The following is a 72,089-nucleotide window of genomic DNA, read 5'->3' on the forward strand; positions in this document are numbered from 1 at the left end:
AATTCCGCTCCTATTTATACTCTTCGGAAAATAATCATGTGACGTAATTTTAACCAATCAGTGCTTGTCCGGGATGCCAAACAGGTCTGATGGTGCCGAACAGATACTCTACAACCAGTGACACAAACTGAGGGTTAATATATTATTTAACTAGCATCACTTGTCCGTTTAGACTCTGTCATAAGCAAATATATAAACATTACGTATGTCCTGTCCTTTAAACATCAAAGTATTTTAAGTCGTAACTAGGACTGATAAGCTTTTTCTGAAGAGTAAACAAGTACCAATGAACGCTGATAACATTGAAAATACATTCGCCAACATAAACATGAAGAATACAATATCAACTATTCAAAACATGCTCATACGTGTATAAACGAAGGCCAGCATTTACAAGGAACAAATGACATTTAATCAAAATGTGACCATGACAAACTTATTGTGTGGAACCTGTCATGTGATCTAGTGTCGATAATCTTGCCTGCAGGCGTATTTTCGTGATGTCAGCTGTTGGAGTCATTGAGCTTAGTGCTATTCAGATGATGATTTGGATGGGACTTTAAGTGTGACATGTTTCTGAGTGTATAAAATTCGTATAAACTAAGATTCTAGAAGATTTTATGAGTATTTAACGATGTGCGAGATTGAACTCTGTGACAGTGCAGTTGTTACCACATAACAGGCGACCACACTTGCCATGCAACATGAACGATTTAATACAGATATCAGGGTAAGTCGCGATGAATACATTTCTAATCACATTGCAATGTTCCAATTCACTCTATCAGTAGTATATATATATATATATATGTATATATATATGTATATATATATATATGTATATGTATATATGTATATGTATATGTATATATATATATATGTATATGTATATATATATATGTATATATATATGTATCTGTATATATGTATATGTATATATATATATGTATATGTATATATATATGTATATGTATATATGTATATGTATATATATATATATATATATGTATATATATATATGTATATGTATATATATATATGTATATGTATATATATATATGTATATATATATATATGTATATATATATGTATATATGTATATATATATGTATATATATATATATATATATATGTGTATATATATATATATATATATATATATATATATATATATATATATATATATACGTATATATATGTATATATATATATATATGTATATATATGTATACGTATATATATATGTATATGTATATATATATATGTATATATATATGTATCTATATATATGTATATATATGTATACGTATATATATATGTATATGTATATATATATATTTATATATATATGTATCTATATATATGTATATATATGTATACGTATATATATATATATATATATATATATATATACACGTTTTAGGTGCGTTGTGGGCAGTCATCCCGAAAGTGGGTTTACGGGAAGGACATGATATAGTTTACATTTCAAATCAAAATACATATACATAGGTTGTATTTCTTACATAGTAATTATGTATATGTTGAAAATAAGTATATACACTTATGTTATAGTCCTATTCATGTTTTCGGTTCGTGGGCAGATATATAAATTTCATGGGCAGTTTTGACCTTTAGGTTGAAGATGACAAAGTAACTGCCCAAAAATACGTTCACGAAGAACAAACATATAGCATTCTGCCCGCGAATACGGCCCGGGAACAATATATAGCGTACTGCCCACGAATACGTTCACAAGTAACAAATATATAGCATGACTTTCCGGTGTGCGCGCGCAAAATGGTTGTCAAGACACGACGATAAACATTAATCTATTAAAGCATCCTTTGCAATGGCCAGCGTACATATAGCGTACGTGAGGTTCGTTTTTCACAGCTTGTTTGAAATAAATGGATGATTATATATCCAGTGTAACAACTTGTCTTGACAGCTTATGGATGCTAATGTTTGACATTTATTGTGAAGATGATTGTTCACTGCTTGTTGATGAATTCGTAGCTTCTGTTAATCGATGCTATAGCTCAATTTAACTGTCATACACTGATATGTTTAAGTCTGCTTGCACAGTTAACTATGCAGAGTTATGGAAATATAACAAATTGGTTTTAATAACTTTCAGAGTTTGTTTTACTATTACTCAATATTTGTTTCAAGTACTATAAAGGCTGTGATAGGTTGGGTGGCTTAGATTACAAATCAGGCCCTTCTCACTTGGGGGGTGGGGGGTGGGTACTGCCCATTATGAATATTACTGGTCCTAGATGTCCAACCTGATATTTATGACATATAGGTTCAACATCTTACTGCCAGCAGAAATGGTGTTCTGTAGTATTTTTCCCAGTCAATAGTTTATGGATATATTATGTCATGTACTATGCTTGTTTAATTCTCTCATCTCAGTTCTGACGTTACCATTGAATGCTATAATGTTCCCAGACATCCGGTATTATTGGTTATTAAAATTATATATATACACAGATAACTGAAGGTGAGTTCTCATTATTCCCTAACAATTGTAATTAGTGGGGCTGTAGCAATTGATGGTCTGAGAATTCAAGTTAACTGGTTCAAAACTTGGGTAAACAACAAACTGTTTTCTTCCTTTGACAGGCATCATAAAGTTTTGCATCTTTGTCACTCTGATGACTGTGGTACACAAGTTACAGACTTTGCCTTAGAATGAGCCTGATTTTTGATACTTGTTACTGAATGGGGTGGGGTAGGGAAGTAACAAAATTATTAAAGGTGGAATGTATGCAAACCATGCTGGAAATAGATATGTGCCAGCAACTGCAACATGTAAGCTTCAATCAATTTGGAAACTATAAGCTTTATCCTGTAAATATTAACAGTTCACACCCTGTATAAAAGATGATTTTGTGTTTGATTAACTGGAACTGTTAATTTATTATGTTAAGGAATTTATTGTTTTAACCCTAGTAAATGTAATATAATTAGGTCAAAAGTTCCAGTTTGTTTATTGTTTCCAGAGTTGATTATTGTAACTTGAAGAACCTGTTTCTAAGTGTTAAATGAAACGAAAGAGATATTGTTTACTCAAGTGATATAAAATAAAAGTTTAAAATGAACTGAAAGAAATATTGTTTATTCAAGTGATACAAAATAAATGTAAAAGTGTATATTCATTAAGAAGTGTATTGTCAATTGCAAATAAATGAAGATTTATCTTATTTTGTTCTTTACTTGTGTACAAAATTATACCTGGATTGGGCAATAATTACTTGGACTCCATTTGGAAAAGAAAAATCTATATGTTCTAAATACCTAATGTTCATATCATAATGCTCTTTTAATGGATGATTATGCTTTTCAGCTGACGTTACCATATTGCCAAGTGAACTAATAGTATGGCCTTCGGTGTGGCCCACTAATCACATTTGTAAATGAATTATGCATACAATAGAGAAATAGCTCTTAAAATATCTTAGGAGTTGAACAATGTGTGTACACAAATAAACATGAAGCAAATCTTTGAACTTGTATGCCACACATGCAAGTGAATTGGTGGTTTTCATATGTAACTTGTGTACTCTTATGGCTTTTGTCTATATTACTTTTAGCCATTTCTATTCACACACCAGAACACAACCTTTTTTGTCTGATTCAGGTACTAATGCAAAACTTATTTCAGCTGTAACTGAAGTATACAGAATTCTTCCTGATACTGAGGCCTACTGTGTAGACAGTATAGCTGTAAGTCATCAAATCAAATGGAAGACAACAGTGTTCAGTTGAAGAAAATGATATATACCCAGTACCATTTAGAGTTATCTTAAAGAAAAGTCACAATGCACACTGATACAAGTAGTTTTAGAAAATGCATTTGTTCCACATACATTTTAACTTAACCCAAAAGTTCAGTCTCTTGCCTAAAATTCAATCAGATGTATGCATTTATTCCATAAAACACAAAGATGTAATGAACCAAATCATTTTCATTATTGAGTTAGGTAGTAGGCTATGTTAAAGAGTGCAATCACTTTATCAATTTTTTTTTCCATTACATTTTTATTTATCATAAAATGACATTTCTTAGTGGAGTGCCAGCAACTGTAACTTGAGGAATATTTTGTACATGCTGGCCTAAGTGTCATGAATATACTGTGCTACATTTTGCTTTATTAGGTATAATACTATCATGAGACTTGCTTGATTAAATCCTGAATTTGTCAGTTACACTTACAAGTCCACTGGTAGAATTTAAAATCTGTGACAGTTTGGGAACTTTTTTGCAGTAACTGCAAATCACTTTGCCTTCACAGTCAATGAATTCAAGCCATTGATAATTGTCAAACCATTGTGACTGAAAATGTGATTGTCTCTTAGTTGTGTCCTATTTGATAATTTTGCTGCCACAGAGTCTGGATTGTGTCTCTGAAGAAATAGTTCATCTAGACTCTGTTGCAGTATTACATTTTATATGTTCAATTTAATGAATTTTCTTTCTTTGAATCATTCTTATGTCATAACTTGCGAAAATAGTTTAGTTAACAATATTTATTCAAACAGAAAAGATAACCTCACTTGACAAATCATCCTACTAAAGTGATCATGGCATACACTTTTATCTTTGAAATTCAAATATTGCCCACTCGTTAATTAACATAACTAATATTGCACATTGAAGGTGATCATATGTATCATCAGTTTTAAAAAAATAAAGACATAATACTATCATTTAATTACTGCATACAGGAAACAGACACTTGTGTCTGTAAAATGCCTTTCATTGGATTACTTTGGTTTATTAAAACCAAACAGCGATCCACTCAGGATTTTCTAGGGTAGATACAGAGAATATATTATGGTCATTCAGAACGCTATCAATACATCAGACCAGATTGTTTTTATTATTATTTAGGCAAAATAACTTAGTAAGTCAGATGGCAAACATGAGGATGGTGATAGGTTATGTGGAATTTGCATTGAATCATCTGATCCCAGAAGATTTGATACAATGTCACTGGTTGTGGTAATCTTCAAGTGCAGTTGCACGGCACCATAAGACTTATCAAGATACCATAAGCTAGAAAGATGAAGAAAAAGAAAAACGATGACCCAAAGACAAATCCTGCAAACTGTGTGCAAAAACGATTCCACAGATTATAGATGAAAACTTTACTATATTTAGCTTCAAGATATTAATAAATTCGGATTACTTCCTCCAGTCTGCTACAGTAATTCATGCCCATTGCACTCATAAATTGATTATAGTCCTTGCAGTATTTTGTGTGGGCCACAATATTTTAATTGATGCAACTGATGCTCCATTCTTCAGGTCAGTGTTGATTCAAACATAGCAATGTCCCTTTGGGATGTGTGCATAAATAAAGAATGCCTGTCCCTTCATTACCACACTTGTTGAATTTATCGTGTCTCTCTGAAAACTGTACCATGTGAGAAAGAATTTTATAAACAAACTGGACATAAGTATTGCTAGACATATACTCAGACCTGAGACTTCATAAAAGACTGCTTACTTGTGAGGCATTATTAGTGCTAGGGTTTGAGGTAATAACTTGCTATATGTTTGGTAAGGCAAAATAAGGGGCCTTATGACTTAAATTGAAACTGTGAAAAAACAAAAGGTTCAAATGCAATAAACTTTTGTTTTTCCTCATTTGTTATATTACAGTGCCATGAAAGGTCATTTCTTTTATCTTTTTAATCCCTTGCCAATTTTAAGTCATCATCACTAACCAAGTCTCTAAATCAATTCTTGGCATATTTAGCTAAAATGGTGTCTACTGTTCCATTATATCATTGATTGTTTAGCTTGCTTGTATGGAGCTTAACACCATTTTTCAGGACATCATAGACTTTACATGGCAGCCAACATATTTATTGGAAGAAATCAACACACATAACGCTACTGGCAAGCTTTCCCATATACACACATTGGTTGGACTAGAGAGAGTTGATTAGTGATGTGTATGCCTACACCATTCTATAATCCAGGGACCCATGATTGAATACAGCTTAAAGAAATTAACCCTAATTCAATTTCCTTGTTGCATTTAAATCATAACACCCACCATGCAAAGTGACACGTCTCAAGATTTTCAAATTTGTATATGTTTTGCAACTTTTAATTCTGAGTTGATGCATGTGGATGTGGAAATTCAGTTACTGAATACTTAGCTACTTATATAAGAAGCTCTCACACTGGTAAAAGCATGCAATTGGGATTTTATTTGCAAGAGGGCAATTAATTGTTCAAAATACTGTTTTAGCTAACTACATATGCGAAGGGTTGATGTATAAAAAAAGAGGATCAAGAAATCCTAGCTGGTAAAGATAATTGTATCCAACTTGATAGAAAGTCAGAAGGCCTTTTAATTTTGTACAGCAGTTTCATTAAGGAACCAACTATAATACCATTAGAAGTTTATGAGCAGCAAAAACCACATTTAGGACCAACTAGACATCAAAACCATATGCATAGTTCCATTTACGACCAACCAGACATCAAATAGGTCATCTAGTGAAAGCACAATGTCAAAATGACCAGCCATCTAGGAGAAGTAGCAAGGAAGGGGTTTTCCAGATGCCCATTAAAACAGCCATATTGGAGGTTAGATTGGCACTATTTTCATTTACGTCCAACTAGACATAAGAAGTCTTTCACTGATATGACGATTCATTCAGGAGAAGTAGTTATAACAAGATTTTCAGGATGGCCACATTGGTGGCCTTATAGGATGTCTGTACAGCACCATAATTCTCATTCAGGACCTGCTAGACATCAACATAAGTATTTTGTACACATGTTGACACGCTGACACAATTATCCATTCAGAAGTAGCGATAAAAAGTTTCTTAATATGGCTACTGTGGCAACCACATTGTATGTGTGAGTGGCACCATCTTGTTTTTTCTTCCAGATATTTTCACACAAATATCATATTTAAAGATAACATGAATTCATACAAGATCTTGTCGGTTTATTTCATAACAGATTTTTCCCTCATATTAATATAATCTTTTGAAAACATTTATACATTATAGTTCTAGAAATTTTTCATGCTCTCAGAAACTATTAAAATCACAGCAGAAAGTGTTCTGTTATATCTTTATTCATCACTGAAAAATATTTATGAACTCTTAAAGTTTTTTCCCCTATATTAACTTAATTTAATGAAGATTTTCAGACTATAACCTTTCCATTGGATTTATTTTTTCAAACATGGCGTAAAAAGTATGTTATAGTAACCAATTTTTACATTGCCTTCATCATCGCAGAAATCTCTATAATCAATTTCCTAGTAAAGAAAAGCCAAGAAAATAAATGGACAGTTAATATTCACTTCAGGATCACAGACCTGAGGCAAATATGTCATTGTTAAATCAAACATTTTTATTGTGTTTCCTTAGACCTAAATATATATATATACTTGCTGTTACTCTAAACGAAGGCTGGTGATCCAGTTGATAACCTTTTGGGGGTTTTAAGGATGTCTTTAAAATTAAGGCCTTAAAAATGTTGAGATCTTATATTAAAAATTACAATTTGAGCCTTGCAGATTCATGTCCACAGGTGCCCAAATAAAAAAAAAAAGGGGGGGGGGGGTGCAAGGGGCAAGCTTGTTGGTGTGTTATAAAATAACTGACTTATCATCGGTGTGCTGACAGGTAATGTGTAATTAAATCACTGTTGTAATATTAATAATGAGTGAGTCTGCACAAAGGAATTTCATACAGCTAAACTAACTCAACAACTAGAGGCAATTAAGAAATATATCCACATTCGTGATTCTGTCAAATGGCAGATACAACAGCATCAGGAAGCTCAAGTGGCATTTACAGAAGGTAAAGAGCCGCTATACTTGTTATCTTTTTAGGGATGTGCTTGGATTTTGCCCTCAAGCTGGAGCAGTCATAGGATATATAATAAATCGCCACGGTCGGAATTTATCCCCAAGCTGGGGTAATCGATGGGTAAAGTCTTATCCACAGTCGGGGTTTTATTCAAGCTTCAGGTGCAAGTTTTTGTGCATCTCCATGCCCTTGCATAAAACACAGTTACACGTTTTTTTATATAGATATTTTTCAGTTGTAGACAGGAATAATATGTATTTGCGAGTGTTTGAAATGAATGGGTTCATTATGAATTGAGTGGCACTACATTTCAAAAGCAAAATTGGATTGAAATGCAAGAACTGTAGTACGGAATTAGTGTTGGTTCTGGATCGTAGAATGGAATTGTGTGTGTGTGATTGGATTTTTAACGTAGCTTGAATAATTTTTCAGTCATATTGCTACGATGTCTGCAGTGTGGCAGTTTATAGTGATGTATAGCACTGGGGCATCATGCTGCAAACATGTAGCATGATGTTGCACCCAGTCACATTATCCTGACACCAGGCCGATCAGTCCTAACACTAACCTCTTAATGCTGAGCGTCTAGCGAGGTAGCTGTTAATACCATTTTTGTAAGTCTTTGGTATGACTTGGCTGGGGTTTGAACCCATGACCTCCTGCTTCTGAGGCGGATGCTCTAACCACTAGGACACCGGAGTGGTCAGAATGGAATTGTAACAATTACAATGGAAGCAATTTGTATTATGCTTGTTGGGGCATTCCTCACTGATGGCTGTCAGTGACATCATCATGGGAATGTGTAACAGCCACATTTTGTAAGAACAAGGTGTAGTTGGTGAACAATACAGACACTTTTCTGCCATTTCCACTGGCATCATCTCATATGATGTTATTTAAAAAAACTTCCTACAACATACTCACAACATATAAAACCTATATGCAAATCTGATGAAAGCTGCTTGTGTTTCTGAAACACATATTCCATACTGGTGGCAAGAATGTCCAAATCTACATTACAAAAATGAAAACATTACCATCCACCTAGGAGTTGCAAATGTATGAAATCCTCTTGTTGGGTAGTTTTACTAACAGGCTTTACAGCAGGGCCTTCCATTAGATTTAAATGTGGCAGGTAAGTTGACAAAGTAGGGTGGGGGGTTGGGGGGACCTACCCCAATGGGGATAATTCATTTTTTTTTTAAAGTAGCATGGTGTAAAGTAAAAGTAGATGGGCTGATAAGGAATCCACTGAATTTACAGACTAAAGGTTCAGACATTTGTTTTTAAGAGAAAAATGAAAGAAGGAAACAATACAACAGATATTTTAATATGACTTTAATGTTTATTTTCTAGATTTAATTAAGATTATGAATCAGAATCAGTCTCCAACTCCACTGTAAAGTTTATCTATTACTTCTTCTGCTCAGGCACCTGCAAATTAAAACAAAATTGTAATGCTTAAATAAAGTCATATCATCTCAGCACTAGTTACATATGCAGAAGTCATGTTAATCAGCATTATAAAAATGTATGAAATTTTCTTCACTGCACTTGTGCTTCCCTTACTATCGTTAAGCCATGATACAAGATAACTTTGCACTTACTTATCATTTCTGGCAAGTGGATGGTGCAATCAATTTGCACAAAGATGAATTTATTTCATCCAAATATTTCATGTGAATAAAAATTCCAAATGGAGGCACTTGTCCGATCAGACAAGATATATGCATATTGTAGTTAGCTGGACTCTAGCTTTGATAGTCCTGGGCAATAGGATAAGCTGATTTTGTTATCAGTTTAGAAATGCATCCGCTTTGCAAATACTATGCTTTAAAAGACGAAACTGAATCCAATATTGATGAAATAAGAGTCATTTGGATTACCTTGTTTTTTATCATTCTGCGTTGGTTGGGTGCATATTTGAGGGTCTCTGATATGGTCTCTTCCATTCCATTTGCCTTTGCTTTGCCATTAGTTTTCAAGCAGGCTTCTGCAAGAGTAATACAATGTTTTAAAAAAGTTTCACAACAAAGGATGCATTGCATTTTTTTAAATGCCAGCAATAATCAATGGAATATTTTTAAAACATGTACTTTGAAATGTGGTCTCAAGTTACTTTATCAATTCATTTGAAAATCTCTGGCAAGTCACATGAAAAACACAATTTAAATCAAGCCATACTTACTTATCAAAACCTGACATATCACAAGCTCTTGAAATGCTTTTTTCCCTTTACGTCCCTTTGGACTATACTCTGGCCAGTCTTTTTGTTTTAAGCTTTTTCATCATCCTGCAGACACTATCCCCAATTGTAAACCTGCCAAGGGAGCTCAAGTAGCATATCTGAAAATAATAATAATAATAATATTACTATTTTTTGATTTTGATATTATTATTAGTAGTAGTATTTCATGATCGATGTGACAAAATATGCTTGTATATAGTTATTTTTTGCCATGGTTTTGCAAGCAAATTTAATTTCTCTAACTTGAAAAAAATTTGATAACATTAACTATGCAACACAATGTACTAATAGCAATTATAAACCAAATTAACCACCGTGAATCTATTAACTTCATAAATGACATTCACTCAAGGATTGAATTAAAGTAGCCACATAATATGTAATAGTGTATATGTAGTAAAATACCTGTTACATGTTCATCTCTAAACATGTTTTGGCCTACATCCGTAAGACAAAACAGCCGACCACTACATGTTCACCCCACCCCCAAAAATAATTATACAGGCACTGCAGAACTTGCATAATGCATATTAAGGTTCACAACAGCAAATAAAGGTTATAACAGTTTTTTTAAATAGAAAATAAAGCCCCAATTTACCATCTTCTTGGAGAGTTTGGGATTCTCCTCCAACCTCTGGCAAAGGCCCTCTAGTTCCTCCACTGAATCACATGGCATTGCAAGAATTTCTTCTCTATATTCTGTGTCTGGGCCTTGTGTATGAACTTGGAGGGCCAGCTGCTCCAATAAATTCTCAATATTTGTGTCCAGTTTCATAAGTACATTGAACTGGAAATCTGTAACAGATTTGTGATGAAATTAGTTTTGAAAGATCAAGATCATTATTATAAACTCCTTAAAAAGATCTGTACAGTGAACATGGGTTTAACAATGAAATATATTTATGGAATGAAATACATGGTTTTTGTACAGTTTATATGAAAACTTTTCCCATAATCCTTTATTTTTTTATTCCCTGGATATGTTGTTTCACTGCTGGTGTCTGTAAAGTCTGCATTCAATGTAGATGGTTTAGGCGTCTGACTTACACAAGACAATGGTATACATCAGAAAGAAAAATAAAAAAAACCAATGGAATGATGAACAGTCGACACATCAATGAAAAACAATTCATTGTTTATTTGCACAAATAAGTCTTGAACAGTATGTTTTATGACCTATAATTTAATTAATTAACATCTCACAATGTTCTGAAATAACAGTATCTAAGCTACAAGAGCTTGTGCTTTCATGTCATAATCTTCCATTTTGCAAACAAATTTTGATGTTGAATCAATGTATATGACCTTAGCATTGAACACTAACATTCAAAATGTCTACAAGATGACAAGACTATTATCAACTGAAGTGACAACAAACCAATGAGTTTTACATGCATTGAACATAAGCATTTTTAAATGCTACAAAATGTGTTTTTAGTGTATGGCCACAAATTACCCAACATTTTGTCAAACATAAAACAGTTCTACTACCTTAGATGAGAATTAAATTCATAAATACAGTGTATAATTGACCTACTCGTATTTAGAGAGCTGTAAATGAAATAAGAGATTATATAAAAGTCAACACCTGTAGTATTTGTTTCATTATTCTATAATGTACATTTTTTTTCCATCCTCAATACTTACTACTTGCAGAGGAACTGGCAGAGAGAAATCTTTATATTCTCCACTCCAGAGTGGATGGGGATGGTGATGGTGTTGTCCTTCTGGATGCAGCTAAGAGTATAAAGATTATCACTACTCCTTAATTGCAGTAAAAAAGAAACAAAGAAATCAGACTGGATTTTTTGGCATGTAAACAAAATGCATACTGGTTGCAATGACCACTGTATATAAAGCAGTGATACAATATATCACAAAATGCATTCTTTTTTTAACAAAACATCTAATCTCATATATACAGCATCATGAGTAAGTAAGCACTCTTAAACACATCTTATTAAACAGACAGAAAAATGATGAAATTTATACATACTTTTGATAAAGAATTTCCAATTGTGGCATGGTATAAAAGCAATTGATAAAAAATAAAAAGAGACCAGATAAACTAAATAGAACATACCAGCAGGATAAGAGGAAATCTTGGAGTCTGCAAAATACTCTCCATTTCAGGAGGTTTTGGATGAGATGGCTGACCAGAAAGGTTTCCACTTGAGATTTTCATCTTTTTTCAGTTCTTCATTTTCATCTGAAATGTCAATGAGAACTTGTAAATACTGTATGAGTCCTTGAATACACTGACTCCTTGTGACATACAGGGTTTGCAGAACAATCGCTAGCAATATTCACCACTTTTAAATCCAGCTGGTGAATTTTCACCATGAAATGCATCCGAATGCAGTGAATAATCCTGGATTAAAGACAAAATAGTGTACAGAAATGTGCAATAAATTAGTCAAGCTCCAGACAAAACAAAGATATGATTTATCTCTGATTCATAATGACTTTTCTTGTGCTACACATTTTACCAATGCAAATTACATTGAATTTTGTAAATTAAATGGTACAATTAAGATATGTATGTCAAAAGATTACTAATCTTCAGCTTTCCAATTAATGCTAAACACAAGTATCAAGTCATGTATTTAGTCTCTCACCACCAATAAATGCATTTTTAAGTAATCATCGTAGAGTGCACCAAAGTCATGTGAACTTGATCCAATTCCAACATTACTGCTGCTTGAGTGCTTAGATCCAGTATTGCCTTCACTAACTGATGTTATTAATACCTCTCTCTCATCAGCATAATTTCCATCATTTTTCAAAACTCCCCATTGTAAAACCTCTGCTGAAGAAACTAACACTACACCATAAGGATTTAAAGAACTACTGCCCGGTTTCTAATCTCCAATTCATATAAAAATATCTTACAAAAGGTTGTTCAATCCCAGCTTGCATCTTGTCTGAATTCAAACAGTCTTTTTAGCAATGTACAATCTGCATGTCGCCCTTGCCACAGGACACAAATTGTGTCTGCAAATAGATTACACTCCAGCCCAGTTGATCTATGTTGTGGTGTTGCACAGGGGTCTGTTCTTGGACCTGTTCTCTACACTCTATACACTCAGCTGCTCTCAAGTGTCATAGATCATCATCCAGTGTCTCACCAATTGTACACTGATGACACCCAAATATACAAATCTAGCCACCCAACTGAAGTTGATGCTACCATCCAAGGTGTAGAGATGTGCATTTCTGATGTGAAATCATGGATGACTTGTAACAAGCTGCAGATGAATGATGATAAAACTGAGGCCATTCTGATTACAACACAAAGACTTTCTCATTCACATCCTTTACCTCACACAATAAATATCAGCAACGCCAACATTAAATTCACACAATCAGTACAAAACCTAGGTGTTACTCTGGACAGTACTCTCACATTGCACCAACATGTCATGAACATATGCAAGGCTGCATATCTTGAGCTGAGACGCATCAGCTCCATTCTCAGATATCTTTCAGTTGATGCCACTAAAACACTTGTGTGTTCATTACTACTTTCAAGACTGGACTATGGTAACTCAATTCTGTCTGGTTCATCTTAATATCTACTGCAGAGACTTCAAAAAGTTCAAAACATAGCTGCTTGGATCATACTTAGAGTACCACAATCAGAGCACACCTCCCCGCTGCTCTGTACCCAACACTGGCTATCCATTCGATCCAGAATCAAACACAACATTAGTTCTCTGTGCTACGTTTCACTGACAGACTCTAGTCCAACATACCTATCCGACCTCACCTATGTGTACACACAAGCAAGATACTTACACTCCTCTTCCGACAATCATATACTCATTATTCTCACTATGAAAACAGAGTCACATGGACAGCATTCTTTTGCATACCAGGGCCCAGCAACATGGAATGAATTGCCCACTGAACTTAGACACAAAGACGCAGTGATCCCATTCAAGAGTGCTCTCAAAACTACTTATTCTGACTGCAAAAACAAACTTAATGACTTAATAATGTTAACTACCTTAAATATTCTCAGCATGTTTTTTATGTTTTCTAATTTCATGGTGTTTGTTTTTGTAATCATATCATTGTGTATGTTTTTATGTTGTCTAATGTTGCAAAGCACTTAGAGCTTCTAAAGATTAGGCGCTATACAAAGTCCTCATTATTATTATTATTATATTTAGCTTGGATGAATATTTTTTAAATCAGTGGCCATAACTAAAACAATGGGATTTTGTTTTATGATCATAAAAGTATGTTGGACACCATCCATGATGTACAATGCTGTCTGACATTTCTATGCACCTAAGGTTTCCATCTCAAATATTAAAGCAAAATGCATATCAAATTTGACAGATTGACGAAAATAAAAAAAAGCAATGCTTACCATTTGAAAAGAGGCAATTGTCACTAGAATATTCTATTCAAAATGATATTAATTTTGGACACAGGGGATACCACCCCCATGTTTTCCTGACTCATGATATGTCGGCCTATTCTGTGCACAGCTTTAAAAGATGTAATGTTTATCCATCGAGCTATAGAAATGAAATACATTTACTGTAGACTGTTTCTGTCAGCAGTTAAGTTGAGTAATTAGGTCAGATTTATAGCTAGTTTACAAAATTCAATGTAGAATGCCAATAAATGACAAGATATATTATTGCAAACTAAAGTGATCTTGAAAAAAGATTAGTAAAGTTTAACATTTTATAAAAAAAATAAGCTATTATGTGGAAAAGAAACAACAATGAAATAGGATGCAATGTGTTTACGACTAGTTTTGGAAGGTACCGTCTCTAAGGTACCGTCATAATTGTACCGTAGTTTAATGGGTGGAAAGGCCATTGAAAGGTAAGGGCAGTGCGGAGACCATTGAGTATGTTCCAGAATAGCTGAATCTTTGTAGATACATAGATCCATTCGTAACTTCAGTCCGCAAGCGAAACACTGTACTTCGTATCCCAATCCTGACTCAGGTCCGAAGTAGACAAATCCTGTTCTAGCTAAAACATACGAAGAAGGTAATCCTTCCCTATCCGTAGGCCATTTTTGAAACATGTCCAATCGACGGGCACAATCACAATAGTCAGGTAAGAAGACTGGAAAATGGTAGGGTTTGAACTTGGAGTTCTTGCTGGATTTCTCACTCGATTCTTGCTGTGGCGAAGTCATCCTTCTGGTGGGTGGCTATCCTCTTACAACCAATGTTTTATACCGACATGTCCATACGGCAAAGTAAAGTGGGTGGGAAGCCGCACTCGCTTCTGCTACACGATTTGACAGACTTTTTCCAAGGGTCGACTGACGATGTGGTGTGTGGGTAAACGTACAATCTTGTTGGGTTGATAGGTGGTCACTTTCTCTAGACTGCAAGGCTTCTTTCAATACGCCAAAGTTGACCACTCGACTGGTACGATAATTCAGAGTAAGTCCTTTCACTTTACACTTCGTGTGCACTTCTTGTTTGTCCCAGTATTCGTAGCCGTAATTTTTGGGACCACCACTGACGAAACTTAGAATCTTGTCATCGGGGTGCTCGTCTGTCCAGGCTCCTAAACGGTCTCCTTCGATGTCAGGGTGCTGTTGACTCGGGTGATCGATATAAATGCAACTGTCCATGTCAAAGTACAAGACACGTTCCCCTAACAGTTCTAAAGCTTCGTACAATTTTAAGCGAGCATGAGCTGTCATGTAAGCTGCAATGATGACATTTCCAAAGGGGTCATCTTCTACAAAGTTCAGATCTTCTTCGTAATTCACCAAGATCAAATCCTCACGAACGATGTCCACGTGTTTCATGAATTTGGCTTTGTCGTGAATCATCTGAAAGTAGCGGGAAGGTTCGGTCAAATACTCCGTCTTGGGTAAACACAGTCATTGTGCCATTTTACCCCACAAGCAAATTAACATCACTTTGGCAAATCTAAAGTGATCTAAAGTAATGCCTTCTTGTGCCCAGAATTTCTCTCTGAATGTCTTTTGGTCTTTGGGAGTGTGACACCAGGACAGATAGCCACTGGCTTCTTGCTTCAGTTTCAAAAAGGCATCCACGTAGTCTGCGAAAATGCCTTTCTGCGTGGGGTCACCCTTGTGGAATTATTGTGTCTTGGGAAAGTGGCAAATTTCGTACACTTCTAACAGTTGGTATCCCATGTTCAGAGCTTTGAACAATTCTACGCTGACCCATGTCCCCGTCAAGGCCCGTTCTTCCTGGGTGTGATGACAAGGTTGATCTTGGTTGCACGTTTCAGCACAAGTACGGCACAAAGGAAACAAGTTTGCCTTGGCAATGGCGAGGTAAGACGGGATGGTATAGGTTCGTGGGAGGCAAAACTTTGCACTTGATCAAGCCTTCGTAGTGTCGAATGTTTTTTAGGTCGATGTGTTCGGTGAACAATTGTGGGTGCCCTGCAGGAAAGTAACAATATTTGCACACGTAGGGATACAGTGAACACACGTCCAAGTATTTGATTTCTTCTCCTTTCTCTTCATCAGCTTGGTACAGCAAACAGGTGGCATTGGTCCTTCCTCCGTACAAACTATCCCTTGGGTTCAGGGGGTCCATGAACTGGTAACTTTCCATGAGGCGTTTAAACTCGGGATCGGTGTTCAAACGGTGATCGTATTTGTGTTCCCACATTTCCACCACTTGGTATCCTTCCTGTTCTAACTTTAGGCGTCGCTGACAAATGGCCTGGTACAAGTCTTCCATGGTTCGTTGTAAGAACTGATTTTTAGTGCTGCGGTCAGGGTAACAGACGGGACATCCGTGAAATAAGCAACCGTTAAACTCGTACATGATCTTGGGGTTTTCTAAGTCCCAGCCATCGACCGAATGCATTCCGATGATCTTTTCGCCCTGTCCGTTGCGGGCATGCTGAATCCATTTGTCTTCCTTGTCGCACAAGTAATGCAACCAGCATGGGGCTTTGACCGAGTATTGACGTTTGACATAGTTGGTCGTTTGAGGACTGATGACAGCCACAGTGTTTTCAAGCATGAATCGTTGTCGGTAGACTAAGGAACATGCTTTGGCAATGGTGCAAGCTTCTTTCAAAGGATCGACCCCTCCGTGTTCCATGAACAGTTCTCGAAATTTTCCACAGCATCGCCGTAAAATGTCCACGTCGGAATGACGATACTTTAGCATTTCTTCCTGAAAGTCGAAAGGGTCGGAGGCATGAGCCTGGTACCAAGCGTAGAAAGTTTCTCGTTCGGTACGCATGTTGTCAGGGTCGTAATAGTGAGCCTGAGGCAAATGGGGTAGAACGGCGTGTTGATTGGCTTCTGTATTGAAAAAGTGTGGAAAGTACCCTTTAGCCATTTCTGTCATTCCAAACATTTTAGGCATTCGACTCAAAGGCATGGCTAAGTAGCTCATCGAATCTTTAAACTGCACTTGTCCCACTTGCAAGAAAATGATTTTGGCTCCGTTCAAAGTGACTTTAGGACGCTCGGTGCCACGTTCCGTATAGCATCTCAAAAGAAACTGTCCATCGTATCCGGAGAAATTATGAGCCATCACCGTGGCATGGTGATGACATTCTCCATAATAATGTTCGATGTCCTCTTGGCTCCACATCTTGTCGATGGGGTCTAAGACCCATTGTGTGAAATTGGCTAGTGTGTTCGGTCCTTGAAAGATTTTTTCACGCCCTCCAGGAATCTTACTGCAGTGAGGGCAATAACTCAAGATAGGTTCTTGAATCACTTCTCGCACGCTCGATGAGCCACGCAGAAATTAGGAATGTGAATACCGGTCTCTTGCATGCATTCAAAATCGAAAAAGATGAAATTGCCTTTCTTCTTCTTGTGATCATCCTCTTTCTCTGGTTGGGATTGGTATTTTTGCATGTAGCATTGGTGTTCCAAGTCCACGATGCAGTGATAAATGTGACATTTTTTTCTTTCCTGAACATACGTGTGCCTTGGTACTGTTGATACATAGACCTTGTCCACACATTGGGCACAATCTCAGGAGTTGACAAGCACATTTCTTCTGTGAACCTTGCATCTTCAGATGTTGTTGGTAACAGGCAGGGCTGACAAATGTGCGCAGACAAGCAGGACAATGCACTGGTTCTTGCCCTTCGCTCAGACAGGGTTGAGAGGCCAAACATCCTGAGCATTTCGATCCACAATGTTTGTGTTGCTCTCGATTATTATAACCATCATAAGTCACATTTCTCATAGTAATATTTGTATCCCAGGAATCTAGTGATAGTGGTAATGGTATCGAAATGGTCATCGTGATGATAGAGGTGAATGTATTTTCCATCCTTAAAGTCTTTCCCTCGAAACAACAGAGACCTGCGCACTTCTTGAGGGTGCACTTTCAAGGTGTATCGTGGAGCTAGGGCATCTTGCAATTTTTGCATCTCAGGAATGCCACAGGATGTGTCTTTGGATAGGCATGCTTGTTGTAACAGAAGTTCTGCTTCATTTCGTTGTTTGGCTCGGTTCGATTTTCGAATGTTCTCCCAGGCTCTTTTCCATTCTACCGTGTCGTTCTTGTCGGCATAGGTTCATCCCACCACGATGGCTCGGGCTAAACACATGTGGTCTTGAAAATTGTTAATTTGGACAAGACTTGTTTTGGTAATGCGAAGGTTGTTGACCAATAAGGTCTTTCTGCATTGTCCGGTCCCTTGAGGAGGAGAGACGTGGGTCATGTCCAGTGTGGCTTTTCCATCGGTGATGTCAAACTGGTCATTAGATTGTTGCACGTGTTGAATCTTGTCCATGACTTTGGAAGTGGTCAATTCTGCAGGGCTGCTAAACTCGATCCAAACAGGGGATTTCAAACCGTCATGTTGTATGGAAAGTCTCAAGCGATCATCTTCTTTGGGTTGACATTGTCGCTTGAGTGTGGTGAGCAAAGAATCCCACATGTCGGTGATGAACCCTTCTGCTTTCTCTAACAGTACTTCAGACTTGAAATCTTTAAACTTCACTGTGTATTTGTAAGCCGTAGTTCTAAATTTTCTAGAGGGACGCTTTTCCGTCTCTCGAATGTCATAGTACTATTCAGGGTTGACTAAGGGTGGTAAACTTTGTTTAGAGGGTTTGGATTCTGGTTCACTCATGTCCTCTTCAAAATCACTGGCATGAATTTGTGCCAAGACTTCAGCCTTGGTACGAGGCGATAGATCACGTTTCTGCCTCTTACTTTCTTCTTCTTTCTTCTCAAATGAATTGGATCATTTCATCTCGATAGCAAAAAAGTCAAATGACTAAAGTTTAAACACCATGGACTAATTTATAGTCATAGCAGACCAGCGTATATAAAGGGTATGTGTCTTGTCCTTTCACTATTCATTTCACTCTCAAACTGAGCACAACGATGGAAGAGACTACCAAGATCGAACGTTTCATCAGAGCTTTGTGAGGGGTCATTAGAAAATTCTCTTCAGACCAGCCGAGGGACTACTCTCCTTCCTTTCAAGATAAAAGTCAAGATACTTGCTATATCTGTCAGAAGAAAGGGCATTGGTCTTCAGAGTGTCCAGACCGTCAAAAAAGAAAAAAAAGGGGTTAGAAGAGACAAAAGTCAAGATACCTGTTATTATTGTCAAGAAAAAGGACATTGGTCACCAGACTGCCCAAAAAAGAAACAAGAGGAGTCAGAAGAAGAGAGGGATTCTTCAGAGGAAGAGGAAGAAGAAGAGGAAGAAAACAGACAGGTGAAGAAAAAGAAACAGAAGAAGAAAAGAAGGGAAGAAAGTGAGGAGGAAGAGGAGGAAAAGACTATGACGGTGAAGAAATTAAAAAAACAGAGAGTGAACAATGAGACAGAATAAGTCTATGAACTTTTTAAAGTGCTCTGTTGTGAATTGTGAATTGTAAATATTTATAAAAGAATAAATTAATTATAAAAGGTAAGTGTCTTTGGGTTTTGATTTTAAAATAAGAACCTACACTCACGCACACTCATACACAGACAGGTACTATTGGGTAAAATGAATTTTTTTAGTTATTGGCAATTGAAAGTCTATCTCTTTTCGAGAGATGTGGATGGCCCTGAAAAGGGCCTATTTTGGTGTAAGGGGTGAGTTTAAACAATCAACTTTAACTGTCTTAAGCCTTTGCCACGGCCAAGGCCTAATTCTGGACTGCGTACTGTTGATGATGATTTCATTGAAATCACTAAGGGTGGTGCGGTAGGCGTAGTCACAGGGTTGGAGTGTTTAGCTTGGGAAGGTCGTATTCTCTTCAGCCGTAATAAAGACGTCTGATACATTTGTTTCAGACTTCTTAACTCCGCTAAAATGTCTAACAGTACCGTGACCGTTTGATTTTGACACCCTTGTTTCTTTGCTGCTGCTTCTTCTTGTTGTTGTTTTTTTCTTACCTCTTCTTCTTGCTGCTGTTGCTGTAGGAGAAAAGTTTGTTCCGCTTCCTTTTGCTGTTGTATAAATTTCTCCAATTCTTCTCTCTGTCTCTGTCTAAAATTTTCCATGTGCGGTAATGAAGGAGAAGGTGACGAAGGTTCAGGAACAAATTCTTGCAAGGTAAAAAAATCCACAAAATCCCAATTCACCTCTTCTGAAAGTAAGTCTGGGTTCCCTTGGGTAGTCTCCACCATCAGTGCACCCCAATTGATCGTTTTCTGAGTTTCCGTCATGTTGAAAAACTGTCGCTTAGATTGACTGCGCACAGGCGCTAGCGAATCTATATAGACTATGTGACGTCACAGACTGCTCTCTTCGGACTGGACGTGGGCTGACTGAATTTTGTAACGCGTGTTTGGATTGGTCAACAAACTCAATCCGTTTCAATCCTTCCTCTCCCTATAAATAAGTACAGTTCACTGCATTCCTTCACCTGTTACTCAGCACCCCAACATGTGGACCGACGTACAATCTTCAACGCTTGTGTCTTCGATGATGTTCCGGACGGACATACCAATGTATGTCCGATCCAACTGGACAGTTATCCACAGGACAGACACCAGCCTGTGGATACGAAGAATCTTATGTGGAGCATCAAGGATGCCTCAAAAGAGTCTTAATCTATGGTCCTGCAGTCAGGCGCAGCCTAAGGTCAAGAAGAAGATGTCACAGATGCTCTTTATGTTAAGGGTATATTAACATAAAACCAAAGGCCCTTTTCAGGGCCATTCCTATCTCTCGAAAAGATCTTGACTTTCAATTGCCTACCCCTTTTTTTATTTTTTTGTTTAAAAAAATAATAAAAAATTAGAGACCCCTCCCTGTTTTAATTTTCGCCTGTTCCATTTTCATAGACTCATCAGGTCGGGACCTTATTAAAATAGGGTCCCGACCCTGTTCCATTTCCCCTAGTCCCAAGACAGTCCCACAATTTATTCCCCATGTTCAATTTCCCTTGTCCCTAGAGTGAATAGTTGTTTTTCTTTCTCCCATGTTAAATTCCCCTTGTCCCTAGAATGGATATTTTTTTTTCTCCCATGTTAAATTACATAGTCCCCAGAGTGGATATACCCTTTTTAACATGGAAGTTCCCTAGTCCCTAGACCGTCCCTACTCACTACTACCATTGTCATTACCAGCTTGAAACCCAATTTAATGCCATTTGTATAAATTCATTTCAAATAAATAATTGAAGTGTAAAGTCAAGCAAGTATTCTGTTTGCAGATTTTACATTTTAGATATTATAGTGAAGTCATATTTTCTCTTGTTTAGTAAACTTTATTGCAACTGGTTCCAAAATAGTAAATCTTATTTAATGTTCATTCACCAGAATAGGTATTAATACAATTCCGAATTAACTGTATGGTACTAAAATATACCCTGATCTTGTGTGAGATTACAGAACTATACCTCAAGACAACAATAATATATTGAATTTATATTATATCAAGACTGTCATGGTTATGAACTCCAACTTTATTCAGGTTTTTTCATAATAAATGATCATCTTGTGCTATGGTTGAAAAGAAATCAAAGTTCAGTTTAACTCCATTCTCTCCACATTTGTCAGTTGTTAAGAGGCATACTCATCCTCAGTGTTATAGTAAAATGTAATCTTATTTGGATCAATCTTGGTGGTGTAATATATGAATGGAGAAAGAATATTATCATCCAGATTAAAATATGTTTTATTCAGACTCTACTAAAATTTTTAGTTGGATATGGGTTACGGAGCCTGATGTGTACGAACAAAGCAATGTGTACCATGACCTTTTTAATTTAACATTTTAAACTCCTGCAGAAGAAAGAGATTTTTTAGATCCATTAAACTGTATTAACAAAAACATTTCTTCAGTATGATTTTCCTTTACTTAGTATTGACAAAACTCATATTTTAAAGTTGTTGTTTTTTTGTGTTTGGTTTGGCCTTTTATGGTAAGCCAACACAAGTAAGTTATTTAGTGCCAAGGCACTTTAAGTATAGTGCCTTGCCCAAGGACACACCATGGTAGCTAACCCAGGTTGGTCTGATGGTAGAATTTGAACCTACCTTATTTCACAGGTCCAGAAAGCTAACCACTGAGCCACTACAGCTCCCCATCTTATAGTGGAATGCTGGTATACTTTATGATCAAGAAGCTAACCCAGGTTGGTCTGATGGTAGAATTTGAACCTACCTTATTTCACAGGTCCAGAAAGCTAACCACTGAGCCACTACAGCTCCCCATCTTATAGTGGAATGCTGGTATACTTTATGATCAAGAAGGATGGGTTGGGGTATGCATGTTCCATCTGAAAAAAGTGATGGAATTTTTGGTTACATAATATTTTAGTCATACAATATGAATCATTTTCTATAGATTTAAGATGTATCAGATCAAGTTAAGAAAAATCATATATTCTGTTTCCTGGGAATGTACTAAAATTCACTGTTATTGTTTGATTTTTTGGTAGTAAGCTTACTTGGTATTTTTTTCTTTTTAACTTGAATACCTAATTTGTTAACATCCTATTCTAAATCTTCATAGTTCTGTCTATTAAGTGACAACTGTTGATACATGTAGGGAAGTTTCTGTTTATATCTTTTGATTTTTGTGATTCTGGAAGTTGCAGTATTTGTTGTTGTATTATTAACCATTTCAGTCATTTAATGAATGCAGAGTATACTGCTCTATAAATGAAATTTATGGGAAAATAATGTAAAAGCATGTTTCACTGCAAATATAAATTGTTTAAAATAATATATCATTTATCATATGACTATTCAATTGTGGTAACTAGTATTCCATCCAATATCTATATATTAAAATATGTCTTTTCATACAGCTGGTGATCATTTAGATACAAGTCCAATTGAACATGATCAAATTATCAATGCAGGTGTTTTTATTAGTAGTAGTATTGCAAGTATAAGTGTTAGTATTAAGATTTCATATACAGGTATGATAAGTGTATCATAATGTTTAAATGATGCTCCTTGTTACAACATAAAATATGTTCATTGAAACAAATGGTTCACTGGTAAATTGGCAGCAAAGGTCTTCACTGAATTATGTTGCATAAACTATTTTACAATAAAACATATATGATGCATCTCAATTATGATGAATGTGAGGAGGAGGATTAGTAATAATGCAATTTAAGTTATCTTCATAACATAAGTTCTAGCAGATGTGTAATTTTTATGTGGTTCATCATCAGTTTGAAACTGGTCTATGATTTCTGGATCTGGACATATCTGGTCCCCTGCTGTTGTGCTGCTATGGTCTTTACAGTTCATTAGGATATCAGTTACACTTGGTTTACATTTAGAACCCCATGGGATAGAATGCCCAGTTTGAAACTGAGAGAATGGTTAATTATCCATAATATAACTCCTGCAGTTATTATTAGGTTTGATATCAAGGTCTTTCTTTAAAAGCTTTTCAACTCAGGTTCTGTTCTACCATACTGATAAATAAAGTCAAATTCAAGGCTTTCAGATTTGTCCAGTTTGTTTCATGTGTTGCGGCAGACAGACTGTATATTGCCACTGTACCATATAAATATCAGTGCTTAGTCTGCTCTCAGTTGCTGTGGTTTGATTAGTTACAAGTGTCATCACAAGTGACTAATTATTGACCAATGTAATGAAACTTGTATAATTAGAAGGCTGGACATAGTACACAATTAATTTTACTATATGTTCTCTACATTTGTTTCTCAGTACTGACCTTTCCACTGTGTGACAATCAATGCAAATCATATGTTAATCTAAAATACCTTCAAAGATGAATTCACGGTGAAGTTCTTGTCAAAGGTTGACCTGCTCTTTTTTTAGATCATTGACTGTCAACATAACAGCATGTAACCAGAACACGTATTTCACTTCCGGATCATCACCAAGGCCTTATTACTCACTGTGCACTGTCGCCAAAATACATACAGACAACAACACCCTGAGCTCATATTATCAAGAATAAACAGTTACCTTTAAATCCCTACCAAAAATGCATAAATAAAACTCTTCTATCACCACCAAAATGAGAGAGGAAAAAATGTTCTAAAAATAGACTAGAACTACATTCGTGGGTACTGAACTGGAAGTATTAATTGTGATGTAATTCCTGACAGGCTCCATGTTTTATGCCAATTTTAGTCAAACTTTTATATTTGCATGCTATACCTATTTCAACTTTATACATGAAGTCTTTTTGAATTTTCTTGCAAGGAAAACATGTGACACCTGTCAGAAAGTATGTAGTGCTGGTGTTCCACAGGGTGCAAGTTCTGGTCCAAGTGCTCTTGAGAAACCAAAACTAAATTTGCTATATCTTCCTTAATTATAGGAATTTTTCAATGCAGTAAAAACCTAATTGTGATACAAGATAAGCCCTGTCTGAAAATATGTTTGAAAGTTACAAATGTTGATAAATTCAGTTTTAATGGTAAATTAAATAAACATTTAAATTTTAAAAACTAAATTTTATTGAAAACTTAAATTTTCATACAAGTTTTAAAACACAGTTTGACAAATTTTAGACAGAAAAGTTGACTAATGAATGATATTTAAAACAAATGGTAGTTTGGGTCTGTATAACTGATAACATTTTCCCCAGGGGTAGTGAAGCATCATAGCTCATAGTGATTTTGGCAGCAAACCGCAATATGCCTGTCCAGATGCACATAGGTGTACACACTAAAGAAACACTGACAGGTGCTATGTTCCACATTTATTGTGTCAGGTACTTAGGCAGTTGTTTCCATAACTAATAGCACATTCAGATTTAAAGTTCTAATGGGACCACTACCTTGTTTTATAGCAAAAATGCATTCCATTTCAATGTCGATAACAACAAAAGGTGGCAATGGGATAGGAAAATAGTTTCTAGGGAGGTTCTACCTTACTGAAAAATGGTGCTGATCTCTCTCATGAAAACCTAAGCCATGTCTTTGAGGTGCCATATATCAGTGTGGTGATATGAACTAATCTTGGTCACTTATGGCAGTACACTGCACATGCCCTTATGAAACCATGCTATTACCACCAGACTACTCAGGAGAGCTTCCAAGCTGATCCAACTCTAACACTTTGTTCCAGATACCAGGCTAGACCTGAAAAGATACAATATGTTTCACTTAATTCTAGAAAACAGTAAGATCTATGTAAATGAAGTCAAAATGTGTTAGATATGGTGATTTCAAATTAACATTAAGGTTGCAAGCATGGGGGAAAATATTAAACTTGACAGAGTGACACTCAGAAATGTGAAGCAATGGCCATGTATTAAAGTGTTAAATTCATCCTAAAAGTATATGAGGTTTCTAGAAGCACATTTAGCCATTTACAAGTTAAATAACTAATCAGGTAGACTATGTATCATAAAGTTTAAGGCAATGTTGGGGTGGTGAGGTTTGATCATTGGTGTAAACATTATTACATACCAGTATACAGGAAAGTCAAGTGACAATGTACTAAATTAGAATGTGTTACTATAAGCATTCTTATTCATGAGGGAAATAACAATTTTGGATATTGCAAGTGAATACAGCCAAATGTGGTCATACAAATCAACTATAAGCACCAATAAATCCTATATCATCAGCTAAATGTGAAATTCTCATCCCCAAAACTTGTAAACAAGGATGGAAATTTGCATATGTGGGACATATACAATGTACTTGTTAAGATCAAATGTGCAAACATAATTCAAATGATCTATTTGAACATTTATATGGTATTTTGAAGAGTGTTGGTTACCAATTATTAAGCTCATTGATTGAGTGGAATCAGATATCAGCTGATGTTTCAATACCGCACTCTGTCAAAGTACTAAATTGAAATATGTTACCATACATAGGCATATTCATGATGAAAATAACATTTTGGGATATTTTCAGTGCACATAGCCATAAATGTGCTTTACAGGTTCACTATAGGTACAATGTCAGCCTATATGATGTACTGAATGTGAACTTTTGATCCCAAACATTCTAAAATGGATGGATATTTGTACATGTGGGATATGTAACCATGTACAAAGTTAAATTCAAATAATTTGTTTGAATGCTTCTTATGTAATCTTTAGAGTGTCAGTTAACAATAGTATTAGTAATTAATAATGCATAAAGCAAGATGGATCATTAGAATTCCCATAACATCATATAGGCCACAATGCCGCACTACACCAATAATATCTTAACCTAACTGAACAATGAAATGGAATGCATTTTGTATTCAACTTATATCATTTTGCTTTTTTCTTACATCCAAGGGTAAATATACCTGGGAGAAGCATATTTTATCCCTTTGACCTGTATTTCATTCTCAGACAGCTTAAAATGATTTAGTACAGAACTTGAGTAGGTTCTAGTATAAAGTTTTCATCGCTGTCCTCTCACTAAATACCTTATAACTATGTTTATAAAGAATTACTGAAGGCTATACAAGCAGATGTTTGTTACTCAGGAAGTGACCCCATCGTAAACACATAAATTAACTGATTGGACCCCTAATAAATAGTATGAATGGCCAATACAAATTATAATTTTGTCTTCATGTATTTTTAATGAAGGTCTCATTTTGACTACAAAGATATTTTCTCTGACAAAATGTGACAAAAATCCAACATTGGAGCTTTTATATGGTGTAGGAATACATACATGCTGATAACATTTAATATGATTCCCAAAAATATTATATATGTGCATTTTAGGGGTTTTTTAATTATTTTTTTTAATTTTTTTAAAATTTTATTAAAATTTTTAAAATAAAAATTAATTTTTTACTTTTAATTTCATTTTTATATTTTAAAAGTCAATATACATGACATATTAAAATTTCATGTGTCTATCATTAATAATAAAGATTTCATACCAATTTAAACTTTGCTCCAATACTGCCCTGACAGGACATAGTACACAATTAATTTTACTATATGTTCTCTACATTTGTTTCTCAGTACTGACCTTTCCACTGTGTGACAATCAATGCAAATCATATGTTAATCTAAAATACCTTCAAAGATGAATTCACGGTGAAGTTCTTGTCAAAGGTTGACCTGCTCTTTTTTTAGATCATTGACTGTCAACATAACAGCATGTAACCAGAACACGTATTTCACTTCCGGATCATCACCAAGGCCTTATTACTCACTGTGCACTGTCGCCAAAATACATACAGACAACAACACCCTGAGCTCATATTATCAAGAATAAACAGTTACCTTTAAATCCCTACCAAAAATGCATAAATAAAACTCTTCTATCACCACCAAAATGAGAGAGGAAAAAATGTTCTAAAAATAGACTAGAACTACATTCGTGGGTACTGAACTGGAAGTATTAATTGTGATGTAATTCCTGGCTGTATTTAAAAACTCTAAAGATCTTAAATGTGTGCTAGAGGGTAGGGTTAGCAGTTATACTCCCAATTATGTTTGTGATGAGCAAAAGCAGCTGCACAAATTTGAGCTTTTAGTTTGGTTCTGGTAGGGTCAAAGGATGCAGGTACATTTTACATTCATTTTTTACTAGAAATAGCTATTTTCAATATTTTTCTGTGACAAGGCAACTAAAAGAATCAGTATGTGCCTTATGCATGAATAAAGTTCACTAGTACTATAACAAATTAGCATACTTTTCATCACCCCTCTACCATCAAGATTTTTTTATATTTACCTCTGTAGCAGACACAAATAAAAGTCGGCAGCTCATTTGCAGACTAAGTTACGCATATGATCTCCAATGCTCATCTAACTGTGACAGGCAGTCACCAACAAGCCAACCTATTTCCATGCCTAACTCAAAGTAAATCTGAACCACATTATAGATTTAGCTTATGTGTAAATTTATAAATGCTAGGCTTGTGATAATTAGGTTCATGCCTTCTACCTTAAAAATTAGAGGGATGTCAAAATACGAAACTATCCAGTGAGACCTATGATGTTAATTTTAATCCCTATGGGATTTGTGACATAAAAAACCCAAATGCTTTATGTATTAAAAGGTAACTAATGGGGGCAGGATCTGCAGTGAATCAATGGTTAGTATGCTAGACTCCTGATAAAAATGTTTGTGTTAAAATCCTGTTATCAAGTCAACCAGGTTACCTACTGCAATGTACCCTTGCCTTACTCCAATTCCCTCTGTACTCAGTAAACAACTAGTGTTGCTGTACATAACAAAACCAGTCCATATTGATTTTACATATTTTACTAAATCCTGACAAAAATAATTCTCTAAATAAAGAATGATTAATATGTGATGGTCTCGCATGTAATCAAACTCTTCCAAGCTTTTAATGATATGAACCGATTTATCAATGTTTATCAAATTTGCATGAAAAACTATTTCTTATTTGTCATCAAATATGTTCAATGTTTTGATCATATAAGCATTTCTGCTACATTAGATCAAAATAATCTTTTTGTCAGAAATAGAGTCCTTATAGTATTTGCAAGGTCAACCAATCAGATGCAGAATTTGAGTTTAATATGAATGAATATATTTTTTACAAAATTGCTCTTTTGCTATATCTTGATGAGATAAATCTATTCACCAAGTCTGATAAAATTAATGAGAAATAGTTTTAAGAGCAGTAGCAAGAATGGCTAGTGAGATGTAGAACCACCACATTATATGCATAGATTTTGCTTATAGCCTCAGACATACAAGCAAATAATTAAACAAGTCAGATCTAAATTGGATCATAAACACTTTTGTGCAAATCATAAGAAACTCTGCCAATCAGATGCAAGGTCACTTCACTACCATACCTTTATCACACTCATAATAAGCATCATTGTGAAACTTGACTATATAAGCCCAATGGCCAAGCATGATCAAACTTGAATCAGCAGTAGTGGTTATAACCTCATGTATCTGTATGCATCTTCACTTCTTCAATCTAGATCTCATTTATATAAGCATGTATTCTAAGTTTAGTAAAAACTGCACTACATGTATAAATATTGCATGCGGTGGTAACATACTCAGATGAAAGATCACCTTATTATTATTAATGGTTAACACTCATTAAACTTCAAGGACAACTTAATGATTTTAGCCTATATTGTGGAAGTATGGCTTTTAGGCTGGTTAAAAAACTCAACTAATCTTATACATGATCACATGTATATACTTGGATTTTGCTCATTATTAGATTTATCCAAGATGTTGATTTAAGCCCAAAACCAAGTTTTATATAAACAAATTGATCAGAACTATGGACTCCAAAGTAGCTAATTTCTTACTGTTGAAAGACAGAAGGGGATGTGAAATAAATAACACACTCTGGACCATTACATAAACCCACTTAGCCTTTTGACCAGTTGAGATAAAATATCAACAATATGTTAAATAAGATTGATAAATTATGTTTTCTCACATTACCTCTAGCCCTTTTCAACATGGATGGTATTTTTCTTCCACATATGTCAGCTCTTAATTAGTGGCCCTTTCCCATCATGAATGTTGTAGGTGAAACTCTCAGAATTAGGCTTTTTAATTTATATCTGTAGAAGAAAAAAAACTATTGGTCTGCATATATCAATGTCACCATTTCTGTATTAGATTAAAATACCATATGTGTGTGTGTGTGTGTGTGTGTGTGTGTGTGTGTGTTAATTTTAGAATTTAAGCAAACTTGTCTCCATGTGTTTATTTTAAAACTGATGATGATAACACATAACAGGTTCAATGGATAAAATGTTATTTCTTACTTCTTACAACTGCTCATTATATCTGAATTTACATTCAATGTTTGTTTTAATTAACATATTTGGGATAATGGGCAAATTATTTATTTTGTAGTTTATCATTATATCATTTACCAGTCTTTTATCATTCAAATATGTAAAATATAGTACCATTATACTGACTTCATATTCTATATGATATCCCAGCAATACATATTAAGCAGATAAGTGCAAATAAAAATGTTCAGAATGTAAAATTTACTCCAAGCTCAAAGAAGATCAGCAAAAGATAATATCCAACAAATTACCAAACAAAAAGCGAAGTTAACGCAGTTACCTTTATTATGATGTCTCCAACACCAACGGTACTGTACAGCTACGTCTTCTGAGTTTTACCGTCATCTTGTCTTTCAAACCAGAATTAATTTCTTGAGCTCTTACAAAATGAAGAAACTTTTAAATACTATAATTTAAGCAGCTTCTTTACATGCCATCAGATAAATTATGGCACAGTGTTATGTCTGTCAACAAAACGCAACTTCACATTTGGACGGCGCGCTGTGTGGGCATCGCCGACACAGCAACTGACATGAATTCTCTATTAGCAGACAATGATTCGGAATAAATCCTTCGCAAATCTAACATTCTCGATTTTTCATAGTTCCACTTTTCATTGTTGCATCTGTTTGATTGTACAATTGCTAATGATGTTCAATGAATCAACTTCAATTCATCTGCTGTCTGAAATCCCGGTTCAGTTGGTATTTTCTTCCGCGCATGATGCCGTGTAAATAAAAGATACGGTCGACATTCAAAGTGGTTTAGGTTAATTTATTATTTTTCTTTATTAAGGTCATTTGCAGAAAGTGTTTCGCTAGGGTGAGAAAAAAAAATATAACAAAAAGAAAACTTTCTTTTCCAACGCTAATACTGTATATATTTCAATTTGTGATTGATGCTATAAATAAAAAAAGAATGATAATAAAGCATTTTAGCCCGTGGCTTCGGCACGGCACTCGTTTTTGTGGGTTTTTTAAAATGTTGTTAGTGTTGTTTTGGGGTTGTTTTTTGTGTGTGTACCACACTAAAAAACATACCAGGTATTAGGCCTAACGTAGGAAAAGAAATTATCCTCTATTTATTACTATTCTTACTGTCAAATGACGCAAAAGTGATCAAATTGCTATTAAGATTTTGTTTTGTATAACTTACCGCTCGTTTTCCTCGAGATAAAGCAGCCACTTCAAAATGATTATAAAATCTGAGACAGATGAAAAACGTGGTTTAAATAATTCGTAATCGCCTGCCTTAAAATACTGTAGGAATTTGCTAATGTATTTCATGGCCCTCGTTTGAATAGATATCAACGATCACGTATATCGACCAAAATTTGTATATTCCTGCCCACAATCATGTATTTTGTATTAAACCGTACATTACACGAGCGCTCTGTGGCAAACTCGGGGAGGGGGGGGGTCTCTATTATACCCAGAGGCGTAGCTATGATATTTTGCGCCCGGGGACGAACTATAAAATTGGCGCCCCAGCCCCCTCCCCGTTTAATCACATTTTTGAATATTACCCTTGTTTACTTATTATAATGTAACGTTGTAAGCCTCATTTTGGCGCCCCTGTACCTTGGCGCCCGGGGACATATGTACTCCCCTTCCCCCCCAACCCCCCCACCCCCAGCTACGCCTCTGATTATACCTGCTGTATCAGTTGAGAAATATATTGAACAGATCAGGCCCCAATACTCTCGCTCTGAAAAACATTAAAATAATTATATGCAGAATATCGGTAGGTCTCCCTCTTGCCGAAAATGTCAGCACCGTATATATTTTGCAAGTAATGTAATGGGTATAATAACACACACACACACACACACACACACATCTTTTTGGGAGTGGGGTGGGGGCAACGGACAGATGCCCCCATTTCCAAAAAAAAATAAAAAGTATTTTATATTTGTGTATTTCCCCCTCAGATGTGTTCTACGTTTTATTAAAACAAAATTTTATATAAAAAATTTAGTTTTTAGAATTTTTGATGGGGTATTTATGTTTCCATAGTGTTATCTAAAGGGTTGTTCGTCCGAGTCTGGTTTCCCTCACCTTGCTCGAAGTTCCTTCCCTTGAAATGTTTTGTAACCTTTGCTATATGTCGCCTAGGTCTCAGTGTTTGCTATATGTAATGGTGTTATATTGTGTGTATGCTATATTTTCTTTATGTTTGAGACAGCAAGTATAGATCAAATATCTTTCCCAGTTGTATTTCTTCCTTTATGATGTTATATTGTATCTTTTAATTTGTTTTATGGTTTTCTAATTTTGACGATGGAATGGTGTACTATTTAGATTTTGTTTAAAAAAAATAATTTCCTATTTTATTATTCGAGTGATAATATGTGTCGTTCCTCATAATAGTCTTTAAAGATGTTGATAGGTAGGTTACGCTCGATCCAAGGTTCACGCTTCTTTATTCTCTATGTGTTTTTCCTGGGTCGCGTTAGGCCTCCTTTATTTAGTTTATCTGATTATGCTTTATTGAAAGATCCAAACGTATTTATGAGACCACATTATTCTATAGTGGTCAACCATGCAGTGCGGGAGAAGTTAGTAGGGTTTTAAACTAAGTGTTATACAGTATGTATTTGTGTCTTTATTTTGTCTGTTTATGTTCTACATTGGGTGTTTTCAAAGACTCATGATGGGCCTGTGCACTTCACTGATCCCTGTGACTTAGCCCCATGATGTCATCGCCATTTACTTCCCCCTTATATTTTCCCTGTATCCCTTCCTATATATGTCTTTAGAATTTTCTTTCAGAGAAAGAAGAAAAAAAATTAAATTACAAAATTCTTTTTCTTTTTTTAATTTTTCCTTTCTTCCCTTTTCTCTTTTAAAAAAAAAAGTTATGTGGGTTTCTTTGAAATATTTGAAATAGAATTTGAAATTTTCTTTGAAATATGGCTGTTGTGGGGTGCGAGGAGGGGGTATGGGTATGGCATCAGCTCGCAATTGCGCTACGCGACCCTTCGGTCTGTAATACCTATTCCTCCCTCCCCCTCTCTCCCCCAATTCCAACATCAATTGCGTTATATCAACCTGACGGTAAGTATCTATTCGTCGTAAGACGTATTGAGTTCTTGTTGTGGTTAATATTCTTATTTTTACCACGTATCTTATTTAAAAATCTTTATCACCTGTCCACAGGATATCATCGTAGTTACTATATAGTCTATACATTTTAGAACGATTTTGTTTTCGTAGTCTAAATCTATGAATAAAATGTTATTTTTGTTATACTTATATTTTTTGCAAATTTTCATTATTAACTTTATCCTATTATGTTTAGTTTTATCACATTGGACAATCGTATGTAGTTTGGTGAAGTTCGCTGTTTTACATAAAGGGCATTTCGGCATTATCCTCAGCATACGATGTTTGATTGTTTCTTCGCCTGTTAGCCAGGTGTTGTGCAGGTATTTAAAAATTATACTTTGTGTTTTGACAGATCTTATTTTCCCCAATTTTTCCAATTTTTTGTCCAATTTACCCTCTCAGTTGTCCTGCTCTACTCTACATTTTATATTTTTGGTTATCTCCTCCCTAATCCAAGCGTGACTTTTACTTATTAAATTTTGCATAAATGTTTTGTGTCTATATATTTTAAAATTAGTTCTCATATGTTTGCGTGGCACTTCGATTTTTTTATATTAATTTGTTATTTTTGTATATCTCTGGTCGGTTTCTCAAGGTGAAGCCGAACCAGTAGATGTACGGTGCTTCTCACGCTGTAGCCGGGTCTGAGTGCATTTTTTTTTTAATCTATTGATTATGTTAGTTAATTATAGTAGTAGAGGGCTCGGCAACCCCAAGCCCCCTCTACTTTTGGCCCTATATAATGTCTCTTTTTTTACATGATGCATTTTATGATTCCATATATAATCTATTATTTCGTTGTCTGTTTTGTTTAAAATTGTATTATCCATATCTATGGATTTAATTATGTAGTTAATATTTGAGTATAAATAAGTCTTGGCCACTTGGGCCCGCTCCATGATAGGTAATGGCGCCATGGCCAGATTTTCACATTTTCTCTTATTTTATTGATAATATGTTCATAATTTTCTACAGCTTCTTTTTTTATTACCAAAGTAAACCCCTAGAGCCTTTACAGTGTCTCTCAGTAAGTGTGTGTGTGTGTGTGGGGGGGGGCGATAATCCAGGGTGGTTGCCCCTCCAGTTAACTATTTTTAAGATTTCGTGCTTGTTGTGGTTTATTTTGGAACCCGACGCTTATAGCATTTCCCCTCTCTTATAAAGATGTTGCAATCATATGCATGTTAGAGCATTTTTTAATTCTTTTTTAGGTTTGGTATTTGTATGCCTTGTATAATCAGGGGCGGATTAAGGCTCACTGGTGCCCTAAGCACTGACAAATCTTGGTGCCCCCCTCTTTTCCACGTACACCTGAGAAGATAACCCTAGGGTGTACCATGATCAAGAAACAGAACATCATGATCAATTTGCACTAGTTGTATCAGTTTTTTTTACAAATCTTCATTCTTTTTTCTTTCTTTCTTTTCACCCTTTTCTCAACTTTGTGGTGCCCCCTTTGGCCCTGGTGTCCTATGCACGTGCTTAGTCTGCTTAATGGTTAATACGCCCCTGCTTGTATATTTGGGTTGTTTCTTATCGTGTGACGTAGGATTTATATTGCCATTACGTATTCTAGCATTGATAGTGGACATCCTTGTATCACTGATCGTTGTATTTCAAATTCTTTCGTGCATTTCCCGTTTAATTATCCCAGTGTGTAGGATTTTGGTCCATTTTGGAAATTAGGTCTGAAACCAAATTTTTTAAAAACATTCTTTATACAGTTTTGTTCAAATCAGTCGAAAGCTTTCTCCTGGTCGAAGAGTACCATAGCACTCATCATACCAGTTTCATTTATGTAGTTAATTGTAGTTTTAATGTTTAAAATATTGTTTTGTATATCCCTCCCCCACAAGTTTGATTTACATTAATTATCTTGTTTATCCTACCCTTTACTGTATTTGTTAAAATCCTACTTAAAATCTTATAGTCCGTGTTTAAAAGTGATATAGGCCTCCAGTTTTTAATCTCGTCTCTATTCCCTTTCCCTTTGTATATAATTGTGATAACTCCCTCCCTCATAGATTTAGTCATTTTATTTTTACTTAAAACTATATTATTATACAAAGCGTTTAAGATCGGCGTCAGTTCACCGTGGAACTTTTGGTAGAATTCCACGATGAGTCCATCTTTCCCTGGTGACTTTTGTGAGTGTTGATATACTTTTTGTGATTTCTTCATCTGAGATGACATCATCACATTGGTCTCTATGTACTGCTGATGTCATCTCACAGTCAACATTTTTTAAGTAGCCGTCGATTGTGCTGAAGTATATGTTCTGTGTGGTGTGTGGTGTATAGTTCTTTATAATATTTGGAAATATTATTTAGGATATCTTCTTTTACAGTATGGGTTACATTGTTTATTTTGATATTGTTTAAAATTGTATCACCCCCTTTTCTAAATTCTTCTCGCTTATATACGTTTTTTGCCTCGTTGTAGATCTCTGTAAATTTTCCCGCCCTTATTATTCTCCCCTGATTTTCGCCTTCTTCAACGATTTTAATTTTGTCTGTCAATCGTTTTTTTTTTCTTTCTCCATCGTCGTTTGTTGTTTTGCTTAGTTCTAATTTGAGTTCGTTTTTGTCTTTTTTTTCTGGGGTTTTTCCGCCCTCTATTTGAGTACTGAATATTTATTCCTTTTATTTTGTTTTTTAAAACATCCCAATCAATTATTATATTAATATTTTCTTCATTTTTGCCGGTTTCAATTTCTTTTTTTAATTATTATTTCGACATATTCTTTGTCATTTAAAATCTTATTATTTAGTTTCCATAGTCCTGGCCCACATTTTTCTATTTTTTTCATTTTTAGGTCAATAGTGAGCATGAAATGGTCTGATAGCTTTTGGTTGGTTATTGCAGTATTAATATATATTAATGGATCATAAAAATTTCCGTAAAATTTATCAATCCTGCTAGACTGGTTTAATTTATAGTTACCCAGTTGAAATCTCCCCCTATGATTAGATTTTCCATCGAATATTGTTGTAGGTAGGTATATAAGTTTTCTTTAAAATTAGTTTCTTATTTCTATTAGCTGGCATGTACACATTTATAATATGCCAATTAAACATTTTAACACGTAGCAACCGTCCCTTAAAAAATTCCCCCCTCCTCAAACCTTTCCCAGCTTTTTAAAAATATTATTGTTGCAATCAACTCTAATATCATTATTTGCAAAATTGTTGCATATCTTTATTGCGTTAAGTTTGTCTTCTACTAAAATTTTGAACTCTGGCTTAATTCTATAGTGTGTTTCTTGTATCATTATTACATCAAAGTTTGTTTCTTTGGCTACTTTGTCTGCTTTCGCTTTGTCTATCCCATTGCTGTTGATAGTAGCGATCCGGAAATTTGTTTCTTCCAGTTTTGCTTTACTCCCAGGTGCCGCTTCACTTTTATATTGAATTTAATTGTATATATTTCAGTTAAAGTTATTATATTCCTTTTTTTTTTGTACACACACACCAGCACGCTCGACAAAGAGCGCTTGAGTAATATACAGTTTGATACATCCTACATGGTAGTGGGCAGGAATACATATATAGGTCGTTATCCTTCTCGACCGAAGTAGTAACATTGTTCCAATGCTAACACTCGACGTCCTCGATTTGTTCTTCATCGTATTTGCAGTCTATACACTTAAAGTTACAATGGAAAAGTGTACATGAACATATTTATACCATAGACAGAGCCTTGAAGTACTACTTTTTTCGGTCTAAAACTGTCAAAAAAAAAAAAACGAAAAAAAAACAGCATGTAATAGTTCATTTCGATACAGTTGCACAGAGCATTTGACGTTCATTTTGATGTCAATATATATTGATATCGATTAAGTGCGATTTGTTTTCAAAGCTGCTTTATTGCTGGTAGTGCTTCTGCTTTCAAGTTCGATATATAATATACCCATGGAGCAGTAGTAATACAGAAATCAGAACAACAACCATAATCATCATCATCGGGAGTATTATTATCGTATATGTTGGTCACATCGATGATCATTAATAAAAAGCGGTTGAAATATGAACAATATTCCATCTCTTCAAATAGCAAATAACCAAGCAAAGTGTGTGTGTGTATGTGTGTGTGTGTGTGTAATTTTTAACGTAGCTTTAAAAAAAAATGCAATCATATCGCTACCATGTCTGCATTGTGACAGTTTATAATGATGTCTAGCAATGTGGCATCATGCCACAAACATACAGCATTTTGTCCCACCCAATCACATTATCCTCACACCAGTATCTTAATGATGGGCGCCAAAAGAGGCAGCTGCTAGTACCATTTTTATGTCTTTAGTATGATTCGGCAGGGGTTTGAATCCGCGACCTCTCGCATCCAAGGCGGACGCTCTGTACAGACACTGCACCACCTGAGCGATCGCTTAGCAAAGAATGTACGATGCTGTTTCCTGTTGTTCATAAAAACTCGACCTGGAGACCTACCTGACGGAAAATGAAAGCGCATTATAACGTTATAATATACGAATCCGGAATTTTTTTGATTATTATAATTTTCAAGAAAGTTAGTGCCTTTTAGCATTTGACAACGTGTGCTTGCAGTTGCATACTAAGGGAAGAGGGAGTTTACAACATACTTCGATGCTGACTACTGATTTGAAGCATAAAATTAAAACTAAACAACAGCATAACATGTTTATATATCTTATTAAATACGTCTTCATTTGTCTTTCCGTGCGCCAAAATGCCTTCCTACACGAACATGTTCCATATAGGTAAATAAGTTGTACCAATCGTAAACAACCACCGATTTCGACATATATGATATCAATTTATAGGTTTCTCATCAGTTTAAATCGATCTGTGCAACAAAAAAAAAAAAAAAAAAATAATTAAAAAAATGTGTGAAAATGAATAATAAAAAAGTTGCTATTTGTGACTCATTGTCGCTTGCGACTTTACCGATCTTCGTATCCTTGATGCTTCCATCCTTCCCGTTTAGGGATGGTAGCACCTACTTGGATGCTAATACTATAGATTTGAAGCATATAATTAAAGCTGTACAACAGTAAATAATATGTTTATGTATCTTCTTATTAAGTACGTCTTCATAATGTATGTTCGTGCGCCCAATGCCTTCCTCTACGAACGGTTTCGATATACACGAATAAGTCATACCAATAGTAAATAAACACCGATTTTGACAAATTTCATATTAATATATAGGTTTCTCATCTGTCTAACTCGATCTGTGCCAACAGACATGTGTGAACATGCAGAATACAAAAAAGTGTACTTTTTACTGAATATTGGGTTCGACTTTACTGATCTTCATATCCTTGCTACGTTCATATACCGTTCCCGTTCTGCGATGGTAGCACATACTTCCATGCTAATACTATAGATCTGAAGCATAGAATTAAAGCTGTACATAATTATAAAATATGTGTATGTATCTTATTAAGCACGTCTTTATCTGTCTTTCCGTGTGCCTACATCTGACCTATACGAAAGTTTTCCATATGGGCGAATAAGTCATACCAATCGCAAAGAACGATTTTGACACGTTTGATATCAGTTGATAAATTTTTATCAGTCTAAATAGATCTGTGCCAATATAAATGGGTGAAAATGCAAAATAGAAAAGTTGGTATTTTTCACTCAGTATCGCTTGCAACGTTACCGATCATCGTATCCTTGCTACGTCCATCTGCCATTCCCGTTTTGCGATCGTATCACATTTTTTCGATGCTAATTCTATAAACCTGACACATATAATAAAAGCTGTTCAACGGTAAATAATGTGTATGCGTCTTATGAAGTACGTCTTCATTTGTACGTCCTTGCGTTTAGTGCCTTCCTAACCGAATATTTTCCATATAGGCGAATAAGTCATACCAATCGCAAACAACCAACGATGTTGACAAGTTTGATATCAATTGATACGTTTCTCATGATTCTAAGTCGATCTCTGCCAATAGACATGTGTGAAAATGCAAAATAAAAAAGATTGTTCTTTTTACTGAATATCGGGTGCGACATTACCGATCTTCATATCCTTGGTACGTGAAACTACCATTGCCGTTTTGCGATTGTACCACATATTTCGATGCTAATACTATAAATTTGAAGAATATAATTAAAGCTGTACAACAGTAAATAATATGTGTGTGTATCTTATTAAGTACGTCTTCATTTGTCTGTCTTTTCTCCTAATATCTTCTATACGATCGTTTAACAAACAGGTGAATAAGTCATTACAATAGTAATAAACACCGATTTAGCAAAATTTGATATCAATTGTTAGGTTTCTCGTCAGTCTAAATCGATCTGTGCCAACAGAAATGTGTGAAAATGAAAATAAAATAGTTTGTATTTTTGACTCGATATCGGTTGCGACTTTAACAATCTTCATATCCTTGATACGTGCCTCTACCATTGCAGTTTGCCACGGTACCATATATTTCAATTTTAATATTATAGATCTCAAACATATAAGGAAAGCTATACAACAATATATAATATGTGTATGCATCTTATAAAGTACATCTTTGTGTGTCTGTATGTCCGCTCAATGTCTTCCTCAATGAGCGTTTTCCATATAGGCAAATAAGTTATAACATTAGTAATTTTTTAAAAACGCGATTTAGACGAATTTGATATCAATTGATAGGTTTCTCATCAGTCTAAATTGATCTGTGAAATATATAAATGTGTGAAAATGCAAGTTAAAAAGTTGATATTTTTTACTTGGTGTCGCTTGCGATATTACGGATCATCAACGGATCATCATATTCTATATTCTACCTATGTGCCTCTACACTTGCCGCTTTGAGATGGTACCATATAATTCGATGATAATCATTTGAATGTTAGTGCTCCTAGATCTTTACAACACGAACGTTTATCTTAGAGTCGAATAAGTCATACCAATCGTAAGCACACACAGATTTTGACAAATCTGGTATTATTTGGTAGGTTTCTCATCAGTCTAAATTGATCTATGCCTACAGAAATGTGTGAAAATGCAACCTAGAAAAGTTTATATATTTTACCCAGTATCCTTTGCGACTTTACCATTACCAATCTTCATATCCTTGTTACGTGCTTCTAGTATTGCTGTTTTGCGATGGTATCACATACCTCGATGCTGATACTAGTGATATGAAGCATATACTTAAGCAATAAAACAGTAAAAATTATGTGTATGTATCTTATTAAGTACATCTTCATTTCTCTGTCCGTGCGCCTACATCCTTGCAACATGATCGTTTTCTATAAGGCTAAATATGTCATGTTAATCGTAAAAAAAGCTACAAAGATTTGGACCTATTTGATATCCAGTTATTGGTTTCTCATTAGTCTAAAACGACCCGTGTCAATATAAATGTGTGAAAATGCTACCTTGAAAGTTGCCTTTTTTGTCTCGGTATTGCTTGCGACTTACCGATCTTCATATCTTTGCTACCCGCTTCTACCCTTGCCGTTTTTTGATGGTTTGTATATAACCAAATAAGTCATGCCAATTGTAAAGAACCACCGATGTTAACACATTTGATATCAGTTTATAGGTTTCTCATCCTCCAAATCTTTCTGTTTTTAAGAAACGTTTTTCTAATTCAACTAACGGGTCATCACGCTAAAATTACGCTACTGACAAATGTCACCTTAATATCCTACATACTAAACTTAGACAAGCAGGTAGTCTCCTGAAATCCGACCTTTACATGGTGAATTTAGTTAACTCTTTCACGTGTGCATGTGCTTATGATAATGAAGAAGTTGAACACTTTGTCTATTGCCCCTTACCTAATGCCAAAGATCTCAGCTCTTTCGCTCTACCTTTCAATACACTTCAGGGTTAAGTCTAGATTTATCATTGAAAAGTGACGTGACTACTCACCTACAATAAGATGTCTTTCTGCTTGTGTGATGACACGTTAGTTAAATTAGAGAAACGTTTCTTAAAAATAGAAAGATTTGGAGGATTTCGGATATCATCAGGCAGAGAGTTCTAAAGACGAATCGTATATGGTAAAAGGTCGTGTGAAAATATAAAGTTTGGTTGAGATTGGTGTGATACTTTGAGAGTAACGTAGACGATAATTAGATGCCTCATATCTCCTTTGTGGAAGAAGTTCTTTTAAATAGTTAGGTACTTGAGTATTTATAATCGAATACATAATGCATAATCTCTTCCTTTTCCTTCGTTGTGCAAACCAAGCAGTTTCCGCATAAAGAGACTATCTAGAAGAATTAATGGGTATAGATCTGGAACGATCCGTGCATCTTCCATCTGATTTTCCCCCCTTTATTCTGATCTTTCCGAATCTTCAATAGAACAATTATCCCAGACTCCAGAAGTATATTCTAAGGTTGGACTTATGAATAGTGTATATAATTTAGCTGAAGTCAACAATTAGTCTGCATTTAGACGGTAGTGTTTTATCTCCTTTCTTATACATCGGTATGTCATACGCTAGCTTGCACTGTGTTAGGAACACGCTGGCTGGGAGTGATTTATTTAAATGTATTTGCAATGGAACATACATTTCTTCAACTATACTTGTACAAGTTTATTACTTATTGGATTGGTTCCAGCGGTTTTGTTTAGGTCAAGACTAGTTACTACATCTATAATTTCTTGTTTATATATAATGATGGCAGAAATAAAAGTTTCATTTCTAACTTCAAAATGCGGTAACTGTTTATCATAATTTTTTAAACGTGTAACATATCAAACTTCCGAGTTCAACAGGTCGCACTTCTCCTGATCACTTGTTGCAAATTTAGATGATCATTTCGTACGTTTCAGTGGAGGTAATAGGTTCCATGTCTTTGTAGAATGTACTTGTTATCTCATTATTTTCCAATAAGGTCGAGGATTTGATCCGATGGCAGGGGTTGAACCTGCATCCTTTCGGTCGCAGGTCTGAGACGCTAACCACTGAGCCAATGTTGCTCCTCTTAAGATTAATATACCCATATGATATTTTCCAGTATCATACGTAACTATATGGTACGTTTAATAACACCCAATAACTCAGCAAATGCCGGCATGACGACATATGAATTGAAGGTGTAATGACGAATGTAATTTAAAGTCAATTATGTAACCTATTTTTATGCTTTTTATTGAATATCATTTCTGTCATGTGATACACATAACATAATCTTACATTTAAGATTATTTAAAATGAAATTTATGAAATTCGTTAAATAGTTTCAATCTTTTGCGACTCTCGTGAAAAGATCCTTCATTGCTGTTCATGTAATTTTACATGTCATTATATTTCTTTATTGATTTGCACTTTGGTTACAAAAGAGACAACTTTTGCAATTTAAAACTTATTTCATCTATACTACACTAGTATAGCTCATGAAATGAAGGCAGTTTACTTGGCCTCTAATTCATCTATAGGGAATGATACCTGCGGGAGACTGCTCTATCTGACCAGTGTGTAACTATGGAAACGGTAATTTAGTGACCTCTTCTCCAGCCTCGAGCTTTAGGTTAAGACTGAAATTCGCTGTCTTATGTAATGTTCTGTATCTGTAGTTTAAAGCTGGGAGAATTATACAAAGAGAATAGCAAGTAAACCCTTCTGTAAATGGAGCAAACTCGCACTTTTACATTGTAAAACTAATTTATCTTACAATCATTTATGAATAATTAAAAATTACTGAGTAGTAACTAAGAATATATAAATTCTTTAGATGGAGACCCAAATTTCATTTTTTAAATTATCGTATTTTTTATGTTTACTTTCCAGATACATTTTTAAAAAAATTCTCAAGAAAATATGAAATCTAACAAAAGATGAACGAAAGTCTTATTATTTTGATTTTTTGTAAAGAGCAAAGAAAGAAAACTATTAATGACATAAGCTTTCATCATGACATATACACACTAGCCTCCACAGAAGTACTTTTATGACAGTACGGTTAAAATAGAAATAAATATGCATATACAGTTGTAAACTTTCCCGATTTATGACTAAACATTTATACTGTGATAGGGTATTCTTAGTAAGTAAAATGTGTATTATACAATGAATGAATAGGAGGTATTCGATGAATGGACTGCACGCATTTCAGGTGCAGTGGCTACTCAAGATTATTTACTGATGCACAAACTAGTCATAGTTGTCATACTGGTTGTCATTCCAGGGATACTGACAGTCAGTGATTTCCACCTTGTAAAATCTTTCCTCTAGGGCGGACAATAATAATAGTTTCTGAAGCTGATTTTATTAGCAATGGTTTGCAAAATAACAACAAATATCCTTGTGTTTTATCAACTCATTATGGTTCCGCTGCTTTGGTAGAACAAAAAGGAATGTTCTTTATTGTTTTATGAATTTTATGCCCTGTGACAATGGCCAACATTTTGTAGGTCACGATCACTTTGGCATAAACTTATTTTATGCATGGCAGTTGGAAACTACGAAAATCTTCTTAGAGGCGAGCTGTATAATCGGCAGTTACATTGTTATTCTGAAAGAGTTCTGATAACTAAATAAATAAGTAAATAAATAAAAACACCATCTTTTATCATTAAAAGTTGCCAAGTGTTGTTTATACATTGTACGTGGCGTAATTCGTAAGTTTACTAGGCATATTTTCAACTCGGTAACGCCTGGTAACGGTCATACTTTTACCTAAATATGTGGGTCCTTTGAGAGCATCGTAAATGTATGGAGGAAAAGAAATAATTGTATTTTATGCTCATCTCAAAAGATTTGTTTGTATTTCTGCGAAATAGTCATGCCTAACCAGATAATAGCACAGACCCCCCCCCCCCATTGTAACTACAAAGCCTTGAGCAAGTGCGAAGTTACCAGTTAATTTTATTGTTTGTTTCTATTTTTCAAGTTGTCTTCGTGTGTGCGCGCGTAAATTGAAAGCTTGTTATTACTAATCAATATCGTCAATCATATTTGCTCCATTATTCCATGCAGATAAGAAAGGAACTAATTTTGTGTTGAATTTGTGCCCCCCCCCCCCACACACACACATCCCACCCCGCCCCGGCACGGTACAATAAACAAACACTTGATTGAAAATAAAATAAAAGAAACTAACCTTGCATTGTTATAATGTATTCCTTCTTTTTTCATCATGCGAAATTTACAGAACAAAATATATCAACGAACTCCGTAAATGTAGCGGATGCCGGCATGCGTATGCATCCTTACTGTGTGTGTATCGCTAATGTCAGATAAAAAAATATCGCAAAAGAGACGAAAATATCACCAGATTGCTTGAAGGCGCCTGCCATTCACGCATGATAAGTTTCAAGGTGCAAACGGACCAAGATTATATTGTATCCAGGTTAACTATACGACGATATCTCGCAAATAAAAAAAGAAATCATTATTTTAAAGAACATACAATGTGAGTGCAAATGATAATCTTTCGCTAGTATGAGTTACGAAAGTATCGGGGGGGCACCAGACAGATGACCCCCCCCCCACAAAAAATAAAGTGTTTTCATGTACTCTTGTATACCCCAAGATGTGTGTGCTTGTTTAAAGTTTAAAAAAGGAATTTTGATCAAACTTTTAGTTTATAATTAGTCCTAGTGTTTTCTAAAGGGTAGTAGTCTGAAACATGGGTCTTATTCCCATTTTCAGATTTCATATCCTTGATTTTTAGTGATCTTTGTCAAGAATTTTCTATGTTCCGTGTATGCTATGTGTATCAATGCTATGGTGTGTGTATGCTATATAGTCTGTGTGTAGGGACAGCAATACTATGTCAAATTTGTCTCTGTTGTCTTAATATATATTTTTCTATGGACTTTTCAAATTTATTTGTTTGTCCTGGTATAAATTTAGTTGCTTTTGAATTAATTTGCAATTTAGAATTCCGGCGAGATGAACGGTATACTACCATTTGAAATTAAAATAAAACCTTTTGTTTTATGTGATTGACTATGGTGTGGCGTTTCTCACATTAAAGTCTATTTTCAAAATGAGGTAGGCTGTATTCGAGTCAGGGTCCGCACTTTCTTTCTTTATTTATTTGTGTTTCTCCCGATTCGAGTTAGGCCTCCTCTCTAGCATTTAATTTATAATGTAAAAGAAGTAAATATCCAACCCAAAACCCCTTAGGAAGCTTTATACATTTACTGGTTTGGTTTTAGCATGAAAAACATAAGTGACATCTACAGAAATAATAAACTGGTAAAAAGACTAGAAACAACAAGGACCTTTAGAAGTATAAAGGAACTTTTATGTAAATATAGGGAAAATGAGGAACTTTGGGGAATTGAAACTAAGGAAACATATAATTGGATAAGGGAAAATTTAACCTCTAAAATTAAAAATAAAGTAGAGGAGGAAATATCTCGGTTAATTGGGACAGACCTCTGAGGTACGTGACCAACATCGGCTCTCCAAAATACAAAGCTTGATATTCAAATATCTACACGACATATGCATACATGTAAAATATCTCATGTGCAAATGTGCGAACTTCACAAAATATCATGCGATGGCACAGTGCGAGTTTAGGAAACAAGACAGGATACAATTAATTATGGAGATATCCAAGAAATAAAAATACAGAAGAAACCAAGTTTTATATCAAGACGGCAACTTTAACAAAACTTTAATAGGAAAAATAACAGATAACATAACTAAAACCATGATGGCGTGTGACCAAGTCATAAACCTAAAAAAATGAATAGGCAAATTTTTTTGTAATCCTTTCAAATTAATTAGAAAAAAGAACTTCTAGGAAGATTTGTGAATGGGAGGGACGGGGCTGCAAAGGGTGAAAAGAAGGGGAGGGAGATGGGGCAATGGATAATCTCCCCTTAAAGGGGACCATCACAAAGTGAACCCTTGCCCTCATACCCCCACCCCGGATTGGAATCTGCTGTAGCCGCCACCCTTTTAATTTCTTATAAATTTTCCTAAACAGCTTCAGTTTCTTTTTATTATCCATTACAATTAAAATTAAATAATTAAATAGACTTTAATTATATTACGTAAACTATCACAAATCCTAATTATCGGGACAGAGAAACTATATGGGAAAAGTACGAGATAATGACGTCATGGGGCTATGAAAGAGTCGGGAAAAACACCTCATATAGGAAACTTTACATACATACACGAAAACAAAGGATCTAATAAGTCTCTCTTCTAATTCTATTTGCTCAAAATGTGCAGCTCTCGCACAGCACGGTAAATCCCCACTGTGTGTGTGTATGTGTGTGTGTGTGTGTGTGTGTGGGAAGAACAACCATTTTTAGAGATTTTGGCAGAAATCCAATAAATAATTTGAGACGGCCTAACTCTAGGTGGGAGAAATACAAGCAAATAAAAAAGTGTATGGACTCCAACTCGAGTACAGCGGATTTCAATTTACAAATCCAATATGTGAATAATGACACAATATATTTGCACACAGAACACATTAAGTTTTTTTTTTCTTAATTAAATTATAATACACCGTTACTTAGCCAAAATTCAAAAATATATTAAATAAATAAAAATAAACCTTTTCTTGATCCGATTATAAGGTCCTAAGATTACTGGGGAGATTTGGGAAAAAATAAAGGCTATCCCAACATGGAAGCAAAATATAGCATACACAAACTATAGCATATATATGTATAGCACACACGGGATATAGGCGACCTCTAGCCAAGGTCAACCAAGAGTATAGGGAAGGGATTTCAAGTCAGGTGATGGAAAGATGGAAACCTATTCGGAAAAACAACCCTATAGATAAAACTAGGTTTTAAAAGAAATACCCCGTTAAAAAGGAGAATTAAATTTTTTTGACCTAAATTCTTTTGCATAATATAAAACATACAACACATGGGGGGGGGGGATAAATACACATAAAACACTATAATTTTTTGGAAAAGTGGGGTGGGGGGTCTGTCTGGTGCCGGCCCCCCCCCCCCCCCAGTACTTCGTCTTGTGGGGATAAATGTACGTCATTTCCTGCTGGCGTCCTCTATAGGTGGAAAATCGTATCTAAGTAACAGTGATGTATACTTTTATTTCGAGAAATTAAATTATTTTTTCTGTACACTTTATAGGTTTTTTTTGGTTCTTTTTGTTCAAGTATAACTACTTTTAATCATGTTATTCAAATCTGATGTATAAAGAAAAATGTTGGTGCATGGCCGGTAACTTTTATACGTCATGGCAACGGAAAATAAATTCCGCGCATGCGCATTTTGTGTGGGAGCACAAAAAAAACCCCACACAAAAACAAGCAATCTACTAAAACAAGCCATTACGTGAGAACTTGGCCTGAAAAGAGCAAATATAGGTACTATAAAATATTGCTAGTCTCGGATTTGACAATCCTTAGTTTTTTATGCTGATGAAACATTTTTCAGTAGAATTTTTCTTCCTACAGTTTAAATGCCTAATTTTACTGTTTATAATCATACATGTTCAAATGTACTGGTCACATATAACAATATCGTCGAAATATTAACTGATACCATGCTGGATTTATATAGAATGTCTAAATAATCATAAAACTAAAGGTGTAATTGATTATAACCAATATATATTTTTTGCAATAACAAGATAATGAGATCCGAAGATTGACCAAACAGTACTTAGAGAAATTCAATATCGATTAGTTCATCCTCAACCTCCAACTGATATACTTTATTGCAAGGGGTAAATGGTACCGTATTGAAAGACGTGTTAGGATAAAAGATACCGTTGTTAAAGAATATCCTGACCGACTGAGATCTTAACATCGTACATCATAGCTGAAAACAGTGCAAGCCAGTATACATATTTGCATTATGCTCACGCAAGAAATATTGTATCAACCAAATGGGTTTCTTGACCGAGCGATGTCAAGCCCTTGCGCGAATCCCGCTACGAGTCATAGGTTTCCCCGATTCAAAGGAATCCTGTACAACTACTTCTGCAAACTGGAAAGTCCAACGCGTCCAATCTATCAGTAATGTTACTCTAATTAATACATGACCACAAATCCCAACTTCCCAATTGTATGTCAATGTCACAACTGCAAAGCTTCTCTTCGTTAACTTTCCGTAACTTACCGCCAGTATTTCACGCCGTGAAACTATACAACTCAACAACCTAATACAGGGAACCGTTTTTACTACGCCACCTTAGGCCTTTTAAATCATGACTTTTAGCTTCATTTCGCCTGTAACTTTGTAACATATTTACCACCACAGCAACAATAAACGGCACCCGCCGACGGCGGAACAGTCCTTTTCTGTTGATTCCATTGTATAATTTACCAATCTCCAGTCATAAATACTGCACCTGGAGTCACACGATCAATTCACGCAATTAGATTTGAATAGGGACTACTGAGTGACAGGGATACTCATGCGGCTCTTACCTGAATTCACCAAAAGTAAACCATGTCATCTTGAAACTCACTTACACTTCACTCCGTAACGTTTGCCCCTAGTAACTGGCTAATTATTTTGGTCTAAAGACTATAATCCCAGCACCGACTTCCCATATTCAAGCAAGTATATAAGGAATCCTTAAAATGGAGAGCGGTAAACAAATGCGCATACTCCAAAATATATTACAATATTATACATACCTTGGAATTTTATTAACTATTTTTGTTTACATATTTTCAATGTACTCGTGGATGGGTAATGTGATTTTGCGTTCTGCCTTGCTTATAAAATGTATTGTCTTTGGTCAACAAAAGTTGATTTAGAGAGGATAAGAAAAGAAGTTTTGTTAAACGATGATGGAATTAAATAAACACTGGGGACAATATCGTACGTTGCACATAAATCGCAGAGATTAATTGAGATTTTGCTTAACGGTCAATCAGTCCGCACTCGAAGTAGGGAAATAAGCGAATAGTGCAAAAGCCGACCATTGTCTGATAATCGACGTACATCTGCCACAGCCATATATTGTAAAAATCCCATTACTACAGGTAAAAAAGAATTAACTACAACTGCTTCTTTGGGGCGTCATGTGTGACCAGTGTATATTAGTACTGTGTTAGAAAAATATTGCGACAAACCAAAGTAAAGAAAACAGTCACTTTTATCAATCAGTCCATATCGTTTTACAAATTATACTGAATAACTGACTTCAGTAGAACTCAGAAGAATGTATTCCTGTAAGCACATCACGATTGCGGTGTTTGTACATTTATATAAAGTGGGATCATTTTACAAGCAAAGTATACATTTAAAAATTAACACTACAAATGAGACAACGCTTAAGTACATACGGATTATAATCGTGAGATGGCAAAGAATGGTTCATATGTTGAGAGGTAACCAATACACCAACAAAATAAGAGTTTGTAAGAACATCTTATTTCCTTCTTAGATATACTTAGCCGTAATGCAAATTGTTTCCTAATATGAAACATGTAAACATATTCCGACCATGCTGGAAACAAAAATAGTAAATTTAATTTAGTTCAGCGTAAACTGTAAGTTAGTTCTTTCCTTTTGGCATGGTGTCTGAATAAAAAAGTATATTTCTCAAATTTGCTAACCACTACACTGTCATTATGTAATTAGATACCTAATTGATGTACCTTGGTTGTATACATATATCTATAAATATATATAGTTTTGTGGACATGTACGGTTGAATAATACCATCCCGTGTTTGTGTAGGGAAATGCGTACATCACAATCGCACTCGTAAATTTGAATCAATACCATCTCATGAATGGTTAGGGGCCGTCCATTTAGTATGTACGCATAGAGGGGTGGGGGGTGGGGGTAACCCAAATGCATAGGCTTGAGCATGGAGGTATACTGATAATATATGTACGCATTTAAGGGGGGGGGGGGCGCTGAAACCTCGAAAATAAGTTGTATAATACGTAACCTGTTCGACTTGGTTCAGTAGGCTTTTGCATTTTAGCGGACATAAGACAAACTTGTCCCACCCAGTCACACTATCCTGACACCAGGCCGACTAATCCGAACACTAACCTCTTAATGATCAGCACCAAAAGAGGCAGCTGCTAGTACCATTTTTATGTCTTTAGTATGATTCGGCCGGGGTTTGAATACGCGACCCCTCGCATCCGAGGCGGACGCTCTATAGACACATTGCACCATCGGAGAAGTCGCTTAGTAAAGAATGTACGATACTGGTTCCTGTTTTTCATGACAACTCGACCTGGAGACCTACCTGATGGAAAATGAAGGCGCATTATAAGGTTATAATATACGAGTCCATAAATACATAAATATTTTTTAAATTATAATTTTCGAGCAATTAGTGTCTCTTAGCATTTGACAAAGTCTGCTTGCAGTAGCGTACTAAGGGGAGGGGGATTACAACATACTTCGATGCTAATACTACTGATTTCAAGCATAAAATTAAAGCTAAACAACAGCATATAACATGTTTACATATATTATTAAGTACGTCTTCATTTGTCTTTCCGTGCGCCAAATACCTTCCAACACAAAGATTTTCCATATAGGTAAATTAGTTGTACCAATCTTAAACAACCATATATTTCGACATATATAATATCAGTGTATAGGTTTCTCATCAGTTTAAATCGATCTGTGCCAAAAAAAGTCGAGAAAATTAATAATAAAAAAGTTGGTATTTATGACTCATTATTGCTTGCGACTTTACCGATCTTCATATCCTTGATATGTGCATCTACCCTTCCCGTTTTGCGATAGTAGCACATACTTGGATGCTAATACTATAGATTTGAAGCATATAATTTAAGATGTACAACATTAAATAATATGTGTATGTATCTTATTAAGTACGGTTTCATATGTCTGTTTGTGCACCCGATGCCTTCCTATCCGAACGGTTTCCATATAGGTGAATAATTTATACCAATAGTAAACAAACACAGCTTTTGACAAATTTCATATTAATATATAGGTTCTCATCTGCCTAAATCGATTTGTGCCAATAGACGTGTGTGAAAATACAAAATAAAAAAGTTCCACTTTTTACGGAATATCGGGTGCGACTTTACCGATCTTCATATGCTTGCTACTTTAATACACCCTTCCCGTTTTGTGATTGTAGCACATACTTCGATGCTAATATTAGAGATCTGAAGTATAGAATTAAAACTATACAATATTATAAAATGTGTGTATATATCTTAATAAGCACGTCTTTATTTGTCTGTCTGTGCGCCTAGATCCGACCTATACGAAAGATTTTCATATGGGCGAATAAGTCATAACAATCGCAAAAACAACGGTTTTGACACATTTGATATCAGATGACAAATTTGATTTTAATTGATATGTTTCTAATCATACTAAATCGATCTGTGCCAATAGACATGTGTGAAAATGCAAAATAGAAGGTTTTGTTCTTTTTACTGAATATCGGGTGCGACTTTACCGATCTGCATATCCTTGCTACGTGAATCTACCATTGCCGTTTTGCGATCGTACTACATATTTCGATGCTATTGCTATATATCTAAAGCATATAATTAAAGCCGTACAACTGTAAATAGTATGTGTATGTATCTTATTAAGTATATCTTCCTTTGTCTGTCATTTCGCCTAATGTCTTCCTATACGATCGTTTTCCATACAGGTGAATAACTCATAACAATAGTAAATAAACCCCGATTTTGACAAATTTGATATAAATTGATAGGTTTCGCATCAGTCTAAATCGATCTGTGATAGTAGAAATGTAAGAAAATGCAATATGAAAGTTTTGGTATATTTGACTCTGTATCGCTTGTGAATTTAACAATCTTCATAACCTTGATACGTGCATCTTCCATTGCCGTTTGTCTCGGTATCACAAACTTCAATGTTTATAGTATAAATCTGAAGCATACAAGGAGAGCTATACAACAGTATATAATATGTGTATGAATCTTATTAAATACATCTTGATGTGTCTGTATGTCCGCCCAATGTCTTCCACAGCGAGCGTTTTCCATATTGTGTATTGTTCCACTTTCTATTTTTACACTACCTAATTTTGACCTAGTTTAATAAACACCCATTTCTACAGAGGACACATCTGTCGCAGCCTCGACATTTTTTTACACTTATCAGCATTGAGTCAGTCGGACAAAAAGATTTGTCAAAAGTCATATCATTATTATTAATGAAGTGAAACAAGGACACATACGATGAAAAAAATAATACATTTCTCCAATTCACTTTTTTCCAACCAGGAAGTCCTCTTAAAATCTTTACCAACTATTCTGACAAGGCAAATACAATTCGTTCCATACCAATCATCCAGTCTGCTGCTCAGCATGTGTTAGCTATGTGACTCACAGCTGATAACTGCATCTCCATCACTTTTTTAGAACTGTGTTTTGTGTTTTACGTGAATATGTCATTACTGATTTTCTGAGGTGGTTCTTGGGTATTTTACTTTGGAGTAATGAATATGAAACACACGTTTATGGTATATTTCATAAATAAATCAGCATCCTCTACATTACTGCTAATTTAAATAAAATTACGTGTATTACTATTAGGATTTTTCTCTCAAAAATAGGCAATTTTACTTTAATAGTAAATTTTCAAACGTCCATTAAACTAATTTTGATATTTAACTTATTTTGACAAATTAATTCTTTCTAAATGTCTTCTGTCTCCTATTATTTGCACTATTAGAGAAATAAGTTATGAAGTATGCAAAACAGTTTTGTACCTTAAACAGTACATGTACATTAAAGAATTGGGGTTCTGCATATTCACAATGCCATTTAATTATTGCAAGGATGTTGTACACTAAATCTAGTATTCTTTTATTATAAGTAAACAATTGTATTATTATACCATCATGATTTTCCCCCAATTTTATTCTTTCAGTTTTTCCAACAAAATATCTGTTCCAAAACAAATTTTTCGATAAATATAGGAACAAATTCTGAGTAAACACCATTTTTCTTTTGTTGTCGTTGTTAATGGTAGACTGAGAGAAGAAAATGCAGCAGCATATAATATGAACTTAAGTGAAGTTATGAACTTACTAAGCCTGGATTTAAATAAATTGTATCACTTGTATTTCTAATGACAGCCACAATCCTCTTAGTTTGGGCTCAAGACCAGCAATAGTGAACAGAGGTATTTCGAAAGACATATAACAGCTCACTCATTATAATGTTACTAATTAGCATTATTGAAAACTTCTTAGATATCAAAATAAATAGTATATATGTATGGTGCTTGTTGGCGACATTGGCAGATTATTCACTCCACATCCTGGTTCCCGGGCAGTTTTGATCTCTCACAATAATAATCACGGACACAGTGGCTCGTTACAAAGAAAATCAACAGATTTGGGTTCTAACCTGTAACACTATTAACATATTATATTGTTACAGGTTAGAACCCCATCCCTTGATTTTCTTTGTAACGACCCCCTGTCATCATGGGCAGTAAATTTGAAACATGCTACTTCCGGGTCAATCTATTTTTAAGGTGCAATATATACTAGTACATAATGGGAGGTAACTCAAGTTGTGCTATTCAATTCAATTCATTAATGAAAAAATGGAAATAAATAGGTAAAAAGGCAATTATTTATTTTGCAGATGAATATTTATCGAATATTTAACATTCAGCAGCGTAAATATGCATTTATTTTATTGATATTTGTGGCAAGAGTGCAGAAAAGGACGACGTGCTTCGTGGGCAGATGGAAATCTGCCCACGAACTTTTATCTGCCCACGAAACCGTCTGAGGACGACAAAACTGCCCACGACCCACCTTAAATAATAGTATATATATATATATATATATATATATATATATATATATATATATGTATATATATGTATGTATATATATGTATGTATATATATGTATGTATATATATATATATATATATATATATATATATATATATATATATATATATATATATATATATATATATATATATATATATATATATATATATATATATATATATTCATTTAAAAGTAAAATATGCTTAATTTATGACAAAAACAGCCAACTTCCCCATCCATCATATTACAGCTTTGGAGCCCCAAAGCCTATACGTACCTTCATCAATTAACTTATTGATGGTAATTGTATCATTATGGTTCAAGAGTATACGAACACCGCTGTGAATCAACGGTGTAGTACTTTTAAATCTATCCTTGTCGCGACTTGTCGGCATAAACAAATACACATTAAGGACAAGACCTGCTTTAACACCACAGTGGCCAAAGTTTTTTTGCACCAATGCCATTCCAGGAATTATAATTGTTAACAGTTTTCGAACGATTGTCCTAGTTTGCATTTGGGCGAGATAATTGCCACGTCATTTTCTAACTCATCACTACGCGTATGAAATTTGAATTTACGTACTAGTAATTTCAGTGATCGGTCACGAAAATACTCGGCAACTTCAGTTGCAATAGCAACTGCAAGACGTTTTTCTTTTCATCCTTAATACGACGACGGCTTTTTTCATCCTCAATACAAGGACGGTTGTTGTTTAAACTCGTCTAATATCTCGAGTATATCAGCTTTTCTTACACTCTTGGTATTTCTATATTACGCACTTTGCAATTTGTTTCAGTTGTTTGTGCCGTTATTTTTGTATTAACAACGATTGATGGATTAGTGATTTGTGGTGGATTCGGTGTAAGTATGAATCTTAATAATTCAAGTATGTCATTTTTCGCTAATGACTTTGTATTTGTATTCTACGCTGTTGTGCTAGTTGCTTAATCTGAAGCACGATAGCCATGCTTATATAAGGAAAACCTTCTCTAATTACATGCTTTAGTTTTTTTATTTTACCACGATCAGGACTGCAATTGCTTTGATTCTAGCTATTATCTCATTTATTTTTTGATATGTGCATGCAATCACGAGTGTTTGTGTTTTAAGCGCCGTGTAATATTCAGGAACAGATCCACATGACCGACAGAGCCGATTATATGATTTGACTCCAATGCCATATTTAGGACACGGCGAACGCCTGGATCAATAAACGACACTAGTATATTTGTTTTATATTATTCATAGTGACATGTTCTACCACAGAGTTAATATTTTCTAAGTAATCACACAGCTAGCTTACATAGCCTAAGGAAGTATTGATCGATTCAGCAGTTACTGCCTTCCACTGAATCATAATGATACAGTATACAGCCTCAAGAACGCGCAACCGTTTTGGGATAGTTTCGGGGCTTAAGCATCCACTGGTTAAGCATTGCATGTGGCTTGCTTGCCAAATCACGAGGGTCGGATAGAAGCTTTGGCTTTGGGTAAGGACCCAAACGGAAAAAACAGCCAAAATGCCCAATCTGACACTACTGCTTATGAGTATCATCCCGAACAATAGAACAGGAGTAAAAGTTTAAAACAGACCTTAAATCTGACTGCACATTCAGCTGTTGTTAAAGTTTGCTTTTTATTTATTGATTTTTCTAAAACCTTGGATACCATCTCTAATGCCAAAGCTTGATTCGCATTATCCAAAACATGTATTCAGGAAACATTCATTTACATACTTGCCGACATATATTAAAGTTGTTTTTAGGAATTTTGGAATGTTGAGATAGGGTGCAGAATGGGTTTTTTTATGGATCAAATGATAGAACTATATGCATGTGGGTCTAATATTTTCTTGGACTACAACCGGATAAAGAGAGACTTCTCATCCTCAGAAATCCTTTAAAGTGTATTGATAAATCAGCGTAAGTTTGTCTCCTTCATTTCTTATAGCAATTGTAAGTGCTTTAATAGTACGGTTAGACCAGTATTGTGCAAACTGCCTTGTTTACTTGGTTTCTCGATCACTCACATTTTCACTCACTAAACGTGATTTTAAAAAATAGCCAGCAAACAAAGCAGTCATGCTTCACGATGCACACAGCATACTACAATCATTGGCACATGTCGTTCAAAGGCAGATCAAGTATTGTTAACCATGCAATAAACCTATTAAAACAAATAAAACAACAAAGCCAAATAGCCAAATTCACATGGATCCCATGCCACATCAATATAAAGTCGACTCTGTAAATGGTTTAATTGTCTAGTTTCTACTACCAAACGTCACGTTTAATTTTGGTATGAACGCTCATGTTACCGTTTTGTTGGTGTCTTAGCTTTTGACCCGATTGTGTATATGATAGTTTAGTCAATGAATCACTATTTATAATAAAAATGATTACCTCGTGATTTGATGACTAACATAAGGGGAGGGTAGCATTCTCGAATTTAAAAACATTTGGGGATTAACCCACATCAGGAGACAGGGTGTCTTTCATCCAAAACTATCTGATTTGACAGGTCAGCAGAAGATAAAACATTACAAACAATTCCCACTATCAGCCGAACTTCGATATCTGTTACAAATAGTGTCGCTACTCGCGTATGACAAGTATGTGCAGATAAAACATACAAAGGTTAGATATCCGGATACCCTGCTTTACATAACTAATCTGACAATAAACTTGAAATGCAAATAAATATAAGTGACTTGTTCCCTGTCGAAATTCATTTTCTTTCATTCTTTCTGTATCTGTGATAACATATGTATATTTAGCATACATAGCAGGGGCCCCGAGTGGCCGAGTGGTCTAAAGCGCTCTCCGTTACGGATCACTGCCATCTCACCTCTGTCTGCGTGGGTTCGAGTCCAGGATTCGGCTAATGTGGGTATGTGAGAAAGCTTGCCAGTAGCTTCTCGTGGGTCGGTGGTTCTTTCTAGGGTTTTCCCGGGTTCTTCCTCCACCATTAACACTGGCCACCATGTATAGCCTATCGTATGCTGAAAAATGGCGTTAAACCCTACAACAACAACAACAGTATACAACGTGTTCTTGTTTCGGTCTTCCTTAGCCAGTTCCTGCTTGGGATACGAGGAATTTTATAGGGCCGGGTTTAGCTATTTGTGTAAACGTCCAAGAACGAGTTCACAATATGACTGGCATATGACTGGGTGGAATATGGTGCATGTCTTCGTGATGATGTAATGTAGAAAGCCATAACGGGTAATGCCTAGATTAAGGCTGATCCGTAGGATTAGAGTTAATTCAATTTGGTTAATCTTAAGGACCTAGGTTTCTGTTGACTCGATATGTGTAGATTATTTAATTACATATACTGATCTTCCTCAAATTGCAGAAAAACATTATGTTTTGATACCAGATGCCTAGATGCAAGAATAAATAGGATGCAAATAGAATACTATATGAAACTGTTTTTGTTGTATTTCCAATGTATAAAATTAATTTAAATGTTAAATCAGTGCTGTCCAACCTTTTTGACGCCATGGGCCACTGAAAAATGTTTTTCTTGAAGCCGAGGGCCGCAGCAGAAAACTGAAAAGTAACGACTAGATAGCTGCTCGAGCTCTGGCGGGCCGCGGGTTGAAAAGCACTGTGTTAGATTGTTCTATTCTTTCACGATCAAAACTGGATACAAATTGGAAGGCATGTGCTAAGAATGAACATACAAGAATTATACTGAATGATCTCTCTGTCTCACCTAGATCTCCTCCTGTACGGTAGATAATCAAAATTCTTGGCATAGCCACTATAACAAAAAGGGTGGGTAATTACAACCAAACTATACTTTTAATGAGTGTTCACATAGGAGATACATTTCAACGCACACATGAAATTGCATTGGCATACATTCAACTGTGTGTAGGAACCAGAGCTACAAACGATAAAGAGTAGCTGGCATAATTTTGCAATAGGAGAGATAGGGGGTTTGTGCGATTTTTGATTTGTACATTTCAAATTTTACTTCATGTTCTCACCATGTAGCCACTGTTCTGTTAATGTACCATTAAACATTACATACATACATACATACATACATACATACATACATACATACATGCATGCATGCATGCATACATACATACATAGATACATAGATACATACATACATACATACAGGGGGCCCCGAGTGGCCGAGTGGTCTAAAGCGCTCTCCGTTACGGATCATTGCCATCTCACCTCTGACTGCGTGGGTTCGAGTCTCCGATTCGGCCAATGTGGGTATGTGAGAAAGCTTGCCAGTAGCTTTTCGTGGGTCCCTGGTTCTTTCCGGGGTTTTCCCGGGTTCTTCCTCAACCATTAATACTGGCCGCCATATATAGCCTATCGTGTGCTGAAAAATGGCGTTAAATCATACAACAACAACATACATACATACATACATATTGGTTGCTCTAAACAGCGGATTCAAACGTCTTTTTCAGGAAAATGTATCATCCCAGCAATAAGTAATCTTTTATTGCACCAGAAATAGACGTGAGAGCAACAAAATTATATATATCTCTCTCATTCTCTCACCGCTCCGGTGGCCTAGTGGTTAGAGCGTCCGCCTCGGATGCGGGAGGTCGTGGGTTCGATCCCCGGCCGAGTCACACCAGAGACTTAAAAAATGGTACTAACAGCTGCCTCGCTTGGCGTTCAACATTTAGAGGTTAGTGTTAGGACTGGTCGGCCTGGTGTCAGGATAATGTGACTGGGTAGGACATCATGCTACATGTCTGCGGCATGATGCCCCAGTGCTAGACATCACTATAAACTGCCACATTGCAGACATCGTAGCGATATGACTGAAAAATTGTTAAAGCTACGTTAAAAATAAAAATCACATCACATCACATCTCTTTCTGCGCCTCGTAGTATACGGATGCGTTACGTGACCATATTACTCGTAGTCAAGCTCTACTGTATACGAGGAAATCCTTAAGTACATCCATTAAACTCCATTATCAGCCTTATCATATTGAAGACAATCTTACCTTCACGTTTTTCGACAATGTCTATCAAAGACAATAACCAAATTCAAAATAAAATTAAATTCGTAATTTGATTCCTCGGTATTTCTGCTCATGCCTTACTGCCTGAATCTACCGAAGTATCGGTACAGGATATATATATATATATATATATATATATATATATATATATATATATATATAGAGAGAGAGAGAGAGAGAGAGAGAGAGAGAGAGAGAGAGAGAGAGAGAGTTTGTGTGTGTGATTTATTTTTTTCTCACTACAAATATCAGTAAAATAAGCAACAAATGAGCTGTAGTTTTGTCAGCGAATCGCCGTATTTAATACAGATTTTAAGATCCGAATAAGAGAAATAAGACAAATAGGTGAAATAACTTTGGGTTGTGTTAGAGACTGCTAGAAATAGCAACATGTAATATCACACACTGGAAGTATCTGATACACAGATCGCAGCTTAAAACCAGTAAATCCAAAATCGCTAACTCCATCATTCTGCAAATGATATAATAGTTTTTAAAGTATTTAGCAACATTTGATGATACAGAGACGAAAAATAGCTTTTGTAAACAGGTCTGTTTAAATGAAAACTTTTTATTTTTTGAAAATTATTTGTTCCATGTTTTAAAAAAATTATTGGTTTTAGCTCCTTTCTTTTCCTTTGTTGAATATCATAGATTCTTAATACCAGTTAGTTTCTTCCAATTAATTGCAATATTAACATTACTAAATGGGTGAATCTTCTATAAATGTTCATTTGTTTCTAAAATGTCCAATAGATGGCTTCCACTAAAAGTATTTACACGTGGAGTTGATATCTGGCCACCAGACATATAGTAAACCTTAATTGTCAAGTCGTCGCAAAACCACGCAAGACGATTTTATTATGAAGGGTAGTCATTATTAATTATTGCTCTCCCTTCATGTTCTCCACCATGTTTAGAGTTGACATTTATCTTCAAGATGTTAATCCATTTCTCTCGTGCTAAAAATTCATGCAAAGAATTCTACAATATCAATGTTAAAAAGGAAACATTTTATGTTTCCAATCTATTTATTATATCTGTTAATCTTAGTTATAATTTGCAGAGTTCTGTGTCTGCCAGTTCTATTTTGTTTTGTGATATTACTGTTTGTTCTACAAAAATGGAGAACCTATTTTGGATATCTGGCTTTTGGTATCTTTTTTGCAGCTGATCTTGTTTTTACATCTGATATTTCTAAAAGCAATGACATTTTTTATTATTGCCTCATGTTTCCGTGCACTAAAATAGGACAAAAATGCATATAGTAACGAATTTGTTGTTCTACAATATTTACTGCGTACAATAATTGTCTCTTTGTATGCGTCTCTTTAAAATCATTATGTTGTGATGGAATGATTGAGTTATCAGAATTGGATTCATTGCTTTTTAATTGTCTTCTGTGTTCCAAATACTTCTAGTGTTGTTAGCAGGTTTTTTCTTCTATCATCTAATAAGATCCATATTCCTTTGCGTTTTCTGTTCTTTTCCTTCGAAAACTTGTTGTGTGTTATATACTTATACTAGATTCGTTTGCGGAATTGTATTCTTCTTTTTACAACCTCCACGTCTGTGTAACGTTAACTTTTATCTTCATCCTTGAGGTTGAATGTTCGAAATTTCAATTCTGTCTGCATCCATTTTATGTGATACAAGTTTCAAGATTCAGTTCTGGACATATAACAAACGAAGCTTTTTAGCAAATTATTTCATGGCATAGTTTGCTGTTATCCTAAAGTGTTGATCTTTGCATGGCGAGAAAGAATTTTACGTATGATTTTCCCGACTGTTATGTTAATATCGTGTCTGCTACTGGTAGTATAACAAAATACCAAAAACTATAATGAAACATGGGAAAGGAACAAATTCATAATGCAATAATTAATATCAAAAGCGTTTAGTATTGCTTCCCGAAAGACATGACTATACCATATAGATTTGTAATAATCGTTCTGCACATTATGACAATTCGTCAGTTGATTTGAAAATTAAATTTAGTCATCTTTCTTCAATCTTTTTGTCTCATACATAGAAATTCAAACTATTATGCTTTTTGCAGCAGTCAACATGCAAACATTATATGACTTCGTGGTCTGTTGGAAGACCTATATTTATAACTATTGGTGTGCAGAACTGCGAAGTTTAACTTCCTTCAGGATCTGAATCACTGTGCATTCGCAATTGCACCAAATGATGGTAATACACTCTTCAAGACTGACCCAATGAATGCTTGGATTTGTCGCGATGGAAAATTGGATATTTCTTTATAAAGGTCACGTAAAAGCAAGCGCCAGAATTTAATTCACCTTGTAACTATCTCCTGTGTGCTTAGAAAGTTTTGTGAAATGCCATCATGACATGCTACTGGAAACACGTGCTGGTTTATTATCGATCAGCTCTTGTATTGTGCTTTTGATTGGAACCGACTAATCCTTGGTTGATCGTTTTGGTCTCGCTGTCAAATAATGTGAAAAGTAAAATGATTGCTTTAATACTGACATTTATTATTGTCATCACAATTCCGAAGTCTGTCTTTTGTAATGAAGAGACTTGAAAATAACGTTAGTAAGGAAAGATGGATTTAATGCTTCCATCGTTTTGGCATATCATGAATCTTCCAATCTAAAGAGCTTTTATGTTGTTTATGCATTACAAAACACCCAGCAAAATTATGTTACTTACGCATTAGAAAACTTGTGGTAAACTGTCAACTTTCAGTAGAACAATAATCCATGGTAAAGGCAGCATATCTGCCACCAGATACAACATATATACTATCGTCATTAGATTCCTTTTTGTAAATGACATTTTGGAGTTGGTATCTGCGAATGGAATCACTGTATCTAGTTTCAAAATTAAAATTATGTGTACAATCCCAAAATGACCTTTTCTTTCTAAATTATTGGCATATTGTGTAAGCATATCAAAAATGGCACATGCAGGTAGTGCTCCTTTGAGTTCATTATGCACATGAAGCCCATACAAACGATCACATGAACCAACTACACAGACAGCGCTTGGGACAATTCGAGCTGAAAACTATCTTCACAGTTGTCGTTATTGATTCCTCCTGAAATAATGACAAATACTTTATGTCATTGGATATTACAGCGTCGCTGGAAATTGCATTGAAACTGTAAATATATACGTAAAGTGCTTTGGCACGTTTTGTTTTGGCATTATTAAATTTTCTCAAACATTGCTAAGTTCCTCCCCAGAGTTTCGTCATAATCAAAACTTTCATCATTTTGTGGAGAAAGTGTCTTTAGTATGACTTGTTTAGGTTTGAAATAAGCTGCAGGACTACTGTAATCAAAAGAAAAAGCTGTCGACTGATAACATATTTCAGGAAACTGGAGATCGGGGTTTATATCCGTTTGAAGCATTTTGTGTTACTTAATGAAACCCAGTTTTATTAACTTATATAGTTACAATAAAGGTCAAGATACATAGGTTGTCATATTATGTTATTCATTGTTATGATTAAGCAACAACATATTCAACAGCTAATTTTGTTCATGACGGAGATTGTACCTTCAGATAAGGACATTATTAAACATACTACAAAGCTCCAAGGCAGTGGGTTTGTACTTTGGGATGAGGTCATTTCCTTTAGTAAGCATACTTACTTTGGGACTATATGGCAGACCTGAATTATGATAGTTTGGCTGTTGACAATTCATTCAAGGACCTGGCCTTGTTTACAAATTGGACTGTTTTGGAAATTAACTTATGACTCTCCTTCTAGTTCTGAAACGTATTAGTTTTTTTCTGTAAGGGATGTTGACCTGAGAACTGAATATTCCTACCTTAAATATCAGCCTAGTATAGTGATTTATTTATGTACAATTATTCGTTGAGTGTCGATTTATTTCAATCAGTAATTAAAATTGAAAAGTGCTCATAGACTTCTGCATAAAATCACTATTTTAGAATTACTGTTAAATTCATTTCAAAACATTTTGGATTATATCAGTGTTATGTCAGTGTGATGCATCAAGGCTTAACACATCAAACTATTCCAGATTATTGGCATTTCAGCACAATATATTGGACTTTATTCGGAACACCACTGGAACTCGTTTGGAACAGTCCATACTTTTGGAATCGTGATAAAACATTTAGGACTAGTTAGGATTTCACTCACCATATTGTAAATTATTATTAAGTTTTCACTTTCTATCCTGGGGAAAGAAATTATTTGTTGAATTTTACAAAACTTCATGGTTTTCATTCCTATTTGCTACTTAGTCTAAGACTAGAGATTAGTAACAATATATAATAAATATGCAAGTAGTCTCTGTCAGTATTCTGTTCTTGAGACTTCCCTTCCTCTGTTTGTCAAGTGGTTAGTTTGTATCAGGACGGTGAGTGATTGTCTGTTTAAATTAGGATTTAATCCTCACTAACGTTTCCCTTACTTTACATCCTACACTTGACACCTCTGTCTGTAGGCGTGAGTGTTGGTCAGTATGTTTAGGTGCGGGTCATTAACAGATCTTGTGGGAAGGGGTATGTTTGGATCAGTAGATGTGGGTACTGGTCAGTAGCATCGTATACTGGGTCGGTGGGTTGACTGTTTGGTCAGTTACGATGGCATTGGTTAACAATGTTAAATTCCCCTCGTCGGCACTGCGTCCCCATTGTCGGCTTAGGATCATACTTTCATGTTAAATTCTCCTGGACCTTAGAGGACCCATATTTTTAAGATGATAGCTGTAATGTTAATTCCACTTGTCAGTATCGGGTCCATTTGTCTCTTTCGTCCATTCCTTATACTATTGATGCCCTTATAACTTGGAATGCATATCCCTTTTCTAAGTCGTTTCGAAACCAATAACTCTGCACTTCCACATCTTGTGTGCATTGACTGTAAAAGCACAGGAGCGAGAGATAGTTCGAGTCGAAAATAAAACGTGCTTCCTTACTCTAAAAATATTCACCCAGAGCGATAGAAATGATAGTACACAAAGAGTGGATTTCTCAACTAATGTAGTCTGCTTCACAGTAACCGGTGTGGATCCACATTTTTGTATAAATAAAAAATATGGTTCCGAAGCCGAGTAATAGCACTTATTTACCTGCCAATGACCCGTATTACTTATTTACCTGCCAATGACCCGTATTACTTTTTTATCAAAAAAATACATATCATCTTGAAGATTTCGTTAAAGTGGCTATTAATCAGTTGACCATAGTTGGCTTCTTTGCGAGACGAGTATACATTTTATATAGGCTGATCGGTAGCGTATTCCGTGCCAATAAAGGATTAAGTAAAGCTAACGTACCGGACTGGAACCTTCACTAAGGAGAACTTCAAACTTCATGTGAATATTTGAAATATTTGTGGGGTTTTTATATTGTAACAGCTATTTTTTTCATATACATATTTGTGGTGCTACATGTGAGTGTTATATGGTTATTTAGATTTAAATTGTTTGTGTATTACGTGTATCATATTTTCTCTATTTCTATGTAGTGTAATATGTGTATGATATATGTATATTGTTATGTTTGGTTTCAGTACTACATGTATATTATATGTGTGCACATATACATGTTGGTGTGAATTTGGCCCTTTTAAAGCCTTTCTCTTGCCTTCTTAATTTGGGCGGTAGCAATATTTCTCTTAATTGTCTCAGCCCAAACAAGGGCTTTTTTATGAAAAACTAATCTAAACCCTTTGCATCCTTTTCTTTCCGTATTCTTTTGCCTCCTTCAATTCGTTGTCTTCATCCTCTCCGTTGTCTTCTCTTCCTCTTCGTTGCCTTCTTTATCTCTTCTTCTTTCGTCTTCTTATCTACCTGCTTTTTCTTTCGGCCTCATTGTCTTTACTGTTGTCTTCTTTCATTGTAGGGGCCGAGTGGTCTAAAGCGCTCTCCGTTACGGATCACTACCATCTCACCTCTGTCTGCGTGGGTTCGAGTCTAGGATTCGGCCAATGTGGGTATGTGAGAAAGCTTGCCAGTAGCTTCTCGTGGGTCGGTGGTTCTTCCCGGGTTTTCCAGAGTTCTTCCTCCACCATTAATACTGGCCGCCATGCATAGCCTATCGTGTGCTGAAAAATGGCGTTAAACCTAACAACTCAACTCTTTCATTGTATTTATTCCTGCATTTGCCTTGTCTCGTGATTGTAGTATGCTGAAGCAGTCGCTTTGAATACCTGCTTTATTTAGCGGGTTTGTTCTGATCTCGTTTAGGGACATAGTCTCTCTGAATAACTGCCTTGTTTACAATGTAGATTGTGATGCGTGTAGTGACTTACTAAAACGTGATTAAAAATAAAAATAGCCTGCAAACAAAGACTAAACGTGACCAGAAAAAGCCGTCACACAAAACACTTATTCTGAGCGCCTCACTCATCGTCCATGGCTGGATTAACAGTGGGGGAGGGGGGAAGAGGTCACTGAAGATAAGGGGAGGGGCTCTTTCAGAACTACAAATATGCCCTGCAAGCAGTCACTAAACTGTCATTTATATGTATATAATTATTATAGCTATATTGGGATATGTGTTAGACAGTTGATACCTAGATATAGTTTATTTGAACACATATAATTTTATCCGCGGCAACGGGTGTTGATTGGGAGCAGTGTGGAATGGGAGCCCGAGCCATGGCCACGGCGTTTATCCCCGGTACAACAAGAGCATCAACAGCAACAACGTACAGTACATCTTAGTAAATGAACAGATATAACTAACTCGGCTAATTAATAAAAAAAAATTAAAAAATACTAGCCTTCACACGAAACGGTCCGATTAGATAGGCCCTCAGTATAAAAACGTTACAAACATTTCCGATTTTACGCGATAACTTTAAGAAATAAAATAGTCGCTACTCGTATATCACAAGTATGAGCACATACAACGTATAAAGAACGTCGATGTCCGAATAACCCACGACCCTGCTTTACACAGATAATCTGACAATGAACTTTAAATGCAAACAAATGTAAGTGAGGACTTGTTTCAGTAGCAATTCTTTTTCTTGCATTTTCTCTGTATCTGTGATAGCATACCTAGATTTAGTAGATATAGCGCTGCTGTCTCAGCCTGTCGTAGCCAGTGCTGTTTTGATTGGAGGAATTATACTGGGTGGCGTAACAAAACAAGAGCAAGTTCACAGTATGAATGGTATATGATCGAGTGTTTACCTTGGGTGAAATCTAGTACAACAGAATGATTCCGCACGACGATGTAATGTAGAAACACATGATGGGCAGTGCCAAGAAAGGCTTATGCGCCGGATTCGTGATATTTCATAGTGTATAATCCTAAGTACGTAAGTGTCTGTTGAATTGAAATTTTATACGAGATGCGTAGATGCACTATATAAAACAATTTTTATTTTATGTCTAATTTATGAAATCAATTCAAATGTCAGATTTTTCTGTTCTTTCGCGCCTAAAACTGGGTACAAATTAGAGAATGTGTGCTCTTAGAATGAACCAACCAGAAATTATGTTAAATGATCTGTCTCACTTTGCATCGACATAATCCAAACATTTGGCATAGCCAGTTTAGCAACAACCACAATATACTTTTAATGGGTGTTCACATAAGTGGTAAAGGAGTAGATAATGTGAGAATCGATTTCGAAAATCAATTTCGACCCTCAATCAGAACCAGATAAAATTTATAAAGATAAAAGATGATCCTCTCATTTCCTTATAAGTATTTAATATTTATCCGGGACCGCTTTTAATAAGGGGAAGCAACCAATAAACAGCCAATGTTTTTCTTTTTGGTGATGGCACCCCTATTCATGGATTACACAAAAGCTGGCTGAAAGCTCCGATCACGCATATTGCAAAAACATATACATCCAAAGTTGTGCATTGGCATGTAATGTGCATTCTAGTCATGGGTAAGACTAATACAATTTGAATGATGTGCATACTTCCGTATGGTTCGATTGATTACCTCTGACAAACAATTTTCATTTTTATTGAAAATACTTCGCTCATGCTTATTTTTAGCACTTAGTGTCAAACTTTTTGTAGAATCTCCCCAGGAAAGGCAATTTATGTAGTTCTTTATCATTTTATTCACAAAAATTAAGTGCATTCACTTTTTTCGTTATTAATACCCATATGCTGACACTGAGTATACAGAAGGATTACAAATGTTCAAAACGTCAGCGACGAAAGTTATTTTGTTTATGTATCAAACGGGGTATGCCTACTTTATGTTATTAATAATGCGAGAAAAATTCCTTATCATAACATTGTATATATTTATTTTAATTTTATGAGAGAGAGAGAGAGCACAGACTGATTTCTTCTTTTGTATCAACCGAGTCTTCAGAATGGATGGAATGAAAATAGAATAACCGTAAGACATTAATACAGACATATTTGTTCCAGTGCAGTCTGCTTCATCCCTGTGATTTTATGATCGACAACATTATATTGGTGGAACTAAATAGAACATCATTTCATTAAGCTTTTGTTTTAAATACAGGGTATTTAATTATTTAAATTCCTGTACCTTTAGTGATAACGTATTCAGGAAACAAACTTAAGATTTCGTTCTGGAAAAGTTCGTACTATATTATAGCATTTATTTCCTCCATTTGTTAAATTGTATATTAAACTGTTTGGAAATTAAGGATTGTCGATTATGAATATCCATATAAGCAGCATAACATTTTCATTTTGTAGCATGTAGTGTGTATTTCCAAGCCATTTTACTTCAAACAAACAAGGTCATACGGCATCGAATTTCAAGTTGACAAAGTATTGTTTTCTTCTTGTAAGCATATAAACACTGAAATAAACTTGAAAAGGCATACACCACATTTTATCAATTTAGAACTGAACAATTAAACAATTAAACAAGAAAACCAGCAAAATTTCCGTTGTGAAAAAGTGTCACAATTAGTTTACATGTGCATCCAAATGGAGTCCATACATTACAAATATTGCACACCCAGCGCACACCCGTACACACAGAAAATAAGTCCAGGGATAGCGGGTCTGTTTACTCAGAGATATAGACAATTCTGTACCAGAGGTAAAGCCATTAATAAAACTGATCGTTTATGACTTGGTCATGGTCTACCATCTCGCCCGTTTTGGACGATCAACATGAATATGTGCATTTTAAGCTCAAAGGTGAAAGAAAATATGCATATGATATTAATCAACCAGGGTAGAGTCCAATATTCTCAGTAGCCTTTAGCTTTTTTTCTTCTTCTCACGGCATTCTTATAGCTTCTGAATGTGTGTTCATCGCGTACGCACATACAGACAGAGAGAGAGAGCGCGCAATGAACACAAGCAAAAAGATTTGTACTAATCAGCATAAGGAAACATTTGATTGATAAATAATAATACTAAGCTAGATTATGACAAATGTAAGCAACCATTTGAAATAGCAGTATTTAAAAAGAAATTGCTTTTTCAGGATTATTTTTAAGATTATTCAAATCTTATCATAATGGTTTAGGTTATTCACCAAAAAGCAGGCGAAAGAAAGACAAGTACAAAGAAATAGTGCAAGAGAAACAAGCATAAGTCATTGAAAGAAAAAAAATAAAGAAAACATATGTATATGAATTATAAACCTCAATATAATACGCTCCCTGTTGCGGCTGGAACTGCTGATATGCATTGATTTTATTAGCGTTTTATCGACAAGCATGTTTCATTTACACCTCACAACTTATATATGATCCCCGTCTTCAATAAATAATTCATGGAGAACTACTGCAATCAATTATAGATCTCCTTAATATAGTCACCTGGAAAACTAGATCTAGTCTTCAGTTTTCTCTGTTGCAGAGGATACTATGAATATGTGCATGGAAGTCGTTCATCAATAGGAAAACAAATAAATAACACTACTAATACTTGTTACATGTCAAATCTATTCGATGCTGATTTCAATGCTGTCATAGCTTGTGTGTGTATGATTTGCATTGTTATTTTTTTTTATATACTTATCTTGTTTGGCCGCATTCAGGAATGTAAATTCATATAAGGTTAAAATATAGTCTACAACCAAAGTTTTACAAACGGTATTCAAAATCATTGACGTAAAAATGAGATACACGGTATTCATTATTTCTACGATCATTTCCTAATCGCTCAGACCCTGCTTTGTTATTGTAGGTTCTGAATCGATTCCCTTTATGCGCCTCTTTTATAGTTCGTTAGCCGCCTAGTACATTGATCAGATATGCGCTGAAGGTTGTTCCAAAGCGCGATCAGAAAAAATACAAACAATTAAGATGACAGCTGACATTGAATGTCAGTTGTTTTCATAAAAAGGCGTAGGGGCTTTTTTCTTATACCTTGTAGCTGATGTTTGAGGTCCATATGGGGACATAAATAAGGGGCGAGCGAATGATATTTCCATATTTCATAATCATCACATTTCCTTTTGTTAAGGCAGAGTGCATGCATGTTAATTCGTTCGGTCTGGCGACATTTGTCATGGTCACGTGGGGCTTTCCTAGTCTAGCTGGCAGAAAGACGATAGCCTCACTCTCTGTTTGATGACTAACTGCTAAATCTTTCATTCTGCACCTATCATTCAAACTGAATTAGAGTTCTTTGGTTTAAAGTCCACAAAACTGGTTCAAAAACTGAAGATGACGTTTATTATGAAGGTGTCAATGATCCTCCATCAGAGTCAATGTTTTGTATTACAGATGAAATTGACACGTTTGCATCGTAATTACTATCATGTTTAATTCAAAAAAATATTCGTTTTAATTGGAGATTTTAATGCCAGAACTGACATCAATGATTAATTGGAAAAGACGAGTTCCTTCTCAATCACTTCGGCTGGTGCCGATTACGTAAAATCTTTCAATCATACCACGAACATTCTCGATAAATATAAATTGCCTAAGATAGGAATACACTGGATTAGGAAATTAATTCCACGGGGAAAATAGTGATACACATAAGTAGAAGTAATTATAATCTTATATTAAATGGAAGATGTGGCGACGATAAAAGTGTTGGTTCTACAACTTTTCGAAATACATCTGTTATTTACTATTCTGTTATTTCTAGCAACGCTCTGAAATATAATAATGATTTCTACACACATGAACCTGATCCACATTTTTACAGTTGGCCATTCCTTGTTAATTACTAGTTTTAGTTTTTACCAGAAAACAAAGCACATTTTATTTGCTGAGACTATATTATCATACAAACCGAGATGGCAAGAAAAAAGAAATGTTGATTTTATTAAAAATATTCGTACCGTAAACTACACAGCGATAGTAAAGAAGACTCAGGATGCACATAATAGAATATAATCCATATATCAGAATGACTTCATCAATCTCATCATTATATAATGACGCTACTTCAGAATGTTTAATAAACATTTACAATTCCATTTGTAATATAAAAAAATAACAGTCAGATGGGTTGGAACTAGCTGCCAAAAGACCAGCAGAAAATATAACCAGCTGAGAAATGTACATAACATCCAAGCACAAACAAATAGAAAAAATCTTAACCATCCTGATTTAGGGATCATCGAGTACCTTATAATCTTTAATATCATTTGACATTTGCATATAACAAGCACACTTTTCATTTGGTAATACATTTTGTGATGTATATTTGTACTTTGTAACACTTGATAAATGATTTTGTCAGAATTTTGTAATTTTTATTCATGACTGCATATTTTAGTGATTATCTATAGCTGGATTTGGCGTACATGCATAAGGTTTATTTTAAGATATTAAAGAACGTAAAGTTGCAATGGATCTATAAATAGATGTTTACGTACGTCTTGGCAGTTACTAATAATAAAATTATTAGTAAATGTTTATGAGATTCGACCTTTTCCCACTGGACAGATTGGTCAGGTGGTATCATAGAAGAATTAAGATAATTTCCATTGCATGGGTTCGATCACATGAACAGGTATTCTGAATTATTAGATGGAGTAGTAAGATTTGTCACGTTGGGTATATTGTGACATAGAGTCTTGACAGATTCTTGAATGTGTATATAAGAAGAGAACTGAGCAGCCAGACTCATTCCTATTTTTAAGTTATTCTTATTTTGTGTGCCTATTGTAACAACCAGTCTGTAGATATGTTTTATGAGGTCCTTAAATATTATCTGATAGGAAGAAAAAAAGCTTAGTTCTGGATATACAATTTCGATAACGTCAAGATTCTTGGCGGACCAGAACATTTCCAGTTCTGTAATTTATAAGTAACAATTCATTCTTTTGGACTTTAATAGTACTTTTCTGGGTTATTTTGGGTTCATTTATAATACTGTCAGTTCCTCTCAAATTTTCATTTATAACTTTGATAGTTAAATTATTTGTTAAGTTTTACAAAACTTGTTGGTTTCGCTTCTTTCTGTTGCTTCGTTTACGCCATAGAATTGTAACAATTTGCATAATACGAGACTTCGTCTCATTTCGTCACTGCTATAGGGTTCTGCCGACTGGAGCTCATAATACGCTTAAATGTGACGTCATACGCGGATTCTGAGACGATCCCTATAGTTCGTTCCACACAGCATCGCAAATAATATCCGCGTCTGTGTCTCATGTAATTTTCACTCCAACTTTCCAAATGTATTTAAATTACTGAATTAATTTTGTGCAGGAATGATTTAAATATTAATTGTACTGACATACATGGTAACAACATCAGTTCGATACATACTGAAAAAAGAGTGGTCCGTGTATCTTTAATCCGCCTTGTTCGTCCTGAGTCTGGAAGAGTCCACGTTTGATTCAGCGCTAAGCCGTATGGGAATCATGTAAACAGACATCATCTGCATCATCTATAACGCAGCATGCACTACTGCATAAAGTTTCAAAATTTTTACTTTCCTTTCGTTTATCTTTTTTTCTTTTTTTATCGGAAATGTCCCAAGATGTTTAAATTAATATTGTCTTCGATCTAAAAACAATGGCTGAAAATCATGATTAAAACATCGTCAGACTTCGAGGTACGCAGGGCTTTCCGCGTCTAAAAATAGAACGTGCAGTTGCGAAATTAGGTCACGTGACAAATCAATAGTAATCTAACCATGAGTGGACTATTATG

The 72,089-nt window shown here is 35.1% G+C and overlaps 1 long non-coding RNA gene across 11 annotated transcripts; it reads right to left on the reverse strand.

Annotated features, from left to right (window-relative positions):
• Positions 1-9,180: 9,180 nt before the first annotated feature.
• On the reverse strand, positions 9,181-31,020 carry LOC149794072 (uncharacterized). Of its 11 annotated transcripts, none has more exons than XR_016422949.1 (9): positions 30,506-30,989; positions 29,864-29,985; positions 25,374-25,585; positions 22,669-22,783; positions 12,189-12,314; positions 10,704-11,842; positions 10,046-10,203; positions 9,744-9,850; positions 9,181-9,291 (listed from the first exon to the last, which is right to left on the reverse strand). It is a non-coding gene; the product is annotated as an uncharacterized LOC149794072 (long non-coding RNA). The 11 variants fall into 11 exon arrangements; XR_016422950.1 differs by lacking the exon at positions 9,181-9,291 and having other exon boundaries at positions 9,358-9,850; positions 10,704-10,900; positions 11,753-11,869; positions 30,506-30,991; XR_016422946.1 differs by lacking the exon at positions 9,181-9,291 and having other exon boundaries at positions 9,358-9,850; positions 10,704-10,900; positions 11,753-11,842.
• Positions 31,021-72,089: the final 41,069 nt, after the last annotated feature.

The sequence above is a fragment of the Sinohyriopsis cumingii genome, chromosome 8, assembly GCF_028554795.1.
Source record: "Sinohyriopsis cumingii isolate HCF-2022 chromosome 8, ASM2855479v2, whole genome shotgun sequence".
Lineage (NCBI taxonomy): Eukaryota > Metazoa > Mollusca > Bivalvia > Unionida > Unionidae > Sinohyriopsis > Sinohyriopsis cumingii.